Below are 72,089 nucleotides of genomic sequence, written 5' to 3'. Positions count from 1 at the left end.
TCTACACTATTACGTACCTGGGGCCTTTGAGGCCTGTTTTCAAATAACATGGAATAACTCAAAAAAAAATTTAAAAAAAGTTATTTGAAAGTAAGCATGCATTCCCACTAGCTCTGGGGTCCGCCTGGACGGGATTTCGTAATGGATCTGACCTCCTGGTGACCCCGGCTAAGGCTGGTAGAACGCGTACCTGGGGCCTCGCAGGCCTGTCAGGTTACTTTTTTATTATTTTCTGTAAAACTACTTTAGTTACAATTCTCTAGGTATTCCTCAGCTATATAGTTGTTAGTAATTTCCAGTTGTTCGTATATTTTTATGTTATAGGCATTTCGTATAGCAACGCTTTTTTTGTGACTACCCCATATTCACGTACCTGGGGCCTTTTAGGCCTGTGTGCAAATAACATGGAATAACTCAAATAAAAATACTTTTCAAAGTTTATTTTAAATTGCATGGAGGATGCATTCCCACTAGCGCTGGGGTCCACCAGGAGGGGATCCGTAATGGATCTGACCTCCTGGTGACCTCAGCTAAGGCTGGTGGAATCCCGGCATTCCATCAGCCTTAGCTGGAGTTACCAGGAGGTCAGATCCATTATGGATCCCATTCTGGTGAACCCCAGCGCTACTTGGAACATAGCCTAAGATGTGTATAATTCCAGAAAAAAATTATGTACATAAAACAACAAAAATGTAACTAAACGGGCACGCCCAATATATTCACTCAGTACAATTTTTTATGATGGATACATTTTTCTTATAAAAAGTTTTTACATAAAGTCTGTAGCAAACTTGGTGCAGGAATATTTATTTTCCACTTTACATATTCCCCCGACAATTCTTGCATATTATTTTTTCTTCAGAATGTTCCCTGCATACATTTTGTCCGCAAGTAGAACAGAAACGCTCCGATTTTCTTTCTTTCTTTGCTGGACAAATATAGCAGCGCTTTCTTTTTTTTTCTCTTTGCTCTGGCTGTTCCTGAAAGCATATTCCACATCGGATCATTGCCTCTGTAATTTGCCTTGATAAGCATTTTGTGCTGCTTCTCTCTAGCATAGTAGGCATCAAAAGTTCATAACAAAGTTCTGTCAAAAATATACGTCTATTGTCCTTCCTGTTGGCATGGAATTCTGGATTAGTTTGACAATAAACAATATAGCTATTGAGGGATGACACATCAAGGATATTGGAAAAAAGGGCAACAGGCCAACGTTTAGTCTGCCTTTTACACGAATATTCAGTAATCATTTCGTCCATCTTGTCGACACCTCCTTTTGTCTTATTATAATGAAGTATAATTTCAGGTTTTTGTTTCCTGTCATTGGTATCAATACTTTCATCGTGATGCATTGTGCTCAGTAATATCACAGATTTTTCTTTCTTGGCTTTATAGGACACCATTGTTGCCTCATTGCAGAAACCGAATACACTCTCGTAGATTGGTCGCTGTGCATTGTGCTTCATTATTGGTGGAATTTCGCGGCGGTTTGGTCTCATTGTACCAACAAGTGTTAGTTGTTTCTGAAGCAAAAAATTGGCCAGTTCTAAATTAGTAAAATAATTATCCATAGTGATATTTTTTCCAGAATGGAAAATTGGTAAAGCTAGTGTTTTCACTATGTTGGAACATAGATCTTTCTGGACTGGAGCGTCAGCTTCTTTTCCACAGTAAATCATGCCATTCATCCCATAATAAGTTGCTGAATCGCACATCCAGAAAATTTTTATGCCGTATTTAGCTGGCTTACTGGGCATATATTGGATAAATTTGCAACGTCCCCTAAAGGCAACAAGTTGTTCGTCCACTGTCACATATTCGCTAGAATTGTAAAGTTTGTAACAGTTCTTGATAAAAAGATTCCATATATAGCTAATAGGCGCTAATTTATCGGTTGCCAACCTCACAGGCCGAGTTCTCTTTTCATCAAAACGAATGCATCTCCGAATAGCCTCAAATCTATCTACGGACATAGTGGCTTTGTAATGTGGATCTGCAAATGGGTTCAGAAATAACTCTCTGATTGGCACATCATATGATTTAGTCGACCCTGCCAGAAGAGCATATAGTTCCTCTTTAGTTAAATTTTTCCAAGTTTTTTTTTTTTTCCGAAGCAATACGTTTACCTTCCACATTCGTACACAAAACTACCTAATCTGCAATATCATCTGAAACAAATTTACTGAAAACATCTTTTTTGGACATGAATTGGGAAATTCCGACAGCTCCTTGGGGAACTCTAATAATGTTATGTGATGGGGTGCATGCATGTGCCACAGCAGTACTGTTCCAAAAAACATTTGTTTTAGATGTTCTACTTGCACATTCTTCTGGATCCATTACTTCTTCATCATCTGAGGAATCGCTGGACGATGAAGTTGATACATTAGCTGGTGGAATATACTCTTCATCCGACAAAGAAATGTCACTGTCTTCATCACTATTGAAAATAATCGCCTCAATTTCTTGGACAGTCAATCCCCTTGATGTAGACTGTGCCATTGTAATCTTAGATGTGAGTAAACTAAAATGAAAAGTAAAAAATAAAGATTACAATCAGGCTTGTGCACTATACACTGTGTGTGCTAAGACTTTGTTAGTGTTTGTGTGCTTAGGGTAAAGTACAGCCCCCCTACTCTTACCTTCAACAGATCACTTTCTTGTAAGTGCAGTAGAAGCCTCTGGTTTTGGAGCTCAGAAAGGTTCTTTGTTACAGACCAAAGAAAGCTGACTTCTTCCTCCAAAGTCTCTCCAGCAACTAGGATTTAGGACTAAAGGACCTGTACTGACATCATAATCACATTACTTTGTGAGGGGAAACTCCCTTCCAGGATCACATTACCATGTCAGGCAGAATCCACACTCTTCCCAGCAACAGCCATCGACCAATAGTCATAAAGACTGAGTCATAAGTTCTTCCCCAACAACAGTACAGACAAAAAGACTGAGGAGTACATGTAAACCAAAGCAGGCCTCAAAGGCCCCAGGTACGTGAATCTGGGGTAGTCACAAAAAAAGCATTGCTATACGAGATGCCTATAACATAAAAATATATGAACAACTGGATATTACTAACAACTATATACCTGAGGATTACCTTGAGTTTCAAAATTCTAACTAATGTAGTTTTACAGATAATAGAAAACAAGTAACCTAGCAGGACTGCGAGGCCCCAGGTACGCGTTCTAGGGTTAATCTGGCTTAATGTCACCATACAATAGCAAGGTGACATTAACCCTTCATTACCCAATATCCCACCGCTACACGGGAGTGGGAAGAGAGTGGCCAAGTGCCAGAATAGGCGCATCTTCCAGATGTGCCTTTTCTGGGGTGGCTGGGGGCAGATGTTTTTAGCCAGGGGGGGCCAATAACCATGGACCTTCTCTAGGCTATTAATATCTGCCCTCAGTCACTGGCTTTACCACTCTGGCGGAGAAAATTGCGCGGGAGCCCACTCCAATTTTTTCCGCGATTTAACCCTTTATTTTACAAGCTACAGCGCCCAAATTTTGCACATACACACTACTAACATTAGTAGTGTGGAATATGCAAAAAAAAGGGATATGAGATGGTTTACTGTATGTCGGGTTTGTGAAGGAGAAACAAAAAGCCGGCAATTGAATTACCGGCTTTTCTATAGAACACGCTGCGTATTTCTCACAAGTCACACTGCTGCTCCGTGTGTAATCTGTATTTTTCTCGCCCCCATAGACTTTCATTGGTGTATTTTTTGCGCAATACGCTGACAAACGCAGCATGCTGCATTTTTCTACTGCCGTACAATACCGTATATTACGGATGCGTAATATACGGCTGATAGGAGCAGCCCCATAGAGATTCATTGGGCCGTGTGTAATGCGGATTTTACAGACGTATTTTCTGCGCTCATACGTCCGTAAAACTCGCTAGTGTGACACCGGCCTAAAGCACAAACAAGTCTGGTATTATCCTTCAAAAATTAAAATCTGATTAATAAGCAGACAAACTACAAGAGCAACAAATGTACCATATAGGAAATATGGCAGCTGTCAGTCACATGATTTGTCTATTATGTGTATGTGTGAGCTAATATATACTGCCAGGGGGAGGGCTTCCTGTTGGCTGGGGATTTATCAGGCTGCCAATTTAGCTTACAAATACTGAGGTAAAAATACTGACCAAATAACGTGTGAACGAGGTCTAATACAGGAGGAGATGACACACACATATATACTATATACAGGAGGAGATGACATACAGGTACATACTATATACAGGGGAGATGACACACAGGTATATACTATATACAGGAGCAGATGACACACAGGTATATACTATATACAGGAGGAGATGACTTACAGGTATATACTATATACAGGGGAGATGATACACAGGTATATACAATATACAGGAGCAGATGACACACAGGTATATACTATATAGAGGAGGAGATGACTTACAGGTATATACTATATACAGGGGAGATGACACACAGGTATATACCTTATACAGGGGAGATGACATTCAGGTATATACTATATACAGGAGGAGATGACTTACAGGTATATACTATATACAGGAGGAGATGACTTACAGGTGTCGTAGCTGTTTTTCGCGCTTGTAAATTAAGAGCGTAATTCCACAATTAGGCCTCACTGGTGATCTGACGTACTGACTCTGGGTCAGAACCCAGAGTCAGTACATCAGATCACCAGTGAGGCCTAATTGTGGAATTACGCCCTTAATTTACAAGCGCGCTTGGAGACAAAAGACACCTCACACATATCCTGTGAGCAAGTCACTTTTATCTGATATATTAAAAGCCAAAGCAATGTTTTATACCATTTACAACAAATGCATTTCTATGTAACTCATGTAGCCCCCACCATCACCCAGGGTCATACTTTATTTACCATAACCCAGAACATGTTGCTGACTATTAAGAACATACATTAATAGGAAGTATAGTCTCCTTGAAAGGAGACTATCAGACTACTGCGTCAACAGATTCTAGTAATTCTAGCAATTAAAGGCAAGAGGCACTTAAATGCAGCTTTGTTGTGAATTCCGCTCTTGGGCTCCCTCCGGTGGTTGTAAGTGGCATTTTTGTGAATTCTGTTCTTGGGCTCCCTCCTGTGGTTTTGAGTGGTATGGCTCCTTCTGGGATTTAGCATCAGCAGCTGTTTTCACTGATCGTCTTTCTGGCTCGGCTATATTAGTCTGCTTGTTCCCTCATTCAATGCCAGTTGTCAATTGTTCCAGCCTGGAGTCACGGCTCTTTTGATTTCCCTGACACTCTGACCAGTTCAGCAAAGCTAAGTCCTTGTTTGTCCTTTTGCAGTTCACTTGTTGTGGACTTTGTTGTTCAGCACTTTCTATGTTTGCTCATTTGTCCAGCTTATCAGTATGAACCTATTCAGCTAAGCTGGAAGCTCTGGGCAGCAGAGTTTGCCCTCCACACCATTAAGGCCCCGTCACACACAGCGACGCTGCAGCGATACAGACAACGAAGCTGATCGCTGCAGCGTCGCTGTTTTGTCGCTGTGTGGTCGCTGGGGAGCTGTCACACAGACAGCTCTCTCCAGCGACCAACGATCAGGGGAACGACTTCGGCATCGTTGAAACTGTCTTCAACGATGCCGAAGTCCCCCTGCAGCACACGGGTAACCAGGGTAAACATCGGGTTACTAAGCGCAGGGCCGCGCTTAGTAACCCGATGTTTACCCTGGTTACCAAAAAAAACAAACAGTACATACTCACCATCTGATGTCCGTCAGGTCCCTTGCCGTCTGCTTCCTGCTCTGACTGAGTGCACACACACCGATTCAGCGATGTCAGCGGGACCTCAACGATCAAAAAACGGCCCAGGCCATTCCGACACGACCAGCGATCTCGCAGCAGGGGCCTGATCGCTGGTACGTGTCACACATAGCGAGATCGCTACTGAGGTCGCTGTTGCGTCACAAAACTTGTGACTCAGCAGCGATCTCGCTAGCGATCTCGCTATGTGAGACGGGGCCTTTAGTCAGGTGTGGAGATTTTTGCATTTCTCTGTGGTGGACTTTTTCTAGTTTTTATTACTGACCGCACAGTGTTCTGTTCTGCACTAATTCTATCTAGCTAGAAGTGGCCTCCTTTGCTAAATCTTGTTTCATACTACGTATGTAATTTCCTTCTCCTCTCACAGTCATTATTTGTGGGGGCTGTCCTATCCTTTGGGGATTTTCTCTGAGGCAAGATAGCTTTCCTGTTTCTACCTTTAGGGGTAGCTAGTTCTCCGGCTGTGACAAGGTGTCCAGGGAGTGACAGGAACATCCCACGGCTACTGCTAGTGTCTGTGTTAAGATCAGGGACTGCGATCTGTATAGTTACCACCTGCCCAGAGCTAGTCGCATGTTGCTCCTACATCACCAGACCATAACAGTACAACTGGCCAAAAATGAGCTGAATGCATCTCAAAAGAAGGAAAAGAAAAAGAGTTCTGAGCCATTTTTTTTTCTCTTTAGTCTGTTTTGTCTTTTTCCTTCATCTTAATCTCTGGGTGATTCAGGATTTGGATGCGGGCATGGTTGTTCAGGGGTTGTTTTCTCGTGTGGATCAGCTTGCTGCAAGAGTACAGAGTATTCAAGAATATGTTGTTCAGACTCTGGCCTTAGAGCCTATAGATCTAAGTTCTTGAACTTTAAAAATAACTGCAAATTGTTTTTTGCTCTGAAACCCCGTTCCTCTGGTGACCCCATTCAGCAAGTTAAAATAGTTATTTCTCTGCTGCATGGTGACCCTCAGGACTGGGCATTCTCCCTTGAGTCAGGAGATCCGGCATTGCTTAATGTAGATGCATTTTTTCAATCGCTCGGATTATTGTATGACGAACCTAACTCTGTAGAGCATGCTGAGAAAACACTTTTGGCCCTGTGTCAGGGTCAGGAAGCGGCAGAATTATACTGCCAGAAATTTAGAAAACGGTCTGTGCTCACTAAATGGAATGAGGATGCTCTGGCAGCAATTTTCAGAAAGGGTCTTTCTGAAGAACTTAAGGATGTTATGGTGGGGTTCCCTACGCCTGTTGGTTTGAGCGAATCTATGTCTCTGGCCATTCAGATTGATCGGCGCCTGCGCGAACGCAAAGTGGTGCACCATATGTCAGCGTCCTCTGAGCAGAGACCTGAGCCTATGCAATGTGATAGGATATTGACTAGAGCGGAACAGAGGGGATACAGACGTCAGAATGGGCTGTGTTTTTACTGTGGTGATTCTGCTCATGCTATTTCTGATTGCCCTAAGCGTATTAAGAGGGTCGCTAGATCTGTTACCATTAGTACTGTACAGCCTAAGTTTCTCCTGTCTGTGACCCTGATTTGCTCATTGTCATCTTTTTCTGTCATGGCATTTGTGGATTCAGGCGCTGCTCTGAATTTAATGGACTTAGAATTCGCCAGGCTCTGTGGCTTTTCATTGCAGCCTTTGCAGAGTCCTATTCCCTTGAGGGGTATTGATGCTACACCAAGAATAAACCTCAGTATTGGACTCAGCTGACTATGTGCATGGCTCCAGCACATCAGGAAGATTGCCGTTTTCTGGTGTTGCATAATTTACATGATGTTGTTGTACTGGGTTTTCCATGGTTACAGGTGCACAATCCTGTGCTGGATTGGAAATCGATGTCTGTGACTAGTTGGGGTTGTCAAGGGGTACATAGTGACGTTCCTTTGATGTCAATTTCCTCTTCCCCCTCTTCTGATGTTCCTGAATTTTTGTCAGATTTCCAGGATGTATTCGATGAGCCCAAGTCCAGTTCCCTTCCTCCACATAGGGACTGTGATTGTGCTATTGACTTGATTCCTGGCTGTAAGTTCCCTAAGGGACGACTTTTCAATCTGTCTGTGCCAGAGCATGCCGCTATGCGGAGCTATGTCAAGGAGTCTTTAGAGAAGGGGCATATTCGGCCGTCTTCGTCACCATTGGGAGCGGGATTCTTTTTTGTTGCCAAGAAGGATGGCTCCTTGAGACCCTGTATTGATTATCGCCTTCTTAATAAAATCACGGTCAAATTCCAATACCCTTTACCTTTGCTCTCTGATTTGTTTGCTAGGATTAAGGGGGCTAGTTGGTTTACCAAGATTGACCTTCGAGGGGCATATAATCTTGTTCGTATTAAACAGGGTGACGAATGGAAAACTGCATTTAATACGCCCGAAGGCCATTTTGAATACCTGGTGATGCCTTTCGGGCTTTCTAATGCTCCTTCTGTATTTCAGTCCTTCATGCATGATATTTTCCGCAATTATCTTGATAAATTCTTGATTGTGTATTTGGATGATATTTTGATTTTTTCCAATGATTGGGAGTCTCATGTGAAGCAGGTCTGGATGGTATTCCAGATCCTTCGTGATAATGCTCTATTTGTGAAGGGGTCTAAGTGCCTATTTGGAGTTCAGAAGGTCTCTTTTTTGGGGTTTATTTTTTCTCCTTCATCCATGGAAATGGATCCTGTTAAGGTCCAAGCCATTCATGACTGGATTCAACCCACATCTGTGAAGAGCCTTCAGAAATTTTTGGGCTTTGCTAATTTTTATCGCCGTTTCATTGCCAACTTCTCTAGTGTGGTTAAACCCCTGACTGATTTGACGAAGAAAGGCGCTGATGTGACAAATTGGTCCTCTGAGGCTGTTGAGGCCTTTCAGGAGCTTAACCCCTTCACCCCCAAGGGTGGTTTGCACGTTAATGACCGGGCCAATTTTTACAATTCTGACCACTGTCCCTTTATGAGGTTATAACTCTGGAACGCTTCAACGGATCTTGGAGATTCTGACACTGTTTTCTCGTGACATATTGTACTTCATGATAGTGGTAAAATTTCTTTGATATTACCTGCGTTTATTTGCAAAAAAAATGGAAATTTGGCGAAAATTTTGAAAATTTTGCAATTTTCCAACTTTGAATTTTTATGCCCTTAAATCACAGAGATATGTCACACAAAATACTTAATAAGTAACATTTCCCACATGTCTACTTTACATCAGCACAATTTTGGAACCAAAATTTTTTTTTGTTAGTGAGTTATAAGGGTTAAAAGTTGACCAGCAATTTCTCATTTTTACAACACCATTTTTTTTTAGGGACCACATCTCATTTGAAGTCATTTTGAGGGGTCTATATGATAGAAAATACCCAAGTGTGACACCATTCTAAAAACTGCACCCCTCAAGGTGCTCAAAACCATATTCAAGAAGTTTATTAACCCTTCTGGTGCGTCACAGGAATTTTTGGAATGTTTAAATAAAAATGAACATTTAACTTTTTTTCACAAAAAATTTATTCAGCTCCAATTTGTCTTATTTTACCAAGGGTAACAGGAGAAAATGGACCCCAAAAGTTCTTGTACAATTTGTCCTGAGTACGCTGATACCCCATATGTGGGGGTAAACCACTGTTTGGGCGCATGACAGAGCTCGGAAACGAAGGAGCGCCATTTGACTTTTCAATGCAAAATTGACTGGAATTGAGATGGGACGCCATGTTGCGTTTGGGGAGCCCCTGATGTGCCTAAACATTGAAACCCCCCACAAGTGACACCATTTTAGAAAGTAGACCCCCTAAGGAACTTATCTAGAGGTGTGGTGAGCACTTTGACCCACCAAGTGCTTCACAGAAGTTTATAATGCAGAACCGTAAAAATAAAAAATCATATTTTTTCACAAAAATTATTTTTCACCCCCAATTTTTTATTTTCCCAAGGGTAAGAGAAGAAATTGGACCCCAAAAGTTGTTGTACAATTTGTCCTGAGTACGCTGATACCCCATATGTGGGGATAAACCACTGTTTTGGCGCATGGGAGACCTCGGAAGGGAAGGAGTGCCGTTTGACTTTTCAATGCAAAATTGACAGGAATTGAGATGGGACGTCATGTTGCGTTTGGAGAGCCCCTGATGTGCGTAAACATTGAAACCCCCCACAAGTGACACCATTTTGGAAAGTAGACCCCTAAGGAACTTATCTAGAGGTGTGGTGAGCACTTTGACCCACCAAGTGCTTCACAGAAGTTTATAATGCAGAACCGTAAAAATAAAAAATCATATTTTTTCACAAAAATTATCTTTTCACCCTCAATTTTATATTTTCCCAAGGGTAAGAGAAGAAATTGGACCCCACAAGTTGTACAATTTGTCCTGAGTACGCTGATACCCCATATGTGGGGGTAAACCACTGTTTGGGCGCATGGGAGAGCTCGGAAGGGAAGTAGCACCGTTTGACTTATCAATGCAAAATTGACAGGAATTGACATGGGACGCCATGTTGCGTTTGGAGAGCCACTGATGTGCCTAAACATTGAAAACCCCCACAAGTGACACCATTTTGGAAAGGAGACCCACTAAGGAACTTATCTAGATGTGTTTTGAGCGCTTTGACCCACCAAGGGCTTCACAGAAGTTAATAATGCAGAGTCGTAAAAATAAAACAAAAATTTTTTCCCACAAAAATTATTTTTTTGTCCCCCAGTTTTGTATTTTCCCGAGGGTAGCAGGAGAAATTGGACCCCAAAATTTGTTGTCCAATTTGTCCTGAGTGCGCTGATACCCCATATGTGGGGGGGAACCACCGTTTGGATGCATGGAAGGGCTCGGAAGTGAAGGAGCGCCATTTGGAATGCAGACTTAGATGGAATGGTCTGCAGGCGTCACATTGCGTTTGCAGAGCCCCTAATGTACCTAAACAGTAGAAACCCCCCACAAGTGACACCATGTTGGAAAGTAGACCCCCTAAGGAACTTATCTAGATGTGTGGTGAGTGCTTTGACCCACCAAGGGCTTCACAGAAGTTTATAATGCAGAACCGTAAAAATAAAACAAAAATTTTTTCCCACAAAAATTATTTTTCAGCCCCCAGTTTTGTATTTTCCCGAGGGTAACAGGAGAAATTGGACCCCAAAAGTTGTTGTCCAATTTGTCCTGAGTGCGCTGATACCCCATATGTGGGGGGAACCACTGTTTGGATGCATGGGAGGGCTCGGAAGGGAAGGAGCGCCATTTGGAATGCAGACTTAGATGGAATGGTCTGCAGGCGTCACATTGCGTTTGCAGAGCCCCTAATGTACCTAAACAGTAGAAGCCCCGCACAAGTGACCCCATTTTGGAAACTAGACCCCCCCAAGGAACTTATCTAGATGTGTTGTAAGAACTTTGAACCCCCAAGTGTTTCACTACAGTTTATAACGCAGAGCCGTGAAAATAAAAAATCCTTTTTTTTCCCACAAAAATTATTTTTTAGCCCCCAGTTTTGTATTTTCCCAGGGGTAACGGGAGAAATTGGACCCCAAAGGTTGTTGTCCTATTTGTCCTGAGTACGCTGATACCCCATATGTTGGGGTAAACCCCTGTTTGGGCACACGGGAGAGCTCGGAAGGGAAGGAGCACTGTTTTACTTTTTCAACGCAGAATTGGCTGGAATTGAGATCGGACGCCATGTCGCGTTTGGAGAGCCCCTGATGTGCCGAAACAGTGGAAACCCCCCAATTATAACTGAAACCCTAATCCAAACACACCCCTAACCCTAATCCCAACAGTAACCCTAACCACACCTCTAACCCTGACACACCCCTAACCCTAATCCCAACCCTATTCCCAACCGTAAATGTAATCTAAACCCTAACCGTAACTTTAGCCCCAACCCTAACCCTAACTTTAGCCCCAACCCTAACTGTAGCCTTAACCCTAGCCCCAACCCTAGCCCTAACCCTAACCCTAATGGGAAAATGGAAATAAATACATTTTTTTATTTTTCCCTAACTAAGGGGGTGATGAAGGGGGGTTTGATTTACTTTTATAGCGAGTTTTTTAGCGGATTTTTATGATTGGCAGCCGTCACACACTGAAAGACGCTTTTTATTGCAAAAAATATTTTTTGCGTTACCACATTTTGAGAGCTATAAATTTTCCATATTTTGGTCCACAGAGTCATGTGAGGTCTTGTTTTTTGCGGGACGAGTTTACGTTTTTATTGGTAACTTTTTGGGCACGTCACATTTTTTGATCGCTTTTTATTCCGATTTTTGTGAGGCAGAATGACCAAAAACCAGCTATTCATGAATTTCTTTTGGGAGAGGCGTTTATACTGTTCCGCGTTTGGTAAAATTGATAAAGCAGTTTTATTCTTCGGGTCAGTACGATTACAGCGATACCTCATTTATATTATTTTTTTATGTTTTGGCGCTTTTATACGATAAAAACTATTTTATGGAAAAAATAATTATTTTTGCATCGCTTTATTCTCAGGACTATAACTTTTTTATTTTTTTGCTGATCATGCTGTATGGCGGCTCGTTATTTGCGGGACAAGATGACACTTTCAGCGGTACCATGGTTATTTATATCTGTCTTTTTGATCGCGTGTTATTCCACTTTTTGTTCGGTGGTATGATAATAAAGCGTTGTTTTTTGCCTCGTTTTTTTTTTTTTTCTTACGGTGTTTACTGAAGGGGTTAACTAGTGGGCCAGTTTTATAGGTCGGGTCGTTACGGACGCGGCGATACTAAATATGTGTACTTTTATTGTTTTTTTTTTTAGATAAAGAAATGTATTTATGGGAATAATATATATATTTTTTTCATTATTTTGGAATATTTTTTTTTATTTTTTTTACACATTTGGAAAAAATTTTTTTTACTTTTTTACTTTGCCCCAGGGGGGGACAATACAGATCGGTGATCTGCCAGTTTGCATAGCACTCTGACAGATCACCGATCTGAGAGAAGTGCAGGCTGCTTCACAGTGCCTGCTCTGAGCAGGCTTCTGTGAAGCCACCTCCCTCCCTGCAGGACCCGGATCCGCGGCCATCTTGGATCCGGGTCTGGAGCAGGCAGGGAGGGAGGTAAGACCCTCGCAGCAACGCGATCACATCGCGTTGCTGCGGGGGGCTCAGGGAAGCCCGCAGGGAGCCCCCTCCCTGCGCGATGCTTCCCTGCACCGCCGGCACATGGCGATCATGTTTGATCGCGGTGTGCCGGGGGTTAATGTGCCGGGAGCAGTCCCTGACCGCTCCTGGCACATAGTGCCGGATGTCAGCTGCGATAGGCAGCTGACACCCGGCCGCGATCGGCCACGCTCCCCCCGTGAGCGCCGCCGATCGCGCTGGACGTACTATCCCGTCGGTGGTCATACGGGCCCACCCCACCTCGACGGGATAGTACGTCCGATGTCAGAAAGGGGTTAAACGCCGATTTACTTCTGCCCCTGTGTTGCGTCAGCCGGATGTTTCTCTTCCTTTTCAGGTTGAGGTTGACGCTTCTGAGATTGGGGCAGGGGCCGTTTTGTCACAGAGGAATTCTGATGGTTCCTTGATGAAGCCATGTGCCTTCTTTTCCCGAAAGTTTTCGCCTGCGGAACGCAATTATGATGTCGGCAATCGGGAGCTGTTGGCTATGAAGTGGGCATTTGAGGAGTGGCGACATTGGCTTGAGGGAGCCAAGCACCGCATTGTGGTCTTGACCGATCATAAGAATCTGATTTACCTCGAGTCGGCCAAGCGGCTGAACCCTAGACAGGCTCAGTGGTCCCTGTTTTTCTCCCGTTTTGACTTTGTGGTCTCATATCTTCCAGGATCTAAGAATAGGGTTGAGCAAAACGGGTCGTTCATTTTCAAAAGTCGCCGACTTTTGGCTAAGTCGGCGTCTCATGAAACCCGATCCGACCCCTGTGCTTGTCGGCCATGCGGTACGCGACTTTCGCGCCAAAGTCGCGTTTCAATGACGCGAAAAACGCCATTTCTCAGCCAATGAAGGTGAACGCAGAGTGTGGGCAGCGTGATGACATAGGTCCTGGTCCCCACCATCTTAGAGAAGGGCATTGCAGTGATTGGCTTGCTGTCTGCGGCGTCACAGGGGCTATAAAGGGGCGTTCCCGCCGACCGCCATCTTACTGCTGCTGATCTGAGCTTAGGGAGAGGTTGCTGCCGCTTCGTCAGAAGCAGGGATAGCGTTAGGCAGGGTCCACTAACCACCAAACCGCTTGTGCTGTAGCGATTTCCACTGTCCAACACCACCTTCGGTGTGCAGGGACAGTGGAAGCTATTTTTTTTTTTTTCCCTCAGCGCTGTAGCTCATTGGGCTGCCCTAGAAGGCTCCGTGATAGCTGTATTGCTGTGTGTACGCCACTGTGGAAACCAACTGCTTTTTTCAAAGCACATATCCTCTTGTTCCTTCCTTTCTGCACAGCTATCTTTTTTGTTTGTCCACACTTTTTATTTAATTTGTGCATCAGTCCACTCCTATTGCTGCCTGCCATACCTGGCTTACATTACTGCAGGGAGATAGTAATTGTAGGACAGTCCCTGTTTTTTTTTGTTTGTTTTTTTGTGGAAGATTAAGATTGGCATTTCTGCTACAGTGCCATCCCTGTGTGTGCCATCTCTCACTGAGTGGGCCATAGAAAGCCTATTTATTTTTTTCCCAGATTTGTGTTCTAAAATCTACCTCAACACAAAAACACTATATCAATCAGTGGGAGAAAAATATTGGCCTCAGTCAGGGCTTGTGTGCCACTCCTGTGTGTGCCATCTCTCATTCAGTGGGCCATACAAAGCCTATTTATTTTTTTGTTTTTTTTAATATTATTGGGTTTCTAAAGTCTCCCTGAAAAAAAAAAAAAACATAAAAAAACAGTGGGAGAGTAATATTGCCCTTTCAGCTTGTGTGCCAGTCTTGACTCCTGGGTGTGCCACCTCTCTCTCTCTAATTGTGGGCCATAGAAAGCCTATTTATTTTTTTGCTTTTTTTAATATTATTTGGTTTCTAAAGTCTCCCTGAAAAAAAAAATACATAAAAAAACAGTGGGAGAGTAATATTGCCCTTTCAGCTTGTGTGCCAGTCTTGACTCCTGGGTGTGCCACCTCTCTCTCTCTAATTGTGGGCCATAGAAAGCCTATTTATTTTTTTGTTTTTTTTAATATTATTGGGTTTCTAAAGTCTCCGTGAAAAAAAAAATACATAAAAAAACAGTGGGAGAGTAATATTGCCCTTTCAGCTTGTGTGCCAGTCTTGACTCCTGGGTGTGCCACCTCTCTCTCTCTAATTGTGGGCCATAGAAAGCCTATTTATTTTTTTGTTTTTTTTAATATTATTGGGTTTCTAAAGTCTCCGTGAAAAAAAAAATACATAAAAAAACAGTGGGAGAGTAATATTGCCCTTTCAGCTTGTGTGCCAGTCTTGACTCCTGGGTGTGCCACCTCTCTCTCTCTAATTGTGGGCCATAGAAAGCCTATTTATTTTTTTGCTTTTTTTAATATTATTGGGTTTCTAAAGTCTCCGTGAAAAAAAAAATACATAAAAAAACAGTGGGAGAGTAATATTGCCCTTTCAGCTTGTGTGCCAGTCTTGACTCCTGGGTGTGCCACCTCTCTCTCTCTAATTGTGGGCCATAGTAAGCCTATTTATTTTTTTGTTTTTTTTAATATTATTGGGTTTCTAAAGTCTCCGTGAAAAAAAAAAATACATAAAAAAACAGTGGGAGAGTAATATTGCCCTTTCAGCTTGTGTGCCAGTCTTGACTCCTGGGTGTGCCACCTCTCTCTCTAATTGTGGGCCATAGAAAGGCTATTTTTTTTTTTTTTTTTTTTATTAGTATTTGGTTTCTAAATTGTCCCTGAAAAAAACATTTTATCTTATTTGGTTTCTAAAGTCTCCCTGAGAAAAAAAAAATAAAAATTAGGTGGGAGAATAATATTGACATTAGTGCTTGAGTGACAGTCCTGCGTGTGTGTCATCTCTGTGATTTTGTGCCACAGAAAACAGAGTGTGTAACATTGTGCCTGATTTTCCTTGTGGTCTCACCAACCTGTTAAGGGATATAGAAATCATACTGAAGTTATAGCTCACCGTGTAAGTTGTTTGACAGCAACAAATAAAGTTACTTTGGTTAATTTTTTAAAACAATGAGGAAGTCTGGTGCAAGAGGTCGTGGCCGTGGGCGTTCATTGTCAGCTGGTAATGATGGTAGTGGTAGTGGAGTATCAGGTGGTCGTGGGGATAAAAATATTCCACCTAAGTCTGGAGCTGTGGAGCCAGTTTCGTCGTCTGGCTACACAAGGCCTCGAACGCTCTCTTTTCTGGGAGTAGGAAAAACGCTTTTAAAGCCGGAGCAGCAACAGCAAGTTTTGGCTTACATTGCAGACTCGGCCTCTAGCTCTTTTGCCTCCTCTTCTGAAACTGGTAAATGTAAAAGCAGCGCGTCGCTTGTGGATGTTCACGGTCAGGGACAAGTCGCTTCCTTGTCCTCCTCAGCAAAAACTACAACAAGAGAGAAGGATGCAGCAGGCGACACAACGGGTCACTCCATGGAGCTCTTTACACATACCGTCCCTGGCTTAGAAAGTGAAACACTTAACAGGCCATGCCCATTACAAGTAGATTCTGACATGGAGTGCACTGATGCACAGCCACAGCCAGAGTACTATGCTGCTCCTTTGACTCAGACCACCACATTGCCCTCTCAGGGTACAGATCCACAATCAGACCCTGATGAGACTATGTTGCCCCGCCACGAACGCTATACCACAGACCGACACAGTGACACAGACGAAGTTGCACACGAGCTCGAAGAGGAGGTAATAGATGACCCGGTTGTTGACCCCGATTGGCAGCCATTGGGGGAACAGGGTGCAGGCAGCAGTAGTTCAGAAGCGGAGGTGGAGGAGGGGCCGCAGCAGGCATCAACATCACAACAGGTTCCATCTGCCGGGCCCCTATCTGGCCCAAAACGCGTGTCAAAGCCAAAACCTGTTGGAGCACAGCGTTGCCATCCGGTTAAAGCTCAGTCTGCAATCCCTGAAAAGGGATCCGATGCTAGGAAGAGTGCAGTCTGGCATTTTTTTAAACAACATCCAATTGATCAGCGCAAAGTCATCTGTCAAAAATGTTCTACTAGCTTAAGCAGAGGTCAGAATCTGAAAAGTCTCAATACTAGTTGCATGCATAGACACTTAACCACCATGCATTTTCAAGCCTGGACTAACTACCAATCGTCCCTTAAGGTTGTAGCACCCTCGGCCAATGAAGCTAGTCATCAACGCAACATCCCTTCCGTCACTGTAAGGCCACCATTTTCCGCACCACCGGCAGTATCTGTGCAGGTTTCTTTGCCAGCCAAAAGCAGTCAGGGTCAGGGAATCACCAGTTTTGTAGGCGGAAATATTGCATCTAGGGCACCGGCGGAAACAATACCGTCTCCAACCGTCTCTCAGTCTGCCATGTCCACCGGCACACCCGCAAGTTCCACGATCTCCATCTCTCCAGTTCAGCTCACACTACATGAGACTCTGGTTAGAAAAAGGAAGTACTTATCCTCGCATCCGCGTACACAGGGTTTTAACGCCCACATAGCTAGACTAATCTCGTTAGAGATGATGCCCTACCGGTTAGTTGAAAGCGAAGCTTTCAAAGCCCTGATGGAGTACGCTGAACCACGATACGAGCTACCCAGTCGACACTTTTTTTCCAGAAAAGCCATCCCAGCCCTGCACCAGCATGTTAAACAGCGCATCGTCCATGCACTCAGGCAATCTGTGAGTACAAAGGTGCACCTGACTACAGATGCATGGACCAGTAGGCATGGCCAGGGACGTTATGTGTCCATCACGGCACACTGGGTGAATGTGGTGGATGCAGGGTCCACAGGGGACATCAATTTAGGGACAGTTGTGCCTAGCCCACGGTCTAGGAAACAGTTGGCTGTAGGCGTTCGCACCCCCTCCTCCTCCTCCTCCTCGTCCTCCTGCAGAAGCTACAGCTCTTCCACAGACCGCAGTCGGCCAACCACTCCATCGGCAGATGACACTGTTGCACACCAGTTGTCCCATTATGGGCCAGCTACTGGCAAGCGTCAGCAGGCTGTATTGGCTATGAAGTGTTTGGGCGACAACAGACACACCACGGAAGTTCTGTCCGAGTTCTTGCAACAAGAAACGCAGTCGTGGCTGGGCACAGTAGATCTTGAGGCAGGCAAGGTAGTTAGTGATAACGGAAGGAATTTCATGGCTGCCATCTCCCTTTCCCAACTGAAACACATTCCTTGCCTGGCTCACACCTTAAACCTGGTGGTGCAGTGCTTATTGAAAACTTATCCTGGGTTCTCCGACCTGCTCCTCAAAGTGCGTGGACTTTGCTCACATATCCGACGTTCGCCTGTACACACCAGCCGTATGCAGACCTATCAGCGGTCTTTGAACCTTCCCCAGCATCGCCTAATCATAGACGTTGCAACAAGGTGGAACTCAACACTGCACATGCTTCAGAGACTGTGCCAACAGAGGCGGGCTGTTATGTTTTTGTGGGAGGATACACATACATGGGCAGGCAGTAGGATGGCAGACATGGAGTTGTCAGGTGTGCAGTGGTCGAAGATACAAGACATGTGTCAAGTCCTTCAGTGTTTTGAGGAATGCACACGGCTGGTTAGTGCAGACAACGCCGTAATAAGCATGAGCATCCCCCTAATGCGTCTGCTGATGCAAAGTTTGACGCACATAAAGGAGCAGGCGTCTGCACCAGAGGAAGAGGAAAGCCTTGATGACAGTCAGCCATTGTCTGGTCAGGGCAGTGTACAGGACGTGGTAGCGGGCGAAGAGGAGGTGGAGGACGAGGAGGATGATGGGGATGAGTATATTTTTAATGCGGAAGCTTTCCCGGGGGCACTGGAAATTGGTTGCGTGTCAAGGCCGGGTTCTGGTTTTTTGAGGGACACAAGTGACGTAGATTTGCCTGCAACTGCCCCTCACCCAATCACAACCGGAGATTTGACAACTGGAACTTTGGCCCACATGGCGGATTATGCCTTACGTATCATAAAAAGGGACACACGCATTACGAAAATGATGAACGATGACGATTACTGGTTGGCTTGCCTCCTTGATCCACGCTATAAAGGCAAATTGCAAAATATTATGCCACATGAGAACTTGGAACTAATATTAGCAACCAAACAATCAACTCTTGTTGACCATTTGCTTCAGGCATTCCCAGCACACAGCGCACGTGATCGTTCTCACACGAGCTCAAGGGGGCAACAGACTAGGAGTGTTAGGGGTGCACACATCAGAAGTGGCATTGGACAGAGGGGTTTTCTGACCAGGTTGTGGAGTGATTTTGCTATGACCGCAGACAGGACAGGTACTGCTGCATCAATTGAAAGTGACAGGAGACAACATTTGTCCAGTATGGTTACTAACTATTTTTCATCCCTTATCGATGTTCTCCCTCAACCGTCATTCCCATTTGATTACTGGGCATCAAAATTAGACACCTGGCCAGAATTGGCAGAATATGCATTGCAGGAGCTTGCTTGCCCGGCAGCAAGTGTCCTATCAGAAAGAGTATTCAGTGCTGCAGGTTCAATATTAACCGAAAAAAGGACTCGTCTGGCTACCCAAAATGTTGACGATCTAACATTCATTAAAATGAACCACAACTGGATTTTGAAATCTTTTGCCCCACCTTGCCCGGCCGACACCTAGCTTTCCTATGAAAAGCTCTTGCCTGTGGACTACTGTGAATTACTTTTCTAATGTCTAATTTGCTGCAGCTGATTGTCCAGCATACAACATGTTTACACCTCCCTAAATGGCCAAACTCCCCACACGGGGCCGTGGTATCGCGACTTGGCGCAAGCACCCGTGAGACTGCTGTTTGTCTGAAGAGGTGGGTGTACTCGCTTTTGGTCGACGGCATTGCTACTGGGTTCCTCATAGTACAATAAAGTGTCTCTGGCGGTGGTGGTGCGCACCCAACGTCAGACACACTGTTGTAACATGAGGGGCCTTGGGCCTGTAACGCCGGCCACAAGAGAGTTCACCCACCCCCAGGTCAAACATTGCTCTACCACTTCCACAGTTATCTCTCACACTTCCACCAATGTTAAGTCTATGCGCTGACATCCTTCCATACCTGCCACTGACAATACCATTGTGTTGACATGTATGATGGTACTTAACATAGTCAGGGGCAGTGTCCTCTATTTACCACAGTAAATACTTTGCGCAAAATTAGTAGGTCTGAAACAACGCAGAGGATCCCACCCCTGAACCTAATGATTGCACCCTTTAGTGTTTTTGTTTTGTTTTAATGCGAGACATTCACATTTAGTTGTTGTTTTGGACTACTAACTGGCAGACACTCATTACAATCGGCCTCCGTTGACCAGACCACTGCTGCCCGTGTACCCCTGTAACTAATAATAAAGTGCCTACAGCCAGCCCAATTTAATTATGTTAGGCCTTTGAAGCCTGTCTGCGGTCCCTCCTTCCACTAGGCCTCCACTGACCAGACCACTGCTGCCCGTGTACCCCTGTAACTAATAATAAAGTGCCTACAACCAGCCCAATTTAATTATGTTAGGCCTTCGAAGCCTGTCTGCGGTCCCTCCTTCCACTAGGCCTCCACTGACCAGACCACTGCTGCCCGTGTACCCCTGTAACTAATAATAAAGTGCCTACAGCCAGCCCAATTTAATTATGTTAGGCCTTCGAAGCCTGTCTGCGGTCCCTCCTTCCACTAGGCCTCCACTGACCAGACCACTGCTGCCCGTGTACCCCTGTAACTAATAATAAAGTGCCTACAGCCAGCCCAATTTAATTATGTTAGGCCTTCGAAGCCTGTCTGCGGTCCCTCCTTCCACTAGGCCTCCACTGACCAGACCACTGCTGCCCGTGTACCCCTGTAACTAATAATAAAGTGCCTACAGCCAGCCCAATTTAATTATGTTAGGCCTTTGAAGCCTTTCTGCGGTCCCTCCTTCCACTAGGCCTCCACTGACCAGACCACTGCTGCCCGTGTACCCCTGTAACTAATAATAAAGTGCCTACAGCCAGCCCAATTTAATTATGTTAGGCCTTCGAAGCCTTTCTGCGCTCCCTCCTTCCACTAGGCCTCCACTGACCAGACCACTGCTGCCCGTGTACCCCTGTAACTAATAATAAAGTGCCTACAGCCAGCCCAATTTAATTATGTTAGGCCTTCGAAGCCTGTCTGCGGTCCCTCCTTCCACTAGGCCTCCACTGACCAGACCACTGCTGCCCGTGTACCCCTGTAACTAATAATAAAGTGCCTACAGCCAGCCCAATTTAATTATGTTAGGCCTTCGAAGCCTGTCTGCGGTCCCTCCTTCCACTAGGCCTCCACTGACCAGACCACTGCTGCCCGTGTACCCCTGTAACTAATAATAAAGTGCCTACAGCCAGCCCAATTTAATTATATTAGGCCTTCGAAGCCTGTCTGCGGTCCCTCCTTCCACTAGGCCTCCACTGACCAGACCACTGCTGCCCGTGTACCCCTGTAACTAATAATAAAGTGCCTACAGCCAGCCCAATTTAATTATGTTAGGCCTTTGAAGCCTGTCTGCGGTCCCTCCTTCCACTAGGCCTCCACTGACCAGACCACTGCTGCCCGTGTACCCCTGTAACTAATAATAAAGTGCCTACAGCCAGCCCAATTTAATTATGTTAGGCCTTCGAAGCCTTTCTGTGCTCCCTCCTTCCACTAGGCCTCCACTGACCAGACCACTGCTGCCCGTGTACCCCTGTAACTAATAATAAAGTGCCTACAGCCAGCCCAATTTAATTATGTTAGGCCTTCGAAGCCTGTCTGCGGTCCCTCCTTCCACTAGGCTTCCACTGACCAGACCACTGCTGCCCGTGTACCCCTGTAACTAATAATAAAGTGCCTACAGCCAGCCCAATTTAATTATGTTAGGCCTTCGAAGCCTTTCTGCGCTCCCTCCTTCCACTAGGCCTCCACTGACCAGACCACTGCTGCCCGTGTACCCCTGTAACTAATAATAAAGTGCCTACAGCCAGCCCAATTTAATTATGTTAGGCCTTTGAAGCCTGTCTGCGGTCCCTCCTTCCACTAGGCCTCCACTGACCAGAACACTGCTGCCCGTGTACCCCTGTAACTAATAATAAAGTGCCTACAGCCAGCCCAATTTAATTATGTTAGGCCTTCGAAGCCTTTCTGCGCTCCCTCCTTCCACTAGGCCTCCACTGACCAGACCACTGCTGCCCGTGTACCCCTGGAACCAATTATAAAGTGCATAGAGCCTATTTTTTAATTTAATTTAATATTAATAAAGCCAGGATGAACTACGATATACCACGCTATGAGCTACCCAGTTGACAATTCTTTTGCGAGAAAAGCCATCCCACCCCTCCACCTACATGTTAAAGACCGCATTGTCCTTGCATTCTGTCAATTTGTCAGTCCAAAGGTATACCTGACAACAGACACATGGACCTGTAGGCCTGGCCACGGAAGGTTACGTGTCCTTTGTGGCTCAATGGGTTAATGTATTGGATGCATGGTCCACACAGGGGACAGCCTGCAAAGTCTGTCTGCAGTCCCTAATTCAAGTTGGCCTCAACTGAATAAAGCTGAGCTTCTACCTTCTGGCTCTGATTAACTGCTGTTTTTAAAAAAATTGGCTTTTCCGTCCTTCTAAAGGTGTCTGCCCCTGCCTGGTGTTGTCCTCAACTGAATAAAGCTGAGCTTCAACCTTCAGTTCCAAACATACAACAAAAAACTGGTACAATACAAAAAGTGGCCTCCAGCTACAAAAACTTTCTCCTACAAGTATTAACTGACAGTTTTTTTTCTAGTGAAAACACAGATATGGCATCCAACGAGTGTTGTCCTGTCTCGTCTTCTTTATATTATTGCCAAGAAGCTGCAACTGAATAAAGCTGTGCTTCAACCTTCTGTTCCAAATTACCATTTTTAAAAATGCAATTGGCTGTTCCGGCCTACTAAAGGTGTCTGTCTGCCCCTGCCTGGTGTTGTCCTCAACTGAATAAAGCTGAGCTTCAACCTTCAGTTCCAAATTACCATTTTAAAAATGCAATTGGCTGTTCCGGCCTACTAAAGGTGTCTGTCTGCCCCTGCCTGGTGTTGTCCTCAACTGAATAAAGCTGTGCTTCAACCTTCAGTTCCAAACATACAACAAAAAACTGGTACAATACAAAAAGTGGCCTCCAGCTACAAAAACTTTCTCCTACAAGTAGTTAACTGACAGTTTTTTTTCCAGTGAAAACACAGATATGGCATCCAACGAGTGTTGTCCTGTCTCGTCTTCTTTATATTATTGCCAAGAAGCTGCAACTGAATAAAGCTGTGCTTCAACCTTCTGTTCCAAATTACCATTTTTAAAAATGCAATTGGCTGTTCCGGCCTACTAAAGGTGTCTGTCTGCCCCTGCCTGGTGTTGTCCTCAACTGAATAAAGCTGAGCTTCAACCTTCAGTTCCAAATTACCATTTTTAAAAATGCAATTGGCTGTTCCGGCCTACTAAAGGTGTCTGTCTGCCCCTGCCTGGTGTTGTCCTCAACTGAATAAAGCTGTGCTTCAACCTTCTGTTCCAAATTACCATTTTTAAAAATGCAATTGGCTGTTCCGGCCTACTAAAGGGGTCTGCCCCTGCCTGGTGTTGTCCTCAACTGAATAAAGCTGAGCTTCAACCTTCAGTTCCAAACATACAACAAAAAACTGGTACAATACAAAAAGTGGCCTCCAGCTACAAAAACTTTCTCCTACAAGTAGTTAACTGACAGTTTTTTTTCCAGTGAAAACACAGATATGGCATCCAACGAGTGTTGTCCTGTCTCGTCTTCTTTATATTATTGCCAAGAAGCTGCAACTGAATAAAGCTGTGCTTCAACCTTCTGTTCCAAATTACCATTTTTAAAAATGCAATTGGCTGTTCCGGCCTACTAAAGGTGTCTGTCTGCCCCTGCCTGGTGTTGTCCTCAACTGAATAAAGCTGAGCTTCAACCTTCAGTTCCAAATTACCATTTTTAAAAATGCAATTGGCTGTTCCGGCCTACTAAAGATGTCTGTCTGCCCCTGCCTGGTGTTGTCCTCAACTGAATAAAGCTGAGCTTCAACCTTCAGTTCCAAACACACAACAAAAAACTGGTACAATACAAAAAGTGGCCTCCAGCTACAAAAACTTTCTCCTACAAGTAGTTAACTGACAGTTTTTTTTCCAGTGAAAACACAGATAAGGCATCCAACGAGTGTTGTCCTGTCTCGTCTTCTTTATATTATTGCCAAGAAGCTGCAACTGAATAAAGCTGTGCTTCAACCTTCTGTTCCAAATTACCATTTTTAAAAATGCAATTGGCTGTTCCGGCCTACTAAAGGTGTCTGTCTGCCCCTGCCTGGTGTTGTCCTCAACTGAATAAAGCTGAGCTTCAACCTTCAGTTCCAAATTACCATTTTTAAAAATGCAATTGGCTGTTCCGGCCTACTAAAGATGTCTGTCTGCCCCTGCCTGGTGTTGTCCTCAACTGAATAAAGCTGAGCTTCAACCTTCAGTTCCAAACATACAACAAAAAACTGGTACAATACAAAAAGTGGCCTCCAGCTACAAAAACTTTCTCCTACAAGTAGTTAACTGACAGTTTTTTTTCCAGTGAAAACACAGATATGGCATCCAACGAGTGTTGTCCTGTCTCGTCTTCTTTATATTATTGCCAAGAAGCTGCAACTGAATAAAGCTGTGCTTCAACCTTCTGTTCCAAATTACCATTTTTAAAAATGCAATTGGCTGTTCCGGCCTACTAAAGATGTCTGTCTGCCCCTGCCTGGTGTTGTCCTCAACTGAATAAAGCTGAGCTTCAACCTTCAGTTCCAAACATACAACAAAAAACTGGTACAATACAAAAAGTGGCCTCCAGCTACAAAAACTTTCTCCTACAAGTAGTTAACTGACAGTTTTTTTTCCAGTGAAAACACAGATATGGCATCCAACGAGTGTTGTCCTGTCTCGTCTTCTTTATATTATTGCCAAGAAGCTGCAACTGAATAAAGCTGTGCTTCAACCTTCTGTTCCAAATTACCATTTTTAAAAATGCAATTGGCTGTTCCGGCCTACTAAAGGTGTCTGTCTGCCCCTGCCTGGTGTTGTCCTCAACTGAATAAAGCTGAGCTTCAACCTTCAGTTCCAAATTACCATTTTTAAAAATGCAATTGGCTGTTCCGGCCTACTAAAGGTGTCTGTCTGCCCCTGCCTGGTGTTGTCCTCAACTGAATAAAGCTGTGCTTCAACCTTCAGTTCCAAACATACAACAAAAAACTGGTACAATACAAAAAGTGGCCTCCAGCTACAAAAACTTTCTCCTACAAGTAGTTAACTGACAGTTTTTTTTCCAGTGAAAACACAGATATGGCATCCAACGAGTGTTGTCCTGTCTCGTCTTCTTTATATTATTGCCAAGAAGCTGCAACTGAATAAAGCTGTGCTTCAACCTTCTGTTCCAAATTACCATTTTTTAAAATGCAATTGGCTGTTCCGGCCTACTAAAGGTGTCTGTCTGCCCCTGCCTGGTGTTGTCCTCAACTGAATAAAGCTGAGCTTCAACCTTCAGTTCCAAATTACCATTTTTAAAAATGCAATTGGCTGTTCCGGCCTACTAAAGATGTCTGTCTGCCCCTGCCTGGTGTTGTCCTCAACTGAATAAAGCTGAGCTTCAACCTTCAGTTCCAAACATACAACAAAAAACTGGTACAATACAAAAAGTGGCCTCCAGCTACAAAAACTTTCTCCTACAAGTAGTTAACTGACAGGTTTTTTTTAGTGAAAACACAGATATGGCATCCAACGAGTGTTGTCCTGTCTCGTCTTCTTTATATTATTGCCAAGAAGCTGCAACTGAATAAAGCTGTGCTTCAACCTTCTGTTCCAAATTACCATTTTTAAAAATGCAATTGGCTGTTCCGGCCTACTAAAGATGTCTGTCTGCCCCTGCCTGGTGTTGTCCTCAACTGAATAAAGCTGAGCTTCAACCTTCAGTTCCAAACACACAACAAAAAACTGGTACAATACAAAAAGTGGCCTCCAACTACAAAAACTTTCTCCTACAAGTAGTTAACTGACAGTTTTTTTTCCAGTGAAAACACAGATAAGGCATCCAACGAGTGTTGTCCTGTCTCGTCTTCTTTATATTATTGCCAAGAAGCTGCAACTGAATAAAGCTGTGCTTCAACCTTCTGTTCCAAATTACCATTTTTAAAAATGCAATTGGCTGTTCCGGCCTACTAAAGGTGTCTGTCTGCCCCTGCCTGGTGTTGTCCTCAACTGAATAAAGCTGAGCTTCAACCTTCAGTTCCAAATTACCATTTTTAAAAATGCAATTGGCTGTTCCGGCCTACTAAAGATGTCTGTCTGCCCCTGCCTGGTGTTGTCCTCAACTGAATAAAGCTGAGCTTCAACCTTCAGTTCCAAACATACAACAAAAAACTGGTACAATACAAAAAGTGGCCTCCAGCTACAAAAACTTTCTCCTACAAGTAGTTAACTGACAGTTTTTTTTCCAGTGAAAACACAGATATGGCATCCAACGAGTGTTGTCCTGTCTCGTCTTCTTTATATTATTGCCAAGAAGCTGCAACTGAATAAAGCTGTGCTTCAACCTTCTGTTCCAAATTACCATTTTTAAAAATGCAATTGGCTGTTCCGGCCTACTAAAGATGTCTGTCTGCCCCTGCCTGGTGTTGTCCTCAACTGAATAAAGCTGAGCTTCAACCTTCAGTTCCAAACATACAACAAAAAACTGGTACAATACAAAAAGTGGCCTCCAGCTACAAAAACTTTCTCCTACAAGTAGTTAACTGACAGTTTTTTTTCCAGTGAAAACACAGATATGGCATCCAACGAGTGTTGTCCTGTCTCGTCTTCTTTATATTATTGCCAAGAAGCTGCAACTGAATAAAGCTGTGCTTCAACCTTCTGTTCCAAATTACCATTTTTAAAAATGCAATTGGCTGTTCCGGCCTACTAAAGGTGTCTGTCTGCCCCTGCCTGGTGTTGTCCTCAACTGAATAAAGCTGAGCTTCAACCTTCAGTTCCAAATTACCATTTTTAAAAATGCAATTGGCTGTTCCGGCCTACTAAAGGTGTCTGTCTGCCCCTGCCTGGTGTTGTCCTCAACTGAATAAAGCTGTGCTTCAACCTTCAGTTCCAAACATACAACAAAAAACTGGTACAATACAAAAAGTGGCCTCCAGCTACAAAAACTTTCTCCTACAAGTAGTTAACTGACAGTTTTTTTTCCAGTGAAAACACAGATATGGCATCCAACGAGTGTTGTCCTGTCTCGTCTTCTTTATATTATTGCCAAGAAGCTGCAACTGAATAAAGCTGTGCTTCAACCTTCTGTTCCAAATTACCATTTTTAAAAATGCAATTGGCTGTTCTGGCCTACTAAAGGTGTCTGTCTGCCCCTGCCTGGTGTTGTCCTCAACTGAATAAAGCTGAGCTTCAACCTTCAGTTCCAAATTACCATTTTTAAAAATGCAATTGGCTGTTCCGGCCGACTAAAGGTGTCTGTCTGCCCCTGCCTGGAGTTGTCCTCAACTGAATAAAGCTGTGCTTCAACCTTCAGTTCCAAACATACAACAAAAAACTGGTACAATACAAAAAGTGGCCTCCAGCTACAAAAACATTCTCCTACAAGTAGTTAACTGACAGTTTTTTTTCCAGTGAAAACACAGATATGGCATCCAACGAGTGTTGTCCTGTCTCGTCTTCTTTATATTATTGCCAAGAAGCTGCAACTGAATAAAGCTGTGCTTCAACCTTCTGTTCCAAATTACCATTTTTAAAAATGCAATTGGCTGTTCTGGCCTACTAAAGGTGTCTGTCTGCCCCTGCCTGGTGTTGTCCTCAACTGAATAAAGCTGAGCTTCAACCTTCAGTTCCAAATTACCATTTTTAAAAATGCAATTGGCTGTTCCGGCCGACTAAAGGTGTCTGTCTGCCCCTGCCTGGAGTTGTCCTCAACTGAATAAAGCTGTGCTTCAACCTTCAGTTCCAAACATACAACAAAAAACTGGTACAATACAAAAAGTGGCCTCCAGCTACAAAAACATTCTCCTACAAGTAGTTAACTGACAGTTTTTTTTCCAGTGAAAACACAGATATGGCATCCAACGAGTGTTGTCCTGTCTCGTCTTCTTTATATTATTGCCAAGAAGCTGCAACTGAATAAAGCTGTGCTTCAACCTTCTGTTCCAAATTACCATTTTTAAAAATGCAATTGGCTGTTCCGGCCTACTAAAGGTGTCTGTCTGCCCCTGCCTGGTGTTGTCCTCAACTGAACAAAGCTGAGCTTCCACATTCTGGCTTTCGCCCTATACTATCAGATATTAAACTGCATTTGGCCTACTAGTGTGGTTAGGCCCTTGAAACAGTGTCTGCTGCTCTTGGGTTTGCTACTCCACTGAACAAAGCAATGCCGCCTGTTTAGTCCTGTTACCAATTTTGAACTGCATTTAGCCTACTTTATTCTTTGGCCCTATATCTGTTTCCTCCTCATCCTGCCCATTGCCCAGCCACTGCTAGATGAGTCTGCTGGTACATTGACCTAGACCACTACATTCCCCTTATACTCTACACAGCCAGAATCTGACCCTGCTGAAAGTAAGGTTCCCCTTCCCGCATGTTATACCACCTTACACAGGGACAGAGAGGAAGGTGCAGATGAAAGTGCAGGCTCCTTCATCAGGTGGGGGGGCATACTCGTTGGCGACGTCACTGGCACAGGGCCCCTCAGAGTACGCAAAAGTGTCGCTGCTGGTGGGAGGCGCCCCCGCCATGCAAACACACCGCCGTACTTTGAGGGGCCCTGTGCCAGTGCCAATGCGAACGAGTGGGCCCCCCCTGCTTGCTCAGGATCACAGCACTTGCAACGTTTAAATACTTACCTTTCCCTGCAACACCGCCGTGACGTAGTCCGCATTTCCTGGGCCCACGAAAAACTTGAGCCAGCCCTACTCCCCCCACAACTTTTGCCAAATGACCCCCAATTCCCTATGCCCAACTATTATTATAAAGTTAATTAAGATTGACAAGCTTCAGAAACAAGAATGGATGTTTTTGGCATTAAAATGGGCACTGTAGGTGTTTTCCTGGCCTCCACTCACTGCCGACTATGCTTCCCCATTGACTTGCATTGCGTTTCGTGTTTCGGTCGATCCCCGACTTTTAGCGATAATCAGCCAACTGCACTCGACTCGACTCTGGACAAAATCGGGTTTCACAAAACCCGACTCGATCTTAAAAAAATGAAAGTCGCTCAACTCTATCTAAGAATGTTAAGGCGGATGCCCTCTCTAGGAGTTTTTTGCCTGATTCTCCTGGAGTCTTTGAGCCGGTTGGCATTCTTAGGGAAGGGGTGATTCTGTCTGCCATCTCCCCTGATTTGCGGCAGGCGCTTCAGGAATTTCAGGCTGATAAACCTGACCGCTGTCCTGTGGGGAAGCTGTTTGTTCCTGATAGATGGACAAGTAAGGTAATTTCTGAGGTCCATTGTTCTGTGTTGGCCAGTCATCCTGGGATTTTTGGTACCAGAGATTTGGTTGCTAGGTCCTTTTGGTGGCCTTCCTTGTCGCGGGATGTGCGTTCTTTTGTGCAGTCCTGTGGGACTTGTGCCCGGGCTAAGCCTTGCTGTTCCCGCGCTAGTGGGTTGCTTTTGCCTTTGCCTGTCCCGGAGAGGCCTTGGACGCATATTTCCATGAATTTTATTTCGGACCTTCCTGTTTCCCAGAGGATGTCTGTTATCTGGGTGGTTTGTGACCGGTTCTCTAAAATGGTCCATTTGGTGCCTTTGCCTAAATTGCCTTCCTCCTCTGATTTGGTTCCATTGTTTTTTCAGCATGTGGTTCGTTTGCATGGCATTCCGGAGAATATTGTGTCTGACAGAGATTTCCAGTTTGTTTCCAGGTTTTGGCGGGCCTTTTGTGCTAAGATGGGCATTAATTTGTCTTTTTCTTCAGCGTTCCATCCTCAGACAAATGGCCAAACTGAGCGAACTAATCAAACCTTGGAAACCTATTTGAGATGCTTTGTGTCTGCTGATCAGGATGATTGGGTGGCTTTCTTGCCGTTGGCCGAGTTTGCCCTTAATAATCGGGCCAGTTCGGCTACTTTGGTTTCGCCTTTCTTTTGTAATTTTGGTTTCTATCCTCGTTTTTCTTCAGGGCAGGTTGAGCCTTCTGATTGTCCTGGTGTAGATTCCGTGATGGACAGGTTACAGCAGATTTGGACTCATGTGGTAGACAATTTGACGTTGTCTCAGGAAAAGGCTCAGCGTTTTGCTAACCGCCGTCGGTGTGTTGGTCCTCGGCTTCGTGTGGGGGATTTGGTCTGGTTATCCTCTTGTCATGTTCCTATGAAGGTTTCTTCCCCTAAGTTCAAGCCTCGGTTTATTGGTCCTTATAAGATTTCTGAGATTATCAATCCAGTGTCTTTTCGTTTGGCCCTTCCAGCCTCTTTTGCCATCCACAATGTTTTCCATAGATCTTTGTTGCGGAGATATGTGGTACCCGTTGTTCCATCTGTTGATCCTCCTGCCCCGGTGTTGGTTGAGGGGGAGTTGGAATATGTGGTTGAGAAAATTTTGGATTCTCGTTTTTCGATGCGGAGGCTTCAGTATCTTGTCAAGCGGAAGGGTTATGGCCAAGAGGATAATTCTTGGGTGGTTGCCTCCGATGTCCATGCCGCCGATTTGGTTCGTGCTTTTCATTTGGCTCGTCCTGATCGGCCTGGGGGCTCTGGTGAGGGTTCGGTGACCCCTCTTCAAGGGGGGGTACTGTTGTGAATTCCGCTCTTGGGCTCCCTCCGGTGGTTGTAAGTGGCATTTTTGTGAATTCTGTTCTTGGGCTCCCTCCTTTTGTTTTGAGTTGTATGGCTGCTTCTGGGATTTAGCATCAGTAGCTGTTTTCACTGTTCGTCTTTCTGGCTCGGCTATATTAGTCTGCTTGTTCCCTCATTCAATGCCAGTTGTCAATTGTTCCAGCCTGGAGTCACGGCTCTTTGGATTTCCCTGACACTCTGACCAGTTCAGCAAAGCTAAGTCCTTGTTTGTCCTTTTGCAGTTCACTTGTTGTGGACTTTGTTGTTCAGCACTTTCTATGTTTGCTCATTTGTCCAGCTTATCAGTATGAACCTATTCAGCTAAGCTGGAAGCTCTGGGCAGCAGAGTTTGCCCTCCACACCTTTAGTCAGGTGTGGAGATTTTTGCATTTCTCTGTGGTGGACTTTTTCTAGTTTTTATTACTGACCGCACAGTGTTCTGTTCTGTACTAATTCTATCTAGCTAGAAGTGGCCTCCTTTGCTAAATCTTGTTTCATACTACGTATGTAATTTCCTTCTCCTCTCACAGTCATTATTTGTGGGGGGCTGTCCTATCCTTTGGGGATTTTCTCTGAGGCAAGATAGCTTTCCTGTTTCTACCTTTAGGGGTAGCTAGTTCTCCGGCTGTGACGAGGTGTCCAGGGAGTGACAGGAACATCCCATGGCTACTGCTAGTGTCTGTGTTAAGATCAGGGACTGCGGTCTGTATAGTTACCACCTGCCCAGAGCTAGTCGCATGACGCTCCTACATCACCAGACCATAACACAGCTTATTAACCCTTCTATATCAATTTTCCCCTTTTGTAAATGTTATAACCTTTGCTACGGTGTCAGCTGATGTCCACAAAGGAGCTACTGTCTCATGGGTCTAGTACCCACAAGGGGGCTTTCTACCTGCTTCGCCCATCCACCCTCAGTGTGGACACTCACCTCCCCCGTCAGCAGTGGCCATACGGGGCTTATGATACACTACAGAAGGTTCAGCCTTAGGTAATACATATATTAGCACTTTTACGGCTACATAAAACAATAAGCAAAGCAACAAAATTTGCATACAAGTCTGTCAAGTCAAGTAAAAAATAATCCCTCCCTCTAGGCCGCTAAGCCAATCGGCTGGATTTAAAAAGGAGTCTCTATATTGTATTAGTCTTATTAAGAACCTTAAGGAACCTAGAAAATCTGAGTCCAAGTCTCATTGTGTATGCAGTGTGGTGTTAATACCCTCCTTGGCTCCTGGGGTATGGCAAAGTACAGCATAGTCCTTGCAGATACTGGGCTGTGTGTACAGATCCAACAGTCCAGCAGTTTTTGTCCTTGTCGACATTTAAAAGTGTATTCAGTGTCTCTGTAAGGTGCAAACATTCTACCACTGCCAGCAAGGTGATTAGAACAACAGTCTTTCTGCTGGTGAAAAGATCTTTTTGCAGTGACTGGCATGGATCCAGGTGGGCTTTCCCTCAAGTGAATGTGGTCAGCTGGACTTTACAACGGGCCGTCAAACTGTGGGTCTAGGCTCCTTCTCATGTGTCTGTGTATGACCACCCAATCACCTGGATTCAGCTGATGTACGTCTGCACTGGCATTAGGATCTGGAATGGATGAAAACACATGTTTATGCACCACATTAAGTCTTTTCTGCAGGGCCTGGACATGGGCTGTCACAGCACCGTGTTGCATTTGTAGCACCTGTGGGAAGTACAGACCAATCTCTGGCAAACTACTAAACAGGACTTCAAAAGGAGACAAGCCTGTCTTTCTATTTGGAGTGTGTCTGACTGACAAGAGCGCAAGAGACAAGCAGTCTACCCCGCTCTTTCCTGTGTCTGCCATGGCCTTTGAATTTTCAGTTTAAGTGTCCCATCCACTTTCCCACTACTTTGTTGTCTGTATGGTGCATGATATGCTTGCTGTACTCCCAGGGCCTGCATGACTTCCCTCATTATTCCTCCCGTGGAGTGTGTACCCCTATCACTCTCTATGGTCTCTGGACACCATACCTGCAGATCAGTTCTTTCATCAGTTTGTCTGCAGTTGCTTTAGCATTTGCACATTTTACCAGATAGGCTTCCAGCCAACCAGAGAAGAGATCTACACATACTAGGACGTTTTTCACACACTCCTACCTTGGGTAGCTGTATGTAGCCAGTCTGCAGTCTCTGAAATGGGTAGAGAGGCCTGGATGTCGCTTTCTTAGGGATTTTTACTGTTTTACCTGGGTTGTGCTGTGCACAGAAGAGGCATGACCGTACGAGCTTTGCTGCTGCGTAACTGAAACCAGGAGCGATCCAGAAGGCATCTACCATGGACACATGTGACATTTTGAGCTGTGAGTGGGGCCAGGTGTTGCTTGTGCCATAATTAGGAACAGGGACCTTGGTATATACAATTTATCCTTATTCTCCCGAAACTCCTTTTGAGTTCAGCTCAGCTCCCATTCTCCCCCGTGTTCCTTCTCTGTTTGGGCAGCTGGAGGGATTTCAGGACATCTAGGCTCAGTGTGGCTGGAATATGCTGACTCTCCGCCACCGTCCACTGCTCCCTAGGCCGCCTTGCTGCTACTTTAGCAGCCTCGTCCGCCCTTCTGTTGCCCTCTACCTCCACAGAGTCACCGTTCGTGTGTGCTGTTACCTTGATGATGCCAAGCTGGACTGGTAACGTCAATGCCTCCACTAATTGTTTCACCAGCTCTGCATTTTTAATGGGCTTACCGGCTGATGTAAGAAACGTTCTGCTTCTCCAGACAGGGCAATAATCATGGGATATTCCCCATGCATAATTCGAATCTGTGTCAATATTAGCGACTTTACCTGCAGCAGCTCTACACGCCTCAGTGAGTGCCTTCAACTCTGCCTCCTGCACCGACATGTGAGGAGGGAGTGGTTCAACTCGGATTACCTCATGTGAGGATACTACTGCATGTCCAGCGTAGAATCGCCCATCCTGGGGGTATCTGGAGCCATCTACAAAAATAAAAAGCTCAGAATATGCATTAGGAACAGGTTTTTCATGAACATATGTAAAACATACTGTCTCCTGACTCATCAGTTCCTATGCAGTCATTTTTTTTTTTTTTTTAACGCTGTCACCAATTCCCCCTTTTCTGAATCCACAGGCAGATGAGTGGCTGGATTCAGAACATTATGTCTTTTGAGGGTGACGTATTCAGGAATTAGTATTAGAGCACATTCAAGTCTGATCTGTCTATCTATAGACAGGTGTTTTGGTTGAACTTGTACGAATATGGCATTAATGTCATATGGGGAACAAATTGTCAAACAGAAAAAGTCAGTGTGAGCTCACATGCCTCAATTGCTTCTTGAGTGGGATTGAAGGGGTCTGATGACAACCTGTCATAGAGTGGTTGCATCATTTGTGAAGCAGACCTTATCCAAGGCCTACAGTAGGTCACCAAACCTAGGAAAATGCGTAGATGCTGGTGTGACCTGGGTAAGGGGAGATTTTGTATTGCCTGTTTTCTGTCTTCAGTCAGGTGTCTTGTACCTTCAGCAATACAATGTCCTAAAAATGTTACCTTTTGTTTGCAATACTGTAATTTGTCACATGAGACCTTGCAACCCTTCTCTGCCAAAAAAACACAGCAAGGAAACTGTAGCTTCCTTGCAGGACGTCTGGTCCGGGCAGCAGAGCAAGAGGTCATCCACGTACTGCAATAGTACAGTCTGTGGATGAGGTGGTTGCCACTGCTCAAGAATCCCTGCCATCGCTGTTGAATAGATGGTTGGGGAGTTCTTTCCCCCTTGTGGGAGGACCGTCCAACAGTATTGTTTACCTTCGTGAGTAAAAGAGAAAAGATACTGACAGTCAGAGTGCAGGGGTACAGAGAAAAATGCACTTGCCAAATTAATGACTGTGAAACATTTTGTGACCGTACGGTGTGTATTAGGGACAATTGAGATCACACTCACTGCAACATCATTAATAGCCTGTAAGTCATGAACTATTCTGTGTCAGGGGAACCCTTGGGTCCTTTTTCTTCTTAATGGGATACAAAGGGGTGTTGCAGGGGGAAGATCTTTGCACCAGAGCCCCTGCCTTAACGTACTCTTTAATATCCCTGCTCAGGGCCATTGATTTGATTAGGCTCAAGGGGTATTGCTTTAACCAAAGAGGAGTGGTTCCTTCTTTTAATTTTTCATAACGGGGGAATGGGCAGCTGACCCACATCAGATTTTCCCCTTACTCAAACGGTGTCTGGTACCTGACTCTTTTCCCTGTCCTCAGATATTCTGGTGTCAGGTGTTACTTTCACTACTCTTGCCATATACACCATTTCTGAAATATTACACAAGTGTTTATATAAATCAGACTAATGTCCAAATATTATTTATACCCGTATTTGATTGGGTAGAGTACCTCTTTAGAACTAAATTTGACTCACAAAATATGTTACCAAAAGAAAATTATATATATATGAAAATATATTTTTATGAAAGGTGCTGAGTCATAAAATGGGGGAGCACAATGCCATAGGCCACAGCAAAGCACAAGCTTATTTTAAGAAGGTAGCAGCCCTATATAAATCCATAACTAACAGTTCCAAATACAAAAGAAGGGATTTGAAAAATACCAAATATCAATACCAGTTGCTTGCAATAAGGTATAGGAAGTGGAAAAGACAAACAAACAGTGACTATGATTTGAGCCAATATAATGAATGGCTAAAAACTATATCTCATATGAAGACAACCTAGAAATACACAGTAACTATACCATCTTGTGCAAGAAAACTACTAAACTGGCAAATGAATGGAATTATGTGTAACTATAATTGGGCATGATTTACCTGTGGTATAATGTGCATGTGGATAACCCTGGCGTCCCTCTGCACCAAGTGTTTATATGAAAGGGGACTTGTGACTGTAATACCCTCAGGAGAGTACTGTATGGTGGCCTAGCCAGCATGCAACTCTGCTCCCAGCAAATTCATAGGGGTATTGTCACTAACAATAAGTTTGTAAGCACCTCTTGGCTGTCTTGTGATTCTAGTCTTATTTGTTTAGTCATAGGGGCTTCAGTCGCTTGTCCTTCTACACTCACGCATTCCACAGTCTCGTCAGTAATCATGTCTGGCGTTATCAAGTCTTTGTGTACCACAGTTCCGGCTGCCCCAGTGTCAATCAAGAATTCTGTCTCTTTCCCTCCCGGCATTGGTATGGTGGTCATCAAGGCAGGACCAGGTCCGGAGGGGACAAGAACAGGGCACACATTTGTCACTGGGTTGTCAGTTTCCTAGTCTAAAAGTGAAGGAAGTGGTAAATTGGTCTGAGTGTCCATTTTCTCCACAATTCCAGCACTTTACTGTTTCTAAGTCCTTAGGTCCCTCACTGTCTCTACTGTTTTCCTTGTACTCCAGCATACATGACACGTTGTCTTATTGTCCTAGTTTGTTCAACTCCTTTAGCACCTTTCAGGAGGTCTTTGGATCTACATTTCTCCATTCAGGTCTGGCTGTCTGTACTGCGTCTCGTAAGTCTTTGGTCATACCGTCAATGAATGTATTTACCAATATTTTAACATCAAGGGGGTTTACTGAACTGTACCCCATGTCTGCCCATTTCAGCTGTAACCGTCCAAAGTACATCTCTACACTCTCTCCTTTTGTCACATCTGTAAAAGTCTTAATTTGCATCCTAGTACGTCACCTGCTTTTGTGCTCACTAACTCCCTAGGCCTGCCCAGGTGCACTTATACATCCATCATATTGTCTTTATCTGAAAAATGGGAAAGTTTGGTTCTTAGGGTCAGCCAATTGTTTTAGCGTAGCTAGCTAGTCAGAGGGCCTCCAGGGATAATACTCCTGTATTTGTTTTACCCTACCTGTTGTGGTTGGTTCTCTGGTGGTGGGGGTGACTAGATGACCGGTTGGGGGTGACATGACATGCTGGTCTACAGCTCCTTCCCAAAAGGATTACTGTCAGCCTACTCCCAAAAGTTAATGTCCCCACTATCCACCAACCACAATCCTGTGTCAGCTTCTTATGTCACTACATGTGATATTGTCTGGACAGGATTCAGTGCAATTCACTTAGGTCAGGTTGCAGCACAGATCATACAAGTATTTTTCCAGTCTGGGTTTGTCTGACCACAGTGTTTACAAGTCCATCTGTCTTGTCTGGGTCTCTGGTTATACAAAGGTATAACGGTAGCACTAATGTGTCAGTCATAGTCGGACTTCATCAAAACATTCATAACACACCTTACTTTCGTCCTGCTGCACTCTCTCAGACGCCATTTATTCACTTGCTATTTTCCTCCTTTGTCTGTGCCTTTTTGAACATCCAAACATCCACTCACTAGCATTTGTGCCTTTTTTCAATATTGGTTTCACATCTTTCACTTCTTCCTTTTTCCAATCTATACAGCGGTTTTTGGATCCCATTGGGGGCCCTGACTGCACACAGAATAAGTTGTCCATGGCTTCAACTTATCCGCTCAGACAACTCACCTGCAGTGTGAGTGTCACGATTTAGAGGGAAGTTTATGCCACCTCTCACCCGGTAAACCTAAAGGATGTAACGGGAAGGCTAAAACTGCCTCTCACCTGTTAGATCAGCTGGCTAGAAAAGGAAGGCCCAGATGTGTTAGGCCTCTGACCCACTAGCTCAGTTCCATGGACGGGAAGGTTATGCCACCTCTCACCCATAAATTGACTGTAGAAAGAAGGCCCTGTTGTGTCAGGCCTCTCACCTACTACATCAGCAGTGCAGTTGGCTACCTCCTCCGTTGATCCTCAATTTGCTATATCAATCACTCAACTTGGAGCAGGTGAATCTTTTTACCAATCTTTCAATCACTTACAAGTTTCCTCTAAAATAGGCACAGTTTCTTTACTTTTTGACGTCCAACTTCAACTTACAGTATTCCTTTAAACTCAAATCTTACACTGTACAATACCAAGGACAGAGAAACTTAGAATGCAGCTACGTGCCCCCCCTTCCTCTGGCCGACAGCACAGAGGGGAGAAATTACAAGCAATTAGCGCAGGGGCTCGACTCACCCCTCCCATCAGGTACACAGCACTGAGATAAGAGCTTGGTGCCTCACACACACAGAAACAGAATGCAGCAGTTTACAAAACATTCATCCTCTCGGAATTAAAAACAATTTCTCTATACAGGCAAATCACTGCACAACTTGAATAAGCTGATTCTGACCGTGTCCGGCCAAACCACATATAGACATATTCACAACTCATTCATCCTGGACCTTCAACAACAGTTAGATAAGTAATGATACTTATGTGATCACTCATTCATACATGCTCATTCAGGGATTGCTTTTTCTTTCTTTCTCCTTTCACTTTTCAGTTGATTTTTACAAGAAGAAAATCCCTTATCTCAATCACTCCACCTAATTCAGCTCAAACTGAGTTGAATAATGTCTTCTGTCACATACAGAGGACCACACCTAACGGAACTCCTCATCAATCAGGGATGGATCTATTTATTTATCCCTTATACTCATTTACTCACCTCTCATCTCATTCATAGGTTCTCATAGACATACATACAAGGTTCACACAGCCTGCCTATTTTGCACTTTGGAATTAACACAACTCCATATAAATAAAACTGCAGCAGTGTCCACTGACACTCTGAAGCACTTTAAGGCCAAACAACAAAAACCACGGCCTTATACAAAATACAGCTTCATATAATGTACTGCCAATCCAAAATAACCAAAATAACAACACTGCACAGAGCCTATCCCAGCTCTGTATTACACACTAAACAAATACATAACCAATTAGGATATTGACAACTAATACAGATAACAATTATCACAATTATCATCTTATTACTCTATTATTCAACTCTCAAACAGACATAAACAGGCAAAACACAAAACACACTGGTGATGTGGATTCTTTGAACCGTGTTAGCAGCCTTTTACCCAGAGGTATGGAGAAATCCGGAAGAGAGATTGCAGGTGCAAAACAGATTGTAAGAATAACATTTCTCACCTTGCTGCAGCTGGTGTTTGCATGTCCAATCTCTCAGGAAGCTCCCACATACGGATTCCAAATAGGCTGGTTACACGGCCCCACGTTGGGCGCCAAAACTGTCGTAGCTGTTTTTCGCTCTGACCCAGAGTCAGTACGTCAGATCACCAGTGAGGCCTAATTGTGGAATTACGCCCTTAATTTACAAGCACGCTTGGAGACAAAAGACACCTCACACATATCCTGTGAGCAAGTCACTTTTATCTGATATATTAAAAGCCAAAGCAATGTTTTATACCATTAACAACAAATGCATTTCTATGTAACTCATGTAGCCCCCACCATCACCCAGGGTCATACTTTATTTACCATAACCCAGAACATGTTGCTGACTATTAAGAACATACATTGATAAGAAGTATAGTCTCCTTGAAAGGAGACTATCAGACTACTGTGGCAGCTTATTAACCCTTCTATATCACAGGTATATACTATATACAGGAGGAGATGACTTACAGGTACAGTATATACTATATATAGGAGATGACATACAGGCATATACTATATAAAAGAGGAGATGACACATAGGTATATAGAGGAGGAGATGACATACAGCAGGTATATACTATATACAGGGGAGATGACATACAGGTATATACTATTTATTGGAGGAGATGACATACAGGTGTATACTATATATAGGAGGAGATGACATGCAGGTACATACTATATACAGGGGAGATGACACACAGGTATATACTATATACAGGAGCAGATGACACACAGGTATATTCTATATACAGGAGGAGATGACTTACAGGTATATACTATATACAGGAGGAGATGACATACAGGTATATACTATATACAGGGGAGATAACATACAGGTATATACTATATACAGGAGGAGATGACACACGTATATACTATATACAGGAGGAGATGACATACAGGTATATACTATATACAGGAGATGACATACAGGTGTATACTATATATAAGGGAGATGACAAACATGTATATACTGAGGGGAAAATGAGAGTTGTGAGGTGAAAATGAGAGTTGTGAGTGTAAAATGAGAGGAGTGAGGGAAAATAGTGGAGTGATAGGAAAATGACAGATGTGAGGTCGAAATGACAAGTGTTAGGGGGGAATGAGAGGAGTGAGGGGGGAATGAGAGGAGTGAGGGGGAAAATGAAAGATGTGAGGGGGAAAATGAGAGGCGTGATGGGAAAATAAGAGAAGTGAGGTGCTATAACTAACCACAGATATTTACTATGCCCAGGCAACGCCGGGCTCTTCAGCTAGTTCTCTATAATGAGGCAGATGGTGGCACTGTGGATGCTGTCTGACCTGTGATCCGGTGGTGACCGTCTTTTTAGGAGTGTATTAAATCGTAGTAGGCCACAGTTTTGCGCAGTTCTGAAAAGAAGGACACAGCTGAAAATAGGCCAGACAAAGTCCATAGTAACTCTGCTGCCTCATTATAGTGAGTGCCTCCCTTTAGAGCCCATGATAAATGTGATCCCAAATGTTATGTAAAATGTTCCTAACAAAAGCTTCAACTCAACTCACAAAAAAGGAAGACCCCCACTCAGGTCCATCATCTGTCAATGGAAACATAGGGGATGTCCAGTTATTGGTAGTACGAAGGCTCTGTAAAAGTGTTATAGCTCCTCGTCCCCCAAAAGAAATTTAGCAAATTCTTTGCTCCCAATTCCAAAAGCCCCTCTCCCTTCTGAGCCCCGCAGTGTGTCTAAACCACATTTAGTGTCCACATGTTTATAATTTCTGTAGTGATGACAGTAATTATGGGTGCATGCCTCCAGAAGCATGAGCTGGGCACCACTACGTACTGGGCAATACAACGTACTGATGACTGCAACATACTGGTGACTACAACGTACTGGGCACTGCAATGGCAGTTTGAAATTTTAATTAGCAACATCCACTACTGTTTGTTTCTGGGAAACTCCCATGGAGGCAAAAATATCACTACACCTACCCAAAGGGCTACAATTTCTGAAATGGGGTCACTTGAGAGGGGATTCTGGTCTTCTAGCCCTTAGGGGCATCTTCTCATTTCCGGCATTCAATATATGATAAATTCCTGGTATTATGCATAGTAATGAATATCTTTAAAATAAAAAATAATTTTATATGAAAAGAAGCAATTAGTATATCCATTAATGAGTTTTTGCAAACTTGCATATTTCAAGTTTACATAAAATTTATCTTTCACTAATAGATTAAATTAATTAACTAGAGAAAATGTGCATTTCAAAAGCCTAAAGAACAAATGCTAATTAATAGTATGTATCTTACTAATCTGAGTTTCTAATTACATTCTTAAGTACTACTACTGGAAATCTGAAAAAAAAATGGCTTTAGACTTTTATTAAGCTATTTTCTGTGCAAATAACAAGAACTATAATATGTGTTTATCTAGTCACTTCAGTAATGCATTTCTCTTTTTTGTTGGTTATGCACACAACAACCTCCATTTTACTTTTTGATTTCTATATATCAATTCTGCTGGTACATGAATTTATAATATACCAGTATACACCAACTACAGTACAATTGACTATTGAGTTCAGTCATGGAAATATTTGCATGTTGTGGGATCATAGTAGAAGCTCTAAGAGTAAACTAAAGATCCTGGGCCTCTAATCAAAATCTACAAACCCTGAACCCCAACCTCCCAACACACACACCCTCACCACCACCTACCATATCCTAACTATAATACTATTGTCTTCTGATGTGGAAGGGGACCTTTAAGGCCTCTTTCACAATTCCGTTTTTCTTTGTCCGTCGTAGTGCAACAAAGAGACGGATGTCACGAAAATTATCAAAAACGTGCACGACGCATCCAGTGACGGATGCGTCGTCGAGAAATTCCAGGAAAATAAATGTCCGGGGACAAGAGAGAGAGAAAGAGAGAGAGAGAGAGAGAGGGAGGAAGAGAGAGAGAGAGAGACTTTTTCCCGGACTTGAAAATCCTTCCGGGCATGCTCAGAGGGGAAAAACTGGGTCCGTCAGCTACGGATCCTGCGTCCATATGCTTTCTCTGCGACCTCTACAACTATGCCCTTAGTAAAAGCAATATCCAAAAAAATAGAATGTTTACTATGGCAGATAACTATGGTAAATAATGTACTCATAGTAATCCACAATAACAATTTTACATGAACTAACATGTGTTCGCAAAGCATGCTTGCTCATCCAAAAGTGCTTTAAACTGTCTCAAAAACCTTTTGATTCATTTGGTCTAATGGTCTTAGCTACATACTATTCATCTGAGTACCCATTTCTTGCCCTTTAAGTTGCTACTCTGACAGCAGTTAAAAAGTCAAGAAAGTGCTGGGCATTTTGCAATAGGAATGAAGTGCAAGTACCCATACTTACACTCCCACAACGGTATACTGATATATTGTTACTGTGAAATGTTTTTGATATGTATAATATGATAATTATTATTTAAATATAATAATTGATATGTTTATTTATTTTGTGGGATCCTGATACCCCCTGACAAATTCAGTAATAGCACGCAAGCCATTCTCAAATTATGTCACCATTGCTGTGTTAAGGGACTAATCAGGAGGGAACATTGCTGGTTTCCTGCACCATAATGCAAGGTGAATATTTCAGCTCTAAAACTGTTACACTGTATTGTTGGTAGGTAGGGTTGGTTTAAGGGCAGTAATGATCTCAGTCACAAAAGGTATGACCATGGGAATGGGAATGGGGCCCGCCAATGCCTGCGCATATTTCAGCTGAAATGCATTCAGGCTCAAAAACCTCCTGGGTTTCTGCACCACAACATAAGCAGCCATCCAATCAGGTCATTACCTGCACATGACAGTGACATCATATGCAGTCCAAGGCTTGCACACTAAATTCAGCTGTTGGCTTCTGCACCGGCAGCAGAGAAGAATGCTACACAGTGTGGGAGCAAGAGAAGTTAAGTAGAATTGTAAAAAAAATGATGTTAAAGAACACCAACAGAACGGGGGACATATATACCAGGGTGTGAGACATACATACCAGGATGGGGGACATAAAGTTGGTGCGGAAAGTATTCATACCCCTTTAAATTTTTTACTCTTTGCTTCATTGCAGCCATTTGGTAAATTCAAAAAAGTTAATTTTTTTCACATTAATGTACACTCTGCACCCCATCTTGACTGAAAAAAACAGAAATGTAGAAATGTTTGCAAATTTAATACAAAAGAAAAACTTAAATATCACACGGTCATAAGTATTCAGACCCTTTGCTCAGACACACATATTTAAGTCACATGCTGTCCATTTCCTTGTGATCCTCCTTGAGATGGTTCTACTCCTTCATTGGAGTCCAGCTGTATTTAATTAAACTGATAGGACTTGATTTGGAAAGGCACACCTGTCTATATAAGACATCACAGCTCACAGTGCATGTCAGATCAAATGAGAATCATGAGGTCAAAGGAACTGGTAAAGGAGCTCAGAGACAGAATTGTGGCAAGGCACAGATCTGGCCAGGGTTACAACAGAATTTCTGCAGTACTCAAGATTCCTAAGAGCATAGTGGCCTCCATAATCTTTAAATGGAAGAAGTATAGGACCACCAGAAGTCTTCCTAGACCTGGCCATCCAGCCAAACTGAGCAATCTTGAGAGAAGAGTCTTAGTGAGAAAGGTAAAGAAAATCACTGTGGCTGAGCTCCAGACATGCAGTACGGAGATGGGAGAAAGTTCCACAAAGTCAACTATCGCTGCAGCACTCCACCAGTCAGACCTTTATGGTAGAGTGGCCCAACAGAAGCCTCTCCTCAGTACAAGACATATGAAAGCCCTCATAGAGAAGGCTAAAAAACACATGAAGGACTCCCAGACTATGAGAAATAAGATTCTCTGGTCTGATGAGATGAAGATAGACCTTTTTGGATGATAATTCAAAGAGGTATGTGTGGCGAAAACCAGGTACTGCTCACCACCTGCCCAATACAATCCCAACCGTGAAACATGGTGGTGGCAGCATCATGCTATGGGGGTGTTTTTCAGCTACAGGGACAGGATGACTGGTTGTAATTGAAGGAAACATGAATGCTGCCAAGTTCAGAGATATCCTGGATGAAAACCTCTTCCAGAGTGCTCTGGACCTCAGACTTGGCCAAAGGTTCACCTTCCAACAAGACAATGACCCTAAGCACACAGCTAAAATAACAAAAGAGTGGCTTCAGAACAACTTTGTGACCATTCTTGACTGGCCCAGCCAGAGCCCTGACCTAAACCCAATCGAGCATCTCTGGAGAGACCTGAAATTGGCTGTCCACCAACGTTCACGGAATAGTACGTCCGATGGCAGAACCCGCGCTTTGATGTGGGCTCCGACGGTGAGCCCGCTTCAAAGCTGGGACATGTCAGCTCTTTTGAACAGCTGACATGTGCCTCGCAATAGGCATGGGCGGAATCACAATCCGTCCGTGCCTATTAACTAGTTAAATGCCATTGTCAAACTCTGACAGCGCACTAGAAACGGTAGAGAGAGGGGCGTAATAGCGCAGTTACCAAAATAACAATTAGTTAACTGTAAGGTAAAATTCTCACCTTTACACATTGTGAGTATGCACAACACATATAGTTTGATAGGAGAGCTGCAGATGGCACCAGACCCACGAAGGATCTTCAAGAAATTCTGGATAGCATATTCAAGATGCCGACAATTCCACGCTCCTCCAAAATCAGGCAAGAGAATCACAGAGATCAGAAGAGTTGCATACTTTATTCAGGGCTATAAAACTACACATTTCTTGGAAAAGCGTAGTATTATAGCCGTAAATAAAGTATGCAACTCTTCTGAACTCTGTGATTCCCTTGCCTGATTTTAGAGGAGCGCAGAATTGTCGGCATCTTGAATATCGTATCCAGAAACTATGACAGCGGCATTTAACTCGCGTTTTTGGCCATTGGGCTGGAAATGTGCACACCTGTGACCCCGATCACCTGATTGGTGGTCATCGGTGCATCAGCATGACAACCAAAGGTCTCCTTGAGACCTCTATGGTTGTTGATACCAGATTGCTATGAGCGCCACCCTTTGGTCGGCAATGTTGTGATTCTACTACATAGAGGCGATCTGAGCATCGCCGCTATGTAGCACAGGCAATCAAGTTGTGCCAGCTTCTAGCCTCCCATGGAGGCTATTGAAGCATGGCAAAAGTAAAAAAAATGATTTAAAAAATATGAAAAAAATAAAAAAATGTAAAAGTTTAAATCACCCCCCTTTCGCCCCATTCAAAATTAATTAAAAAAAATCAAACCTACACATATTTGCTATCACAGCATTCAGAATCACCCGATCTATCAATGAAAAAAGGATTAACCTGATAGCTAAACAGCGTAGCGAGAAAAAAATTCAAAACGCCAGAATTACGGTTTTTTGGTCGCCGCAACATTGCATTAAAATGCAATAAAGGGCAGTCAAAAGAATGTACCTCCACCAAAATGCTATCATTAAAAACATCAGCTCAACACACAAAAAATAAGCCCTCACCAGATAACGAAAAATGGAGACGCTATGGGTAACGGAAAATTGCACAATTTTATTTTTTTATTTTTTAGCAAAGTTTGGAATTTTTATCACCACTTAGATAAAAAAGAACTTAGACATGTTTGGTGTCTGTGAACTTGCAATGACCAGGAGAATCATACTGGCAGGTCAGTTTTAGCATTTACTGAACCTAGCAACAAAGCCAAACAAAAAACAAGTGTGGGATTGCACTTCTTTTGCAATTTCACCGCACTTGGAATTTTTTTCTCGTTTTCTAGTACACAACATGGCAAAACCAATGATGTCATTCAAAAGTACAACTTGTCCTGCAAAAAATAAGCCCTCACATGGAGGGGAGGAGAGTGAAAAAAAATGCAAAACCGAAAAAAGCTCTGGGGGTTAAGGGGTTAATACATTTGCAAAAATTACTACATTTCTTTTTTTTCAGTCAAGATGGGGTGCAGAGTGTACATTAATGAGAAAAAAATGAACTGAACTTTTTTGAATTTACCAAATGGCTGCTATGAAACAAAGAGTGACATGCACTGTGAGCTGTTAGGTCTTATATAGACAGGTGTGTGCCTTTCCAAATCAAGTGCTGTCAGTTTGTCAAACACACCAAAGAGATGGGATTTGTGGAAGAGTGAACAGAAAAAAATCTTTTACCAACAAACAAAAATTGTAAATATTGTTTTGAGTTTGCCAAAAGACATGTGGGAGACTCCAAAAAATGTATAGAGGAAGGTGGTGTGGTCAGATTAGATCAAAATTAAACTTTTTGGCCACCAAGGTAAACGCTGTGTCTAGCACCAAACCAACACACCAAAGAACACCATCCCTTCAATGAAACATGGTAGTGGCAGTATCATGCTGTGCTAATGTTTTTTGGCAGCAGAGACAGGGAAAATAATCTGAGTCAAGACAAGATGGATGGTGAAAAAGCAGATATATTGTTCAGCAAAACCTGTTTCAGTCTGTCAGTGATTTGAGACTGGGACGGAGGTTCACCTTCCAACAAGACAAAAACCCAAAGCATACTGCTAAAGCAACACTCGAATGGTTTAAGGCGAAAACATGTAAATGTTTTGGAGAGGTCTAGTAAAACCCCAGACCTTAATCTAATTGAGAATCTGTAACAGGGCTGGATTGGCCATCGAGCACTTCTGGCAAATGCCAGAAGGGCCGGTGCCAGTATTGGGCCGCTGCACTCTTTCCCCCCCTTCCCCCGCCAGTGCCGCCGCCGCTGCATTCAACTAGTTCAATGCAATGATGTAGGAGAGAGCGTCTGCTGACGCTCCTTCTCCCATCATTCCCCGCTCTGCCTCTGACACGGTGGGTTCGTGATGACGTCATATCATCGCGCACCTGCTGTGTCCCGGGCAGACTGCAGCCGCCGAGACAGGAGCAGGGAGCAGCGCGGGGCAAGAGGTGAGGAGAGTGTTTTTTTTTTACTGGACTGTGGGGCCATTATCATGGGGGAGGAGAGATGAGATGTGGGCTGTCATTGCCTCAGTTACAGTTGTGTGGGCTGTGCTGTATATACTACTGAGTGGGCTGTGCTGTATATACTACTGTGTGGGCTGTGCTGTATATACTACTGTGTGGGCTGTGCTGTATATACTACTGTGTGGGCTGTGCTGTATATACTACTGTGTGGACTGTGCTGTATATACTACTGTGTGGGCTGCACTGTATACTACTGTGTGGGCTGTGCTGTATACTACTGTGTGGGCTGTGCTGTATACTGCTGTGTGGGCTGTTCTGTATACTACTATGTGGGTTGTGCTGTATACTACTACGCGGGCTGTGCTGTATACTACTACGCAGGCTGTGTTGTATACTACTACACAGGCTGTGCTATATTATGCAGGCTGTGCTATATACTATGCGGGTTGTGCTATATATTGTCCTAAAGCCAAATTGGATATAATTCCACACCAAACATAAAAAGGGGTGGACAAAAGTATTGGCACTGTTCGAAAAATCATGTGATGCTTCTTTAATTTGTTTAATTAACAGCATCTGTAACTTACCTGTGGCACCTAACAAGTGTTGGCAATGACTAAATCACACTTGCAGCCAGTTGACATGGATTAAAGTTGACTCAACCTCTGTCCTGTGTCCTTGTGTGTACCACATTGAGCATGGAGAAAAGAAAGAAGACCAAAGAACTGTCTGAGGACTTGAGAAACCAAATTGTGAGGAAGCATGAGCAATCTCAAGGCTACAAGTCCATCTCCAAAGACCTGAATGTTCCTGTGTCTACCGTGCGCAGTGTCATCAAGAAGTTTAAAGCCCATGGCACTGTGGCTGTCATGATTCCAATGGCAGGGAATCACCAAAAGGGCAAGCACAAAAATAGGACAAGCTCTAGGGTGATGGATCCTGAGCTGACCGCGATCCTGAAATAAACATAAACACTAACAGCAGCCGGGGAACGTACCTACGGGGACTCTAGACGTCTCGCGCCAGCCGGAGAACTAACTTCCCCTAGAAGATGAAAGCAGACCTCTCTTGCCTCCTAGAGAAATACCCCAAAGGGATAGCAGCCCCCCACATATAATGACGGTGAATTAAGAGGAAGGCACATACGCAGGTATGAAAACAGTTTTAGCAAAATGAGGCCCGCTACAGCTAGATAGCAGAAGGATACAAAAGAGATCTAGGCGGTCAGCGAAAAACCCTTTCTTCAAAAAACCATCCTGAAATTACTGGGACCCATGTGCCAACTCATGGTACATGGGGAGTAATTTCAGCCCACTAGAGCAACCAGCAGCAAAGATTCATATGTATGCAAGCTGGACTAAAAACATGATAAGGCAGAACACAAAAAACAGGAAAATCAGAACTTAGCTTGTCCAGCAGATTATAGGAGCAGGTAGCAGAGGCAAACAGAGACACTCTGATTACATTGATAGCCGGCAAGGGAATGACAGGAAAGCCAGGTTCAATAGGAAACACCCAGCCTATGATGGACAGGTGGAAACCAGAGACCGCAACCCACCAAAGTCACCCAGTACCACTTGTAACCACCAGAGGGAGCCCAAAAACAGAATCCACAACAGTACCCCCCCCTTGAGGAGGGGTCACCGAACCCTCATGAGAACCCCCAGGGCGATCAGGATGAGCTCTATGGAAGGCGCGGACCAAATCAGTCGCATGAACATCAGAGGCGACCACCCAGGAATTATCCTCCTGACCATAACCCTTCCACTTAACCAAATACTGGAGTTTACGTCTGGAAACACGAGAATCCAAGATCTTCTCAACAACATACTCCAATTCTCCCTCCACCAGCACCGGAGCAGGAGGCTCAACCGAAGGAACAACGGGCACCTCATACCTCCGCAATAACGACCGATGGAACACATTATGAATAGCAAACGATGCTGGGAGATCCAAACGAAAAGACACAGGGTTAAGAATCTCCAAGATCTTATAAGGACCGATGAACCGAGGCTTGAACTTAGGAGAAGAGACCTTCATAGGGACAAAACGAGAAGACAACCACACCAAGTCCCCAACACGAAGTCGGGGACCCACGCGGCGACGGCGATTAGCAAACTGCTGAGCCTTCTCCTGAGACAACTTTAAATTGTCCACCACCTGATTCCAAATCTGATGTAGCCTGTCCACCACCACGTCCACTCCAGGACAATCCGAAGGCTCCACCTGACCAGAGGAAAAACGAGGATGAAACCCCGAATTACAAAAGAAAGGAGAAACCAAAGTGGCAGAACTAGCCCGATTATTAAGGGCAAATTCGGCCAGCGGCAAAAAGGCAACCCAGTCATCTTGATCAGCAGAAACAAAACACCTTAAATAAGTTTCCAAGGTCTGATTAGTTCGCTCCGTCTGGCCATTCGTCTGAGGATGGAATGCAGACGAGAAAGACAAATTAATGCCCATCTTAGCACAAAACGTCCGCCAAAATCTAGACACAAACTGGGATTCCCTGTCAGAAACGATATTCTCCGGAATCCCATGCAAACGAACCACGTTCTGAAAAAACAAAGGGACCAACTCAGAGGAGGAAGGCAACTTAGGCAAGGGTACCAAATGAACCATCTTAGAAAAGCGGTCACACGCAACCCAGATGACGGACATTTTCTGTGAGACAGGGAGATCTGAAATAAAATCCATGGAAATGTGCGTCCAAGGCCTCTTCGGGATAGGCAAGGATAACAACAACCCACTGGCCCGAGAACAGCAAGGCTTAGCCCGAGCACACACTTCACAAGACTGCACAAAGGTACGCACATCCCTTGACAAGGAAGGCCACCAAAAAGACCTGGCCACCAAGTCTCTAGTACCAAATATTCCAGGATGACCAGCCAATGCAGAAGAATGGACCTCGGAGATGACTCTACTGGTCCAATCATCCGGAACAAACAGTCTTTCTGGTGGACAACGATCAGGTTTATCCGCCTGAAACTCCTGCAATGCACGTCGCAAGTCTGGGGAGACGGCGGACAATATTACCCCATCCCTAAGGATACCAGTAGGTCCAGAGTCTCCAGGAGAGTCAGGCACAAAACTCCTGGAAAGAGCATCTGCCTTCACATTCTTTGAACCTGGCAGGTATGAAACCACAAAATTGAAACGAGAAAAAAACAATGACCAACGAGCCTGTCTAGGATTCAGACGCCTGGCAGACTCAAGGTAAATCAGATTTTTGAGATCAGTCAAGACCACCACACGATGTCTAGCACCCTCAAGCCAATGACGCCACTCCTCAAATGCCCACTTCATGGCCACAAGCTCCCGATTACCCACATCATAATTCCGCTCGGCGGGCGAGAATTTTCTAGAAAAGAACGCACATGGCTTCATCACCGAGCCATCGGAACTTCTCTGTGACAAAACCGCCCCCGCTCCAATCTCGGAAGCATCAACCTCAACCTGAAAAGGAAGTGAAACATCTGGTTGACATAACACAGGAGCAGAAGAAAACCGGCGCTTAAGTTCCTGAAATGCCTCCACAGCCGTAGGAGACCAATCAGCAACATCAGCACCTTTCTTAGTCAAATCAGTCAAAGGTTTAACAACACTGGAAAAATTAGCAATGAAACGACGATAAAAATTAGCAAAACCCAAGAACCTCTGAAGACTCTTAACAGATGTAGGTTGTGTCCAGTCACAGATCGCCTGAACCTTGACGGGATCCATCTCAATAGTAGAAGGAGAAAAAATGTACCCCAAAAAAGAAATCTTCTGAACTCCGAAGAGACATTTTGAGCCCTTCACAAACAAAGAATTGGCCTGCAGGACTTGAAACACCTTCCTGACCTGTAGAACATGAGACTCCCAGTCATCAGAAAAAAACAAAATATCATCCAAATACACAATCATAAACTTATCCAGATATTCACGGAAAATATTGTGCATAAAGGACTGAAAGACTGAAGGAGCATTAGAAAGTCCAAAAGGCATTACCAAATACTCAAAATGGCCCTCAGGTGTATTAAATGCGGTTTTCCACTCATCACCCTGCTTTATCCGCACAAGATTATACGCACCGCGAAGATCTATCTTAGTGAACCACCTAGCCCCCTTAATGCGAGCAAACAAATCAGTCAATAATGGCAATGGATACTGATATTTGACTGTAATCTTATTCAGAAGGCGATAATCTATACAAGGCCTCAGGGAACCATCTTTTTTAGCCACGAAAAAAAAACCTGCTCCCAGAGGGGACGAAGATGGACGAATATGTCCCTTTTCCAAGGACTCCTTAATATAATTCCGCATAGCAGTATGCTCTGGCACTGACAGATTAAATAAACGACCCTTAGGGAACTTACTGCCAGGAATTAAATCTATAGCACAGTCACAATCCCTATGAGGAGGGAGCGAATTGAGCTTAGGCTCCTCAAAAACATCCCGATAGTCAGACAAAAACGCAGGGACCTCAGAAGGAGTAGATGAAGCGATTGAAATCAGAGGTGCATCATCATGAACCCCCTGACATCCCCAGCTTAACACAGACATTGTTTTCCAATCCAGGACTGGATTATGAGTTTGTAACCATGGCAGACCAAGCACTAGTACATCATGTAAATTATACAGTACAAGGAAGCGAATCACCTCCTGATGAACGGGAGTCATGCGCATGGTCACTTGTGTCCAGTACTGTGGTTTATTCATAGCCAATGGTGTAGAGTCAATTCCCTTCAAAGGAATAGGAACTTCCAGAGGCTCCAGACTAAAACCGCAGCGTTTGGCAAATGACCAATCCATAAGACTCAGGGCAGCGCCCGAATCCACATAGGCATCGACGGAAATGGATGACAGTGAACAAATCAGAGTTACAGACAAAATGAACTTAGACTGCAGAGTACTAATGGCAAAAGATTTATCAACCTTTTTTGTGCGTTTAGAGCATGCTGATATAACATGAGCTGAATCACCACAATAAAAACACAATCCATTTTTCCGCCTATAATTTTGCCGTTCACTTCTGGACTGAATTCTATCACATTGCATAGTCTCAGGTGCCTGTTCAGAAGACACCGCCAACTGGTGCACAGGTTTACGCTCCAGTAAACGCCGATCAATCTGAATGGCCATAGTCATAGACTCATTCAGACCTGTAGGCGCAGGGAACCCCACCATAATATCCTTAATGGCCTCAGAAAGACCATTTCTGAAGTTTGCAGCCAGGGCGCACTCATTCCACTGAGTAAGCACCGACCATTTCCGAAATTTTTGACAATATACTTCCGCCTCATCATGCCCCTGAGAGAGGGCCAATAAAGCCTTTTCAGCCTGAATCTCCAGGTTAGGTTCCTCATAGAGCAATCCCAGTGCCAGAAAAAATGCATCCACACTGAGCAATGCAGGATCCCCTGGTGCCAATGCAAATGCCCAATTCTGAGGGTCACCCCGCAGGAAAGATATAACAATCTTGACCTGCTGAGCAGGGTCTCCAGAGGAGCGAGATTTCAAAGAAAGAAACAATTTGCAATTGTTCCTGAAATTCAAGAAGGTAGATCTATCTCCAGAAAAAAACTCTGGAATAGGAATTCTAGGTTCAGACATAGGAGTGTGAACAACAAAATCCTGTATGTTTTGAACCTTAGCAGCAAGATTATTCAGGCTGGAAGCCAAACTCTGGACATCCATGTTAAACAGCTAAGGTCAGAGCCATTCAAGGGTTAAGAGGAGGTAAGAAGCAGCTAGACAGCAATTAAGGGCTAGGCAGCAAAACTCTGAGGAAAGAAAAAAAAAAAAAAAATCCCCCTCAACACTTCTTTTTCTCCTGCTTCAGCCCAAACTTTTTGGCCGGCTATACTATCATGATTCCAATGGCAGGGAATCACCAAAAGGGCAAGCACAAAAATAGGACAAGCTCTAGGGTGATGGAACCTGAGCTGACCGCGATCCTGAACTTAACACAAACACTAACAGCAGCCGGGGAACGTACCTACGGGGACTCTAGACGTCTCGCGCCAGCCGGAGAACTAACTTCCCCTAGAAGATGAAAGCAGACCTCTCTTGCCTCCTAGAGAAATACCCCAAAGGGATAGCAGCCCCCCACATATAATGACGGTGAATTAAGAGGAAGGCACATACGCAGGTATGAAAACAGTTTTAGCAAAATGAGGCCCCCTACAGCTAGATAGCAGAAGGATACAAAAGAGATCTAGGCGGTCAGCGAAAAACCCTTTCTTCAAAAAACCATCCTGAAATTACTGGGACCCATGTGCCAACTCATGGTACATGGGGAGTAATTTCAGCCCACTAGAGCAACCAGCAGCAAAGATTCATATGTATGCAAGCTGGACTAAAAACATGATAAGGCAGAACACAAAAAACAGGAAAATCAGAACTTAGCTTGTCCAGCAGATTATAGGAGCAGGTAGCAGAGGCAAACAGAGACACTCTGATTACATTGATAGCCGGCAAGGGAATGACAGGAAAGCCAGGTTCAATAGGAAACACCCAGCCTATGATGGACAGGTGGAAACCAGAGACCGCAACCCACCAAAGTCACCCAGTACCACTTGTAACCACCAGAGGGAGCCCAAAAACAGAATCCACAACATGTGGCTAACCTCCTTAGATGTGGACGGAAAAGAAAAATTGACAAGAGATTTCAAAGCAAGATTGTGCGGATGTTGGATAAAGAACCTCGACTAACATCCAAACAAGTTCAAGCTGCCCTGCAGTCCGAGGGTACAACAGTGTCAACCCGTACTATCCGTCAGCGTCTGAATGAAAAGGGACTGTATGGTAGGAGACCCAGGAAGACCCCACTTCTTACCCCGAGACATAAAAAAGCCAGGCTGGAAAACTTACCTGAAAAAGCCTAAAACGTTTTGGAAGAATGTTCTCTGGTCAGATGAGACAAAAGTAGAGCTTTTTGGGCAAAGACATCAACATAGAGTTTACATGAGAAAAAAAGAGGCATTCAAAGAAAAGAACATGGTCCCTACAGTCAAACATGGCGGAGGTTCCCTGACGTTTTGGGGTTACTTTGCTGCCTCTGGCACTGGACTGCTTGACCGTGTGCATGGCATTATGAAGTCTGAAGACTACCAACAAATTTTGCAGCATAATGTAGGGCCCAGTGTGAGAAAGCTGGGTCTCCCTCAGAGGTCATGGGTCTTCCAGCACGACAATGACCCAAAACACACTTCAAAAAGCACTAGAAAATGGTTTGAGAGAAAGCACTGGAGACTTCTAAGGTGGCCAGCAATGAGTCCAGACCTGAATCCCATAGAACACCTGTGAAGAGATCTAAAAATGGCAGTTTGGAGAAGGCACCCTTCAAATATCAGGGACCTGGAGCAGTTTGCCAAAGAAGAATGGTCTAAAATTCCAGCAGAGCATTGTAAGAAACTCATTGATGGTTACCGGTAGTGGTTGGTCGCAGTTATTTTGGCTAAAGGTTGTGCAACCAAGTATTAGGCTGAGGGTGCCAATACTTTTGTCTGGCCCATTTTTGGAGTTTTGTGTGAAATGATCAATGTTTTGCTTTTTGCTTCATTCTCTTTTGTGTTTTTTCATTTAAGACAAATTAAATGAAGATAGTAATACCAAAGAATTTGTGTTTGCAATCATTTTCAGGAAGAAACTGAGTATTATCTGACAGAATTGCAGGGGTGTCAATACTTTTGGCCATGACTGTATACTATGTGGCTGTGTTATATACTATTGCGGGGGTATATTATATTCTATGGGGAGGCTGTGTTATATAATATGGGGGGTATATTATATTCCATGGGGGGAGGCTGTCTTATATACTATGGGGGGCTGCATTATATTCTATGGCAGGCAACATTATATATTATGGGGAGGTGGGCTGTATTATATTCTATGGGGGGCTGTATTAGATTTTATGAGGGATGATTGTATCATACTCTTTGATGGGGCTGCATTATATTCTATAGGGAGGTGGGCTGTATTCTATTCTATTCGGTGCTACATTATATTCTATGGGGGGCTGTATTATATTTATATTCTATGAGAGGTGATTGCATCATACTTTTTATGGGGGGGCTGCATTAAACTATGAGGGGGGCTGCATTATATTCTATGGGGGTTACATTATTATCTGGGGTGGCTGCATTATACTCTGGGGTGGCTGCATTATACTCTTTAGGGTGGTGGCTGCATTATACTGTATGTGGGCTGCATTATACTGTATGGAGGACTATGGGGAATACGTCATACTATATGAAGAACTATGGGGTGCATTATACTATGGGAAGTGAATTGTACTACATGGATGACTATGGCCGTGCATTATACTATATAGAGAACTATGAGGAGTGTATTATGCTATATGGAGGACTGAGCAGTGTATTTTAATATATGGAGGACTATAGGGAGTTTATTATACTATATGGAGGACTGTGGTGCACATTATAATATATGGAGGACTATGGGGTGTATTTTACTAAGCAAGTAAAATGCTGCATAATCAGATTGTTTTTGCTGGAACAAAAATCTTTGTTCTCAGCAGCCCATCGCCGGTGTAAACTGTAGATGTGCTGCTGATAACATGATACTGTATGGTGATCTGTTAGTGATCTATTAGTGTTGGTTCTGTCCCATCATTCTTTCTCAGACGGTGGAAAGAGGCGGGGAAACAAGCATTGAACAACTTCAGTATTGTCGATCAAACTCATTTAGCGGCCTGAACTCAGCACATGTAAATACAACCAAAATGCTTTTGTGTGATGTTGTGTGATGCTATGTTAGCATTTGGGGCCACATTTTAAACTTTGCCTAGGGCCCCACTTTGCCTAAAACTGGCCCTGCCTACAAGTGTACAAAGATATTATACAGTCACCATGTGACAAGTGGGCCTGTGTAACTTCAAATGCCAGGGCTGAATTTTAGTCCCAGTCTGGCTCTGATCTGAAGTCAGACTTGAAGATTGCTGTTCAGAGGAAATGGGCAAAGATCCCATTGGCAAGATTTGGAAAGCTTATAGAAACTTATTCAAAGAGATTTTCAACTGTAATTGCCTCAAAAGGAGGCACTTTCAAGTACTGACTGTAGGGGAGTGAATAGTTATGCACACTGAAGATTTCAGGTTTTTTTGTCCTATGTGTTGTTTGCTTCACAATAAAAAGAAAACCAAACGTTCACAGTTGTAAGCATGTTGTTTACATGACCTAATGTAAATCCTTAAAAATGAAATTCAAGATTGTGAGGTAGCAAAACATGAAAAATGCTAATGGGGTAAATGCTTTCATAAGCTACTGTATGTCTGTCACACTCAGTAAATTGATGCCACATATAGATATTCTGTGTGTTACAGCTATGCGTTGGCAACCTATTTTCTTTTATCAGGAACTGTTACTGTATCATGGCATATGAACCCCTTTACCCCCAAGGGTGGTTTGCACGCTAATGACCGGGCCAATTTTTACAATTCTGACCACTGTCCCTTTATGAGGTTATAACTCTGGAACGCTTCAACAGATCTCAGCAATTCTGACAATGTTTTCTCATGACATATTGTACTTCATGATAGTGGTAAAATTTCTGCGATATAACTTGCGTTTATTTGTGAAAAAATTGAAATTTGGCAAAAATTTTGAAAATTTTGCAATTTTCCAACTTTGAAGTTTTATGCTCTGAAATCACAGAGATATGTCATGCAAAATACTTAATAAGTAACATTTCCCACATGTCTACTTTACATCAGCACAATTTTGGAACCAACATTTTTTTGTTAGGGAGTTATAGGGTTAAAAGTTGACCAGAAATTTCTCATTTTTACACCACCATTTTTTTTTAGGGACCACATCTCATTTGAAGTCATTTTGAGGGGTCTATATGATAGAAAATAACCAAGTGTGACACCATTCTAAAAACTGCACCCCTTAAGGTGCTCAAAACCACATTCAAGAAGTTTATTAACCCTTCAGGTGTTTCACAGGAATTTTTGGAATGTTTAAATAAAAATGAACATTTAACTTTTTTTCACACAAAATTTATTTCAGCTCCAATTTGTTTTATTTTATCAAGGGTAACAGGTGAAAATGGACCCCAAAACTTGTTGTACAATTTGTCCTGAGTACGCTGATACCCCATATGTGGAGGTAAACCACTGTTTGGGCACATGGCAGAGCTCGGACGGAAAGGAGCGCCATTTTACTTTTTAATGCAAAATTGACTGGAATTGAGATGGGACGCCATGTTGCGTTTGGAGAGCCCCTGATGTGCGTAAACATTGAAACCCCCCACAAGTGACACCATTTTAGAAAGTAGACCCGTTAAGGAACTTATCTAGATGTGTGGTGAGCACTTTGACCCAACAAGTGCTTCACAGAAGTTTATAATGCAGAGCTGTAAAAATAAAAAATCATATTTTTTCACAAAAATGATCTTTTCGCCCCCAATTTTTTATTTTCCCAAGGGTAAGAGAAAAAATTAGACCACAAAAGTTGTTGTGAAATTTGTCCTGAGTACGACGATACCCCATATGTGGGGGTAAACCACTGTTTGGGCGCATAGCAGAGCTCGGAAGGGAAGGAGCGACATTTTACTTTTCAATGCAAAATTGACTGGAATTGAGATGAGACACCATGTCGCGTTTGGAGAGCCCCTGATGTGCCTAAACATTAAAACCCCCACAAGTGACACCATTTTGTAAAGTAGACCCCCTAAGGAACTTATCTAGATGTGTTTTGAGAGCTTTGAACCCCCAAGTGTTTCACTACAGTTTATAACGCAGAGCCATGAAAATAAAACATTTTTTTCACAAAAATGATTTTTTTAGCCCCCAGTTTTGTATTTTCACAAGTGTAACAGGATAAATTGGACCACAACAGTTGTTGTGCAATTTGTCCTGAGTACGCTGATACCCCATATGTGGGGGGGAACCACTGTTTGGGCGCATGGCAGAGCTCGGAAGGGAAGGAGCGCCATTTGGAATGCAGACTTAGATGGATTGGTCTGCAGGCGTCACGTTGCATTTGCAGAGCCCCTGATGTACTCAAACAGTAGAAAACCCCAACAAGTGACCCCATATTGGAAACTAGACCTCCCAAGGAACTTATCTAGATGTGTTGTGAGAACTTTGAACCCCCAAGTGTTTCACTACAGTTTACAATGCAGAGCCGTGAAAATAAAAAATCTTTTTTTCCCACAAAAATGATTTTTAGCCCCCCAAATTTATATTTTCCCAAGGATAACAAGAGAACTTGGACCCCAAAAGTTGTTGTCCAATTTGTCCCGAGTATGCTGATACCCCATATGTTGGGGTAATCCCTTGTTTGGGCACACGGGAGAGCTTGGAAGGGAAAGAGCACTGTTTTACTTTTTCAAAGCAGAATTGGCTGGAATTGAGATCGGATGCCATGTCGCGTTTGGAGAGCCCCTGATGTGCCTGAACAGTGGAAACTCCCCAATTCTACCTGAAAAACTAATCCAAACACACCCCTAACCCTAATCCCAATGGTAACCCTAACCACACCCCTAACCCTGACACACCCCTAACTTTAATCCCAACCCTAATCCCAACTGTAAATGTAATCCAAACCCTAACCCTAACTTTAGCCTCAACCCTAACCCTAACTTTAGCCCCAACCCTAACCCTAACTTTAGCCCCAACCCTAACCCTAACTTTAGCCCTAACTCTAACCCTAACTTTAGCTCCAACCCTAGCCCCAACCCTAACCCTAGCCCTAACCCTAACCCTAACCCTAACCATAGCCCTAACCCTAGCCCTAACCCTAATGGGAAAATGGAAATAAATACATTTTTTTTATTTTATTATTTTTCCCTAACTAAGGGGGTGATGAAGAGGGGTTTGATTTACTTTTATAGCATTTTTTATAGCGGATTTTTATGATTAGCAGCTGTCACACACTAAAAGACGCTTTTTATAGCAAAAAAGTTTTTGCGTCTCCACATTTTGAGACCTAGAATTTTTCTATATTCTGGTCCACAGAGTCATGTGAGGTCTTGTTTTTTGTGGGATGAGTTGACGTTTTTATGGGTAACATTTTTGGACACGTGACAGTTTTTGATCGCTTTTTATTCCGATTTTTGTGAGGCAGAATGACCAAAAACCAGCTATTCATGAATTTCTTTTGGGGGAGGCGTTTATACCGTTCCACGTTTGGTAAAATTGATAAAGCAATTTTATTCGACGGGTCAGTACGATTACAGTGATATCTCATTTATATTTTTTTAATGTTTTGGTGCTTTTATACGATAAAAGCTATTTTATAGAAAAAATAATTATTTTGGCATCGCTTTATTCTGAGGACTATAACTTTTTTCTTTTTTTGCTTATGATGCTGTATGACAGCTCGTTTTTTGCGGGACAAGATGTCGTTTTCAGCGGTACCATGGTTATTTATATCCGTGTTTTTGATCGCGTGTTATTCCACTTTTTGTTCGGCGTTATGATAATAAAGCGTTGTTGTTTGCCTCTTTTTTTTTTTTTTTTTTTACGGTGTTCACTGAAGGGGTTAACTAGTTTTATAGGTTGGGTCGTTACGGACGCGGCGATACTAAATATGTTTATTGTTTGGTTTTTTTAGATAAAGAAATGTATTTATGGGAATAATATATATATTCTTTTCTTTATTTAGGATTTTTTTTTTTTTTTTTTACACATGTGGAATTCTTTTTTTTACTTATTTACTTTGCCCCAGGGGGGACATCACAGATCGCTGATCTGACAGTTTGCACAGCACTCTGTCAGATCAGTGATCTTACAGTGCTGCAGGCTTGCTAGCGCCTGCTCTGGACCCAGAAGTAGTCCCTGCAGGACCCGGATGCAGCCCCCCGTGAGCGCGGCCGATCGCTATGACGCACTATCCCGTCAAGGGTCAGATAGGCCCAGATCACCTCGACGGGATAGTACGTCTAAGGTCAGAGAGGGGTTAATGTGAAAAAGTTAATTTTCCAATGATCTGAGCAAGTAGAAATTGAATCTACATTTGTTAAAATCTCAATAATAGTAAGGAACTATAAAATCGTTGTTTAAAATTGTGAGCAGATAACAGATTTTCCACATTAACCGGTTTGATATTTAAGGCAGCATAATGAATTCTCAAAACACTACTTAAGCTACAACATTTGAAACGCTTTATTATTTAGCAAATTTCTAAATTTTTGACTGCTTTCCAAAACCCATTATGACAAGAGCGGCATATTCTTATTAGCTGAAAAATCAATTACATATCTAGTTCTAGCAGTACTTATAGTAAAATATTAAGAAATTTAGATATACACTAATTTGCACAATGAAAGCAATATATCAATGTTACTGTAGTTAACAATAATGAAATGGGCATTTGGGAAAGTCATTGACATAGTGTACTCAGTATCTACTACACTATGTTAAAAAGACTGAGCTTATCTTTTGAAAGTCAGCCAATGTGCATTTTTACCTGTTATGCTTACAGATAATATTCACTCACAAGGATAAAATGTAACAGTATAAATCATATTAAATTTAATACCCAGAGCAGTCAGTAAAGCAACCATACTTATATGAGCCTAAATCAATATAGTAGTCCTGCTGCATCGTGGTGTCAGTGGAGGAGGTCCAAGCAGGAGCAGCGGATGTCATGGTGGTGGCAGTGGGATGTCCAACTGCACTCGGCATGGTGGTGGTGCTGTAGTGGTGTCCGGCTGTGGAAGGAATTGAGGTGGCCGTGCAGTGGGATGCAGCAGAGGTCGACACTGAGGTCAATCGTGACAGTGAAGGCACAGGTGGATATGCCCCCACTGTCTGCTGGAAATACCGACTCTGCTGCATAGCCTGCACGTAAGCAGCTTTGCAGGCCTGCATGACACTCAGCTGGAGATCAGGAGTAAGGTGTTCCGACATTCCCTGCTCAATTTGATTAAAAAAATGATGAGCTGGCCTCTGGAGGTCGGCTTTCACGTGATCAAGGCTTTTGCTGACCTCCTAGATATGTGCATTTAAGAGGTTATGTGAAACATCCATTCGGTCACCCAAAGCCTTGATTGCGTCATGTAAAACCGAGCTCAAGTGCAAAAACTCGGGCGTGAGTGACCTGTCCGAAGCCCTCTGCCGCTGCCGGGATGAGCCCCAAAAAAAGGGGGCAGTGGAAGAGGACTGCGAAAGGGGAAGACCTGATGGACCAGCTCCCTGGTCTCCAGTTAGTATGGAAGGCCCACTTGCTGCTGCACTGCTGGATGGCTGGGACGGGTCCGTGGCTGTCGGATGAAGGACCGCTCCAGAACCTGGGCCAACAGTAGTGCTGTATGTGCTGTGAAAAAAGGAAAAAGAAAATTACTATCAAAAATTTACCAGACGCAAAATCCTGTGGAATGTAAAAATACAGATTATGACAATACAATACAACCTAATGCACGTGATAAATACTTACGTTCTCTGGGCAAGGACCAGTATTAAAAATGACAGAACGCAATGGTATTTGTAGCATCTGATCCTTGCTCCTGAACCACTGGGAACACGGCTCTCTTGACGCAGGTCCTTGTTGAAGCGGTCCTTCATCGAACGCCAACGTGTTTTGACTTTGGATACTGGTAAAAAAAAAATTGTCGTCAGAAAAAGTACTTTTGGCACAACTGTGTTTGATGAGAGAAACTCTATCAGATCATCCTCTCATTGTGAAACCTAAAAATTAAAGAAAGTCATTAGAGTTTGCTCAATTAACATAAGGAAAAGAAAGAAAAAAGATGCTGAGCAATGGCATGAATAGGAAAGTCAACATACAAAAGGATTCCAGAAGAAAAAAGTAAAGAAATACGAGTGGAAAGAAAGGAAGATTCAAGAATATTACACTGAGGACAGTCAACCTTCTATACGTACTCGCTGCCGTCTTTCCACCGGACCTTGACTCTGCTGCTCCTGCCCTGTCTCTGCCACAGTAGAAGAGCTCTAACAAAAAGAAAAAATCAAATTGTCACATATGTCGATGTGACAGTGAATACTTACCAATCTGACGAGGCAAATACTCACCTCACTGACATGCTCCACTTCCGACTGTCCTGGCCGAAACTCCTCACCAGATGAAGAATCCGAAGAAGACATTCTGATGCATGTAGAAAGAAAGAAATGGCAGAAATTAGGACATGTAGAGACAGAAAATAGAAAATGAAGGCATTGGCTAGGATATACTCACATTGTTCAAGGTCTTGTTTTCCTCAAAGATGTAGCCTGTCTGTGTCTCGTCCGCTTCAGAGTCTGGTGAGAAGTGACCTGCAATTGTCCACACCCTCCCTTTATCACCTTGATGGCAGGGGGTGACTTATCAGTGTCTAGACATGTTTTTCTCAATTGAAACGCATGCGTTCAAAAACGCAACAAAACGCATGTGCTTAAAAACGCATGCATTTACAATGACAGCAATGTGTTTTTTTATCGCAATCGAACGCATGCGTTTCCTGGCGGCAGATAGACGCCTCTAGAAATTACTACATGTTGCATTTCCACGCCAAGCCGCAAACGACGAGATGACGCATGCGTCGTCAAACGCGGCAAAACGCGAACAAAAACAACGCATGCGTTTTTAATGTTAAATATAGGAATACACGACGCATGCATTTATATGCGGTACAAACGCTGCGGCCACAAACGCAAATGTGAAACCAGCCTTAGCGCACGGCGCCGCACTGGCGGTCACTGCAATAAAATGCTGGATCGTGTGCTAGGTGTGCAGTTAGCACTGTCGGGCGCTAGATAGCAAGCATCCACCATTCGCCAGCAGTCAACAACACTAGGAAGGGGGATGATTAAAGAGCGACAGTCACACATCTATACACATGTTTTCAAGTATATACTAGCGCATGGCCGTGCAGCCATGCGAACCTTTTATAGCTGTAGCACTCAAGGACCATCCTAGTGATCCAATTGGAGCTGCTACAGGACCTGAGCGTGTGACCCCTGACCTCCAATGGGAGGTCATCCTGTGGGCATGCTCAGTATGGGAAAAGCAGGACTTAGTCCTTGAAACACCTGCTCATTGCTGATCAGTACTGGCTACAAAGGCAGAGCCTGGAAAGGCAGCAGTAACCAAGCGCACTGTATCAGCTTGAGCCAGACGCTGGGACTGACATCTCTGCTGAGCAGGCTCCACTGTGGCCTGAGGAGAATGGGAGACCAGTGGACATGGTTCGAGATTCCCTCTGTGCAGTGGTGGGAACTCGACTCCTAACACATGATTACCTGCAATTTTTGTGATCTCTCCTATACAGGCTGTACAACATGAAAACTCCAGCAGCACATCAGTGAATACCTTAGCGATTCAGTGAACAGAGATGCACCTAATCCCTCTTATGTATCAAAACATTTTTTTCAAGTGCACAGTGGTGATTTGAGCGGTTTCCAGAATGGAAAGGGTCAGTAAGCCCAGAAGGGGCAAAGCTTGGTGAAAAAAACTTCTAAGCCGACAAACCCATTGGATCCTGATGATGGAGACCGCCCATCCCACCAGTTTAAACAAGCGCACAGATATAATATTGTTCACTGACCTTTTGACTGTGTTTAATGACAGCATCATATTGTTGGTTTTAAGTTTGCATTTTTGTACTGGTTAAAGATTTTTAATGCTGTGGATGTGAAAAAAACTGAACCATGTGATGGGGGCGGGATTTTTTTTAATCCTTGGTCAATATATATCCCTGACTCACTGGTATAACACTATGTTATGACTAAGGGGCATATCAAAAAAGAAAAATGGGGGCACCACGGTCAGTGGGACTCAAACCTAGGCCCAAGGACCATTGTAAGGCATATAGAGAGAGAATAGGGTAGGCCTAACAAAGCGGGAGTCACCACCATATAAATAACAGGATAACAACTTTATTTCACACATATGCAAGAGACAGAACATTTAAAAACATTAAAAACAAAGGGATGTGACATATCCCTAAGTGAACCAAAAGGCCCATAATACGGCCACAGCACCGCACCACCCTCAAAAGGGTATTATTTACACATGCCCAAAATAATGAATAGCCTATCCTAAAAAATAGTTTGATGGCTTGAAATAATGGCTGAAAATAACCGGCTCCCCCAATGCTCACCAACACCAAATTGCAGAGGTAAGGTGCATGCCTAATGATAACATGCAATCTGGAAAAAGACAAAAATGCACATAATCCTAAGCATTATATGTAACCAGACTTGGACAGCATATAATAAGCTGACATGGATGAAATACCCACCAGAAAATAAAGGACCATGACCTGGAGCACGAGGGTAAAATAGAACAGCCAAAAGATTCCACAGAATGCTTACACGGGCATGTGCACCCTAAAGGAGGTTAAGTGCGGGCAGCAGACACCCAACGCGTGTCGCCACACTGCGGTGGCTTCGTCAGGGGTGATGTCTGCATGCCCTGCCTCCAGCTTAAATACAAGTCACAAATGACTTACCAATTCTCAGCTGTGTGGGTGGCCTGAAGGGCCGCATGGAGCAGCGGTGATGGCGTCTGTTTACCTGCCGGGCCCGGCATGTGGTTACTGCGCACGCGCCGGCGTCCCAGAGCGGAAGTGTGAACTCCGCTCCTGGTCGCCGTAGCAACGCGTGCACAGCGGCAAAGAGCGCTTGCGCTAGGGGACTGAGATAAAGGACAAATACTGTGGAAACAGCAGGGGCCTGCCTAACATATTGATTTGCAGCGGAAAATCCTACCACTACTTGGCAGACCAAAGAGCCATGTATAACCTTAATAGATAAAAGGAGAAAAAGTACACAGGAGTGCATAAAGATGAAAACGCAGCCCCCGACAGGGGAAACAAAAGGTGGGGAGGGAGGGGGGGGAAGGAATGAAAAGAAGGAGGGGGGCCACATCGTGCACTCAATAGGCAAAAGGCACAGAGATCACACAATATGCCCTTTGAAGAGAATATGTGAGAAAGCATAAATAGAGCAGTAGACTGCCTGGTATAGGCAATCACTGAGAACAGAGTACATTGAGGGGCAAAAACAACACTTAAAACAATAAACATATGAACATGCTTTTAAACAGAGTAAAACACAACAAAACAAAACAAAACGGGAGCAAAATATATGTCTTTGACCATGCTGTGAAATATACTAACAAAGTTATACCCACAGCTAATTGTCCATTTCATTGTTTATAAAAGCCGGTAAATAGTAGATCTTCATTAATGCCAAAGGGAATTACACAGTTCAGGTCAAAGATCCACTTGGATTCCCGTTTTAGAAGTTCAATGGTAATATTTCCACCCCTCATGTTCATATTCACTGATTCAAGTCCCAAAATCTTCGTGCCAGCCCACTGTGAATTATGTTGAGCCAAGTAATGTGCCGCTACTGATGTAAGGGTTTTCCCCTTTGACTTGTCCCTTAGTGCTGTAGAGATACTGGAGAAGTGTTGCTGCATACGTCTCCTGAGTTCCTGCGTGGTTTGGCCCACGTAGACCTTAGGGCAAGGGCACACCAACGCGTAGACCAAATTCCGAGTCCTGCAATTAAAGTAGGTCTTAGTGGGCATCTGTGAAGACAAAAAAGGCACCATCACTTTTTCATCACGACTGGTAAAGGGGCAGATGCTGCAGTTACCACACGGAAAGGTGCCCCTGAGTCTAACCCCTCTACCCAGCCTAGTGACCGGCCGCTGGAAATGACTATGGCTAAGTTGGTCCCTAAGACTTCTGGCCCTTCTGGCCACCAGATTAGGCTGGGGGGCAATGTGGGGGAGGAGTTTTGATTCACTCTGTAAGATACTCCAGTATTTGGACAGGATCCCCCGTAGGTCTTGCCACTGGTTATTAAAAGCTGTAATTATACCCAGCGGCTTGTCACTGATCCTGTGCCTGCCCTGTAACAGGTCATCCCTATTGCTGTTATTGGCCGTCATGTAGGCCCGGGAAATAATCCGCCTTGGGTAACCCCTCTCTCGGAAGCGTGCAGTGAGCTCACGGGAATGTCTGGTAAACTCCTCGTGCTCACTGCAATTCCTCCTAATTCTTAAGAATTGACCCTTGGGAATACCATTTTTCAAATGCAGGGGGTGGAAGCTATCAAAGTGGAGGAGGCTATTCGTAGCCGTTGGCTTCCGATAAAGTGTTGTCTGGATATGTTGTCCCCTCACCTGCAATTTTAGATCCAGAAAATCAATTTCCGTCTGGGAGTAATGTGATGAAAGATGAATATTCCAAGGGTTATCGTTTAGAGCGCTCACAAATTCATTGCACAATTCCAGAGTGCCTGTCCAAATAAACACAACGTCGTCAATATAACGTGACCACTTCATGACATGCTCAGAGAACAGTTCCAAACCATATACCCTTGTAGCTTCCCACCAACCCAAGGCCAAGTTGGCGTAAGAAGGGGCACAACGAACCCCCATGGCCGTCCCCCTTACTTGCCTGTAGTAGACACGATCGAACACAAAGTAGTTTTGATCCAAAACAAAATGCAAAAGATCCAAAATGAACGAATCATGTCCTCTATCTCCCGTAGTCTTCAGGTCCAAAAAGTACGATACAGCACCTATACCCCAATTGTGTCCAATACACGTGTACAGAGACTCGACGTCAAGCGTGACAAGCCACGCCCCTGGCGGAATCTCAAGGTCCTGAAGTTGTAAGATAAGGGATGTAGAATCCTTGACATATGACTTGAGGGACACAACTATAGGTTGAAGGAAAAAATAAGTACACGGCTTTTCAATATGGATTTGGCGGCCAGAGAGGCGGCATGGAGTAGCCAGGCCAAGAATTTATTCTCAGAGGATACCTCTGGCCTCATTGTTGGTGGGTCTGGTTCAGATGACTTTCAACAGGTGACCAGGGAATTAGTTAATTTGCATAAAGCATATGCCAAAACTTGGTGGAATTTGAAAACCTTGGAAGAGTATAAGCGTGTGGGGATTATCCCTAGGGGTCTCAGGGTACAAATATTTCCAGCCTGGGAGGTTGATGCTGGTTTTCAGAGTACCTGGGAGTCGGGGTTGTCCAAATGCTCTTTTATAATTTTGGATATGCTGATTGGACACGATCAAGGGGTTTTGAGGTCTTTGAAAGGGGACGGCCATGGGGGCTCGTTGTGCCCCTTCTTACGCCAACTTGGCCTTGGGTTGGTGGGAAGCTACAAGGGTATATGGTTTGGAACTGTTCTCTGAGCATGTCATGAAGTGGTCACGTTATATTGACGACGTTGTGTTTATTTGGACAGGCACTCTGGAATTGTGCAATGAATTTGTGAGCGCTCTAAACGATAACCCTTGGAATATTCGTCTTTCATCACATTACTCCCAGACGGAAATTGATTTTCTGGATCTAAAATTGCAGGTGAGGGGACAACATATCCAGACAACACTTTATCGGAAGCCAACGGCTACGAATAGCCTCCTCCACTTTGATAGCTTCCACCCCCTGCATTTGAAAAATGGTATTCCCAAGGGTCAATTCTTAAGAATTAGGAGGAATTGCAGTGAGCACGAGGAGTTTACCAGACATTCCCGTGAGCTCACTGCACGCTTCCGAGAGAGGGGTTACCCAAGGCGGATTATTTCCCGGGCCTACATGACGGCCAATAACAGCAATAGGGATGACCTGTTACAGGGCAGGCACAGGATCAGTGACAAGCCGCTGGGTATAATTACAGCTTTTAATAACCAGTGGCAAGACCTACGGGGGATCCTGTCCAAATACTGGAGTATCTTACAGAGTGAATCAAAACTCCTCCCCCACATTGCCCCCCAGCCTAATCTGGTGGCCAGAAGGGCCAGAAGTCTTAGGGACCAACTTAGCCATAGTCATTTCCAGCGGCCGGTCACTAGGCTGGGTAGAGGGGTTAGACTCAGGGGCACCTTTCCGTGTGGTAACTGCAGCATCTGCCCCTTTACCAGTCGTGATGAAAAAGTGATGGTGCCTTTTTTGTCTTCACAGACGCCCACTAAGACCTACTTTAATTGCAGGACTCGGAATTTGGTCTACGCGTTGGTGTGCCCTTGCCCTAAGGTCTACGTGGGCCAAACCACGCAGGAACTCAGGAGACGTATGCAGCAACACTTCTCCAGTATCTCTACAGCACTAAGGGACAAGTCAAAGGGGAAAACCCTTACATCAGTAGCGGCACATTACTTGGCTCAACATAATTCACAGTGGGCTGGCACGAAGATTTTGGGACTTGAATCAGTGAATATGAACATGAGGGGTGGAAATATTACCATTGAACTTCTAAAACGGGAATCCAAGTGGATCTTTGACCTGAACTGTGTAATTCCCTTTGGCATTAATGAAGATCTACTATTTACCGGCTTTTATAAACAATGAAATGGACAATTAGCTGTGGGTATAACTTTGTTAGTATATTTCACAGCATGGTCAAAGACATATATTTTGCTCCCGTTTTGTTTTGTTTTGTTGTGTTTTACTCTGTTTAAAAGCATGTTCATATGTTTATTGTTTTAAGTGTTGTTTTTGCCCCTCAATGTACTCTGTTCTCAGTGATTGCCTATACCAGGCAGTCTACTGCTCTATTTATGCTTTCTCACATATTCTCTTCAAAGGGCATATTGTGTGATCTCTGTGCCTTTTGCCTATTGAGTGCACGATGTGGCCCCCCTCCTTCTTTTCTTTCCTTCCCCCCCTCCCTCCCCACCTTTTGTTTCCCCTGTCGGGGGCTGCATTTTCATCTTTATGCACTCCTGTGTACTTTTTCTCCTTTTATCTATTAAGGTTATACATGGCTCTTTGGTCTGCCAAGTAGTGGTAGGATTTTCCGCTGCAAATCAATATGTTAGGCAGGCCCCTGCTGTTTCCACAGTATTTGTCCTTTATCTCAGTCCCCTAGCGCAAGCGCTCTTTGCCGCTGTGTACGCGTTGCTACGGCGACCAGGAGCGGAGTTCACACTTCCGCTCTGGGACGCCGGCGCGTGCGCAGTAACCACATGCCGGGCCCGGCAGGTAAACAGACGCCATCACCGCTGCTCCATGCGGCCCTTCAGGCCGCCCACACAGCTAAGAATTGGTAAGTCATTTGTGACTTGTATTTAAGCTGGAGGCAGGGCATGCAGACATCACCCCTGACGAAGCCACCGCAGTGTGGCGACACGCGTTGGGTGTCTGCTGCCCGCACTTAACCTCCTTTAAGGTGTACATGCCCGTGTAAGCATTCTGTGGAATCTTTTGGCTGTTCTATTTTACCCTCGTGCTCCAGGTCATGGTCCTTTATTTTCTGGTGGGTATTTCATCCATGTCAGCTTATTATATGCTGTCCAAGTCTGGTTACATATAATGCTTAGGATTATGTGCATTTTTGTCTTTTTCCAGATTGCATGTCATCATTAGGCATGCACCTTACCTCTGCAATTTGGTGTTGGTGAGCATTGGGGGAGCCGGTTATTTTCAGCCATTATTTCAAGCCATCAAACTATTTTTTAGGATAGGCTATTCATTATTTTGGGCATGTGTAAATAATACCCTTTTGAGGGTGGTGCGGTGCTGTGGCCGTATTATGGGCCTTTTGGTTCACTTAGGGATATGTCACATCCCTTTGTTTTTAATGTTTTTAAATGTTCTGTCTCTTGCATATGTGTGAAATAAAGTTGTTATCCTGTTATTTATATGGTGGTGACTCCCGCTTTGTTAGGCCTACCCTTTTCTCTCTCTATATGCCTGACTAAGGGGCATATTTGGCCCTGAAACATGTAAACCGGCGTCTGGGACCCCTGCTATTTCTGCCATTTTTTTTCTACTGTCGGTTGTCTATGCTTTTATATGAAGATTTTGGAATAAAGCTTATTCGAGTGCAAGCTCTTGGTGCTTGATTTTTTACTACTTGTTATAATCTATTGGGCACTGTGAATATATGCGAACACGTTCTTTGACTCTAATTATTGGAGAAAAGAATTCTATTACAGTTTTAAAGAAGCATTCACATAAAAATTTTTACCCTCTTAATATACTGCAGGCATCACATAATATAGAATTGTGTACTTACAATTGCTCATTTTGCCTTTCTACCCAGCTAACTCTTCTCTTTTCCATTAGGTCTATGACATTACATGATAAAAAAACTGACTAGCGGAATCCTACTAAGGAGATAAATTTCCCTGCATGACTCTTAAGTCACTGCAAAAGTCCCTGGCAGGGGGAGGAGAGAGTTGCTGGGTCAGGACTTGAAGAGGGGAATTATTTCTTCAGTAACAAGAGACTTGCTGTGTCTACAGAGAAGAGAAAAGGGAAGAATTAGCTGGGTAGAAAGGAAAAATGAGCAATTCTATGTACATAGTGCTATATAATATGATGATTGCAATATATTAAGAAGACAAAAATTTTATGGAACTGCTTCTTTAAGATTTGTTTATATCACTTTTAACCCCTTCATGCTGTGTTTTTTTATTATTTTGCTTTTGTTTTTTCTCCACTTATTCCAAAAATCTCAATTCACATTCCATTTTTTTCCCTTTGTGAAATATACCATACAGGTTAATTAGTTTAATATTTTGATGGATCGATGGATCAGATTTTTAACAATGTGGTACCAAATATGCTGTTAAAGACAAATGCCATCTGCATAGAACAGTGGTCATATGAGTTGTATGGTGCAAGCTCAGTTCCTAAGCCCGCTCCATGCATGGGAACATGACAGAATATATCATTTTGCCCTACACTAGGAAATGGTAAACCTTTCCTAAGCAGCAAACCATAAATAGATATAAGAAAAATATCCTTTCTAATGATTAGCATTGGCAGCATTCTACAAAATCAATTTTAATTTATTGTAAAAGCAATGTGCCTCTTTCCATTAGCTCTTCAGTTAACATTATTAGAGGTGTACTAGATTCTAATGCAGCAAATTGTACAGTACATTAAAAAGAAAGAAAAACGCCTGACACCTGAATGAGGTTAAATCAAATAAGTCGTCAAATGGAACGTGAAAGTGTTGATGATTCCACTAGGCCTTTGCTACATCAATTTCCATATATTACTCACTTTTCCTTACATTCTCTCTCTCTCACTTCCTTTTTGTGGCCCGAAGAAATACAAAAATCAAATATATTTAAGTGGAGAAAGTAAACTACCAAAGTTGGATTTTAATTTTATAAAATTTCAAGTGCCAGGTGGATAGATATAGATAGATAGATAGATAGATAGATAGATAGATAGATAGATAGATAGATAGATTCAGACAGAGAAGGCTCACATGACCTCAGGCACAAAAACACAGACTTCAAAATAATACCTTGCAGCCATCACATAGTATAGCATATCACATAGTATAGCACAACCTCTTGCAAAATGCATAAAAGCCGAAGCAGGGAAGGCAGCAACCATTTTGGAATTAATTTGTTTAAAGAAAGAATGTCGCAGCTCGTAACTTACTAATAAAAATAGAGAACAACAAAAACAAAAAACTCTGAATACCACTGTACAGAAAGTCTATGTCTGACAAAACAGAAGTGAAGAATGGTTACCATCCTTTTGTCCATTGAAATATATGTACAGGTCACTTTGACATTTCTATATCCGTATTTGCATTAAAGAACCTGAAAGGGGTTCAGGTCAGTCCTAGGAGATTTGAGAGTATTATACAAGTCTTTTCAAAGAAATTGAAGTATCTGCGATTTACAGTGAATAAAACTGCCATAAATCGAATTCTTGAGAAAAATGTGCTGAATGTGGCATATTCCAATTAACTGCTAAACTTGATGAAATAGTATATACAAAAATGTAAGCATATTTACTTTACATGTGGTTCATTAACTGTATATTAATAGAATGAATTGAAATATTTTACATCTTTGAAGGCTTTTTTTCAATCACATCTCACTTTTATTTATTAAACTTTTCTTTAAATTGTTTGTTCAACATTACATTTTTTTCAATGAGGAAAAAAATGTAAAATTCTTTTCTCTGTACATCCAACATACCACATTTTTATTTTCATGAAGAGAAAAAATGGAATTTGCGACTTTTATGCAATAGGAAATCTAAGAATACAAATTCCTTTTTCTAGTGTTTCTGGCAATTTCTTTACACAAAGGAATGCAGATTTACCAATTTCAAGCTGTAATTTGTAGCATGGCGGATATCTGAAGTCCTCATTTTATTGGCAGATCACACTTTACATTAACCATAATCATCATTAATCATGACATCTGACGTAAGTTTTCATCATGGTCTGAAAGTTGAATCCGTAAAATGGCATAAAATAATGCCATGGCAAGGATGCCATCGCTACTTTTACTAGGTAGCATGACCATTAGTCAGCTATTGCAATGGCTGACAGTTATAAGAGTTGTTATTGCTTCTGTTGTCAAATTACTGAATACATAATAGGCCTGGTATCAGTTAAAGCATTTTTCTACTGATTAACCCTTGGACTGGATTTAGCCTTGGACTGCTTTAACTGTTGCTGTGCCTGCACATTTTGTCTACAGCTCTGTTCCACGGTTTTGACCTTACCAATGTTATTTGCTTCATCCCTTTCTGATGATGTTGCCATCAATTCCACCTGCTAACTAAACCTACTGTAAAATGTCA

The sequence above is a fragment of the Ranitomeya variabilis genome, chromosome 1 (genome assembly GCF_051348905.1).
Source record: "Ranitomeya variabilis isolate aRanVar5 chromosome 1, aRanVar5.hap1, whole genome shotgun sequence".
NCBI lineage: Eukaryota > Metazoa > Chordata > Amphibia > Anura > Dendrobatidae > Ranitomeya > Ranitomeya variabilis.
This window is presented reverse-complemented; position numbering follows the sequence as displayed.